General features: G+C 35.4%; 1 protein-coding gene and 1 long non-coding RNA gene across 4 annotated transcripts; both read right to left on the reverse strand.

Moving 5' to 3' along the window:
• Positions 1-17093: 17093 nt before the first annotated feature.
• On the reverse strand, positions 17094-29565 carry LOC129877106 (uncharacterized). Of its 2 annotated transcripts, XR_008763473.1 has the most exons (3): positions 29305-29565; positions 24292-24358; positions 20452-20514 (listed from the first exon to the last, which is right to left on the reverse strand). It is a non-coding gene; the product is annotated as an uncharacterized LOC129877106 (long non-coding RNA). The 2 variants fall into 2 exon arrangements; XR_008763472.1 differs by lacking the exons at positions 20452-20514; positions 24292-24358 and adding an exon at positions 17094-17327.
• Positions 29566-30861: 1296 nt separating this feature from the next.
• LOC129876074 (protein EI24 homolog) lies at positions 30862-57400 on the reverse strand. 2 transcript variants are annotated; one of them, XM_055951380.1, is made up of 11 exons: positions 57155-57392; positions 57003-57068; positions 47646-47796; positions 42937-42989; positions 42068-42202; positions 41867-41930; positions 41669-41754; positions 41509-41591; positions 40970-41046; positions 38565-38680; positions 30862-31416 (listed from the first exon to the last, which is right to left on the reverse strand). In XM_055951380.1, exons 1-11 carry the CDS (start codon positions 57313-57315, stop codon positions 31350-31352), a joined length of 1059 nt encoding a protein of 352 aa, XP_055807355.1. In that variant the 5' UTR covers positions 57316-57392; the 3' UTR covers positions 30862-31349. The 2 variants fall into 2 exon arrangements, with proteins under 2 accessions (XP_055807355.1, XP_055807354.1); XM_055951379.1 differs by lacking the exon at positions 30862-31416 and adding an exon at positions 34599-35673 and having other exon boundaries at positions 57155-57400.
• Positions 57401-71136: the final 13736 nt, after the last annotated feature.

Consider the following 71136-nt stretch of genomic DNA (forward strand, 5'->3'; position numbering starts at 1 on the left):
CATAACAACCCCATAAACTTCAAATTATAAGGAAAGACCTTACCTTTCCCGAAATTGGCCAAAACTCGCCAAAATTGCGCCTCGGAACTTCTTTAGTCGCGCTGAACTGTGTGGACTGCTTGCTGTCCATTTTGGCTGAACCAAGCCATGATTTTATACTTATAATACCTCCATACCATCGTTTTATATGCTATATAATTAATTTATGGAATTAAATCGGGACTTACCTTATTTTTCTTCCTAGGCCGTCACCCTTTTTTCTCTTAGCTTAGGGTTTTCTTTTCTTTGTGTTGCTGAAGTTTTTGGTGTTTTGCTGCAGGTTTTGGATAATTTAACTGAATCTAAGAGTCATTTTAATATGTATATATGGGCTTCCTTGGAGGTGACATGTGTCAGCCCCTTAGGGTGACATGTGTCAAGACATGATTGGCCACCGTAACATGCTACCAACTAGGGGATGCCACGTGGCAGTAGGGTCCACCTCAAGCTTCTGCATCACCTACTTGAGCCTAAGTAGGTGTATCACCTACTTTTCCAAGTAGGTCATCACCCACTTACTTCGAGTAGGTGCGTCATTTCCTTATTTCTCTTTTGTGGGTTCGTAATCTCATCTTACTTCAAGAGCCAATACATTCCTTGCTACTTAAGTTTGACGTGTTCTCAAGTAGCTTAAGTGTGTAGGAATTCTAATTTGGTAGCTGACGCAAGTAGATAGAGTTTTACAACTCATTATTTGGCCTCCAACTCCTTCCAGATTCTTATAACTCTATTTCCAACCTTCTCTACTATTGGGTATCACATTCTCCTTTTCCTAGAGTCATTTGATAGTGTTGTAGCTTATCCGGATCACATGATAATGTCTAAGTAACTTAAGAGACATTCCGAGCTCGAGAATGTGGAGTGTAACACAAGGTTTAGAAGAGTTCTAGGGAGTCTAACAAGAATAAAAGTCTACAAAACCTCTTAGGAAAAGTCTCACTTCTTTTATGATCTATGTCGTGCGGTAGAGTGGTCAAGTCTTTTCCCTCTAACACTTGTTCTTTGTAATTTTTAGAATATGCCTCAAAAATTATACCCCACTAGAAGGAACGTGGTTGAAGAGGAGAAATGTCAAGTATTAAGAGGCTTTTCAAGTACTTGTTAAAGTCGTTACAGCTCAAGTAAATCATGAGGTGGTTGCTCTCATGAATATGAATGCTAGTACGGTGGCAACAAGAGTTCGTGACTTTATGAGGATGAATCCTTTGGAGTTTTGGGGTTCTAAAGTTGATGAGAATCCCCAAGAGTTTGTCGCTAACATTTATAAGATTGTTGAGATTATGGGGATTATCCCGATTGAAAGGGCAGAGTTGTCTACATACCAATTGAGGGGTGTTGCTCAAGTTTGGTTTGATCAATACAAAGGTGAGAGGCCTAGAGAGGTGGAGCCCGTGACTTGGAATGAGTTCAAATAGGTGTTTCTTGATCACTTCTTCCTATTAGAGTTGAGGTATCCAAGGTGCAAGAGCTCATCAACCTCAAGCAAGGTGGTATGAGTGTGAGGGATTATGCCCTCAAGTTTGCTCAATTATCAAAATATGCTCTATTAATTATTGCCGACTCAAGAGCTCATATGAGCAAGTTTGTATCGGGTGTGTCAAACATAGTTGTAATAGAATGCAAAACAACGATGTTGATTTGAGAGATAGATATATCTAGACTCATGACCTATGGGAGCAAGTAGAAAGTGAGAAGCTAAGAATAGGGAGTCTAAGAGGCCATGAACCAATAATAGTAAATTCTCTCATGCTATGTCCAAAAGTTGTGGACGTTTTCATTTTCTTCAAAAGTACTCCATCCAAGGGTCTTCTAATGTCACTACTCCAAGTTTTGACAAATAAAGGGTGCCCAGTCCTAAACCTCAAGGGGGTGCTCTTATAGGCCAAGATACTCCTACATGCAAGAAGTGTGGTAGGAACCACAAGGGTGAATGTCTAGCTGGGTTGAATGTGTGCTACTGGTGTGGTAAGATGAGTCATCATGCTAAGGAATGTAGGGTCAAGATTTCTCTTCCTCAAGGTAGCCAAGTACAACCAAAGGGTGGTCAATACAACAACAGGTTTTACGCTTCTCCATGTTAGGCAAGAGGTGAAGGAGACTGTTGATGCTATCATAGGTATGTTACGGGTCTTTCACTATGATGTTTATGCTTTTCTAGATCCGGGTGCAAATTTATCTTTTGTTTCCCCTTATATGGCCATGAGATTTGATATTAGTCTTGAGACATTGTCAGATCCTTTCTCTGTCTATACACTCATTGGTGATTCAATTGTGGCTAAAAGAGTCTATATAAATTACTCTGTTTTAGTTTTTCATAAAGTCACCTCTGTTGATCTAGTAGAGTTAGATATGGCCGATTTTGATATTATTCTTAGTATGGATTGGCTATATGCATGTTATGATTCTATTGATTGTAGAACTCGAGTGGTTAAGTTCCAATTCTCGAATGAGCTAGTCCTAGAATGGAAGGGTAGTAACTCCATGTTTAAAGTTCAATTTATTTCGTGCCTTAAAGTTCGAAAGATGATTTCCAAGGATTTATAGACCATCTTGTGAGGCTTTGGGATGAGAATTTCGAAGCCCCTATCCTAGAGTCAGTTCCTATTGTAATTGAGTTTTGGGATGTATTTTCTAATGATTTACCTAGTGTCCCTCCCAAAAGAGATTGATTTTTGTATAGACCTTCTTCCGAATACTCAACCTATTTCTATTCCTCCTTACCGGATCGCTCCAGCAGAGTTAAAGGAGTTGAAGGATCAATTGAATGACTTGTTGGATAAGGGTTTCATTAGGCCAAGTATTTCTCCATGGGGTGCTCTAGTATTGTTTGTTAGAAAGAAGGATGGTTCACTATGTATGTGCATTGCGGCAATTGAATAAGGTAACCATCAAGAATAAGTATCCAATTCTGAGGATAGATGACTTGCTTGACACTTGCAAGGAGCAAGTTATTTCTCCAAAATAGACCTTCATTCCAGTTATCACCAATACAGGGTGAGGGAGTGTGATATTCATAAAACGGCATTTCGGATAAGGTATGGCCATTATGAGTTTCTAATCATGTCTTTTGGTTTGACCAATTCTCTTGTGGCTTTTATGGACTTAATGAATAGGGTGTTCAAGCAATACTTAGATATGTTTGTGATTGTATTTATCAATGACATTTTGGTTTACTTTCAAAATGAGGAGGAGCATCCAAGTCACTTGAGGATTGTGTTACAAATTATAAGAGCTAAACAACTATTTGCAAAGTTAAACAAATGTGAGTTTTGGTTAAGATAGGTGGTCTTCCTTGGTTATATTGTATCCAGTAAAGGAATTATGGTTGACCCTAAGAAAATCAAAGCGGTTAAGAATTGGCCTAGACCACTATCTCCTTTAGGTATAAGGAGTTTCTTGGGCCTAGCTGGATACTATAGAATATTTTTGGAAGGGTTTTCATCTATCTCGTCACCTTTGACCAAGTTACTTAAAAGAAGGTAAAGTTTTAATGGTCGGAAGTGTGTCAAAAGAGTTTGCAAAAATTGAAGGATCGTCTCACTACCTCTCCTATCTTGACCTTGCCAGAAGGGTTCGATGGTTTTGTAGTGTATTGTGATGCCTCAAGGGTTGGTCTTGGTTGTGTATTGATGCAACATGATAAGGTAATAGCCTATGCTTCTAGTCAACTTAAGGTGCATGATCGAAACTATCAAAATCATGATCTGGAGCTAGCAGCGATTGTGTTTGCCTTGAAGATTTGGAGACACTATATTTATGGTGTCTATGTGGATGTGTTCACCGACCACAAGAGTTTACAATATGTGTTTAAACAAAAATATTTTAACCTTTGGCAAAGAAGATGGCTTGAATTGTTGAAGGATTATGATATGAGTGTGTTGTATCATCTGGGTAAGGCAAATGTGGTTGACAATGCACTAAGTAGATTGTCCATGAGTAGCGTGGCACATGTTGATGAAGATAAGAAAGAATTGATTAAAGATGTTCATAGGTTGGCACGTTTAGGTGTGTGTTTGGTTGATTTGAATAATGGAGGTGTTCTTGTTCATAATGGTTTGGAATCATCTCTTGTAGCATATGTCAAGGACAAGCAAGACCAAGATCCAATGTTGGTTGAGTTAAAGAAGTCGATTGCCAAAAAAGCCATAGAGGCTTTCTCTTAAAAGGGAGATAGTGTGCTATGTTACTAAGGTCATTTGTGTGTACCTAACATTGATGGGTTTAGAGGGTTGATATTGAATGAGGACCATAGTTTCCAATACTCAATTCATCCAGGTTCCATAAAGATGTATCGTGGATTGAGAGAAGTACATTGGTGGAATGGAGTGAAAAAGGACATAGTGGAGTTTGTAGCTACGTATCCAAATTTCCAACAAGTTAAAGTTGAGCATCAAAGACCGGGTAGTCCAGCCCAAGATATTGAAATTACTACTTGGAAATGTGAACATGTAAATATGAATTTTGTAATAGGTTTATCTCGTACTAAGAAGCAACATGATTCCATTTGGGTTGATGTAGATCAGATGACCAAGTCAGCTTATTTTCTACCCGTTAAGACATCCTATGGTGCCGAAGATTATTCTAAGTTGTATGTTAGTGAGTTAGTACTACTTCATGGTGTGCCCTTGTCCATCATATCGGATTGAGGTGCACAATTCACTTCACAATTTTTGGAGGTCGTTTCAAAAGAGTCTTGGTATAAAGGTCAAGTTAAGTACCATTTTTCATCCTCAAATCAATGGTCAAGATGAAAGAATAATCCAAACTTTAGAAATTATGTTAAGGGCGTGTGTTATTCATTTCAAAGGAAGTTGGGATGAACACTTTCCATTGATTGAGTTTGCCTATAATAATAGTTATCACTCTAGCATCCAAATGGCTCCTTTTGAAGCATTGTATGGGAGGAGAGGTAGATCCCTAGTGGGATGGCTTAAAATTGGTAAGATGGCCTTGATTGGTCTAGATTTGGTGATAGATGCTATGGATAAGGTAAGATTCATAAGAGAGAGGTTAAAGACAGCTCAAAGTCGTTAAAAGTCATATTCCAATGTTAGGAAAAGAGAGCTCAAATTTGAGGTGGATGATTGGGTTTATTTGAAGGTTTCACCCATGAAGGGTGTAATGCATTTTGGTAAGAAAGAAAAATTGAGCCCTAGATATGTTGGACCTTATAAGATATTGAGACGTATTGGCAAAGTGGCTTATAAGTTAGATTTTCCACTTGGGTTAGCTATGGTTTACTCGGTCTTTCATGTGTCTATGTTCAGGAAGTTCGTGGGTAATCCAAACTCCATTGTGCCATTTAAAGACTTAAGTGATGCGGAAAATTTGACTTATGAAGAATTTTCGGTGGAAATCTTACACCTGCAAGTAAAGAAGTTGAGGACCAAAGAAGTTTTGTCCACCAAGGTGTTATGGAGGAATCAAGAGGTAGAAAGTACTACTTGGGAGGCAAAGGCGGATATGATGAAACGATACCCGTACTTCTTTTCTTCTACTCAAGCCTAAAGTAGTAAGTTGTTATTCAAGCTAGTTGAACTCTTACAAATTCAGTTCCTCCTATATGATTCATATGCATGCATGTTCAAGAAAAAAAGTTGACTTTCAAAGTTATGATTTTATGCTAATTTGAAAATTTCATGTTCCATGAATTTTAAGATGTCATCATGTTCATGTTGGATTGCTAGTCCTCTTTCCGTGTCCTTCCTATGATAATTTAATCTCATTCGAGGACGAATATTTCTATGGAGGAGATATTGTAAGACTCCGTAAGTCAAAAAGTTAGAACCAAAAGAGAAAAGTCTCAAAATTCTGAACCCATCCATGTGAACGAGTCCCTCTACGGCTCGTAGAGAAGAGTCATAGAGTGACCCTTCGAGTAAAAGTTGAAGTTTCCCTAAGGCCAAAATGATGACTTGACAAGATGGATCGTAGAAGCAATGATAGGTCGTAAGAACCACCAATCCTAAAACTTCAGAGACTAGTATATTTGCAGGTTTTCAGACCTGCAGAATGAGCCTTAAGAACAGACTGTTTCATAGATGATGGGTCATAAGCATTGGTCGTTCGCAAACTTCATAGACTATGTCCTCAGGCCCTTTTCTCATACCTGCAGGATGAGTCATTTAGATGACTCTTCAACACTTAGAAGGCCCATAGGAACCCATTCGTAGCAACCTAAATTTCCAAACTACGTTGCCTACATAGGCTTTATGACCTAGCTAGTGGATCCACATAGCCTAATTAAATTGAGTTGAGTTATCTTAGAGTACGCCCTGGCAAGGTAGCCTCCCCTATTTCGATGCAGGAGTCATCGGCCTATTTCAATGCAGGAGTCATTGGATTCTATGTAGTAGCTCGCATGGTTTTAGTTGTCGGTTAACGGTCTTATCCCACACTAGTTTAAGTTTAAGTTAAGCTATGAGGTGTCAAGTTATTAGTTGAAAGTTGAAATTTTATGATATGCATTGACCAAGAGTTTCGTATGTTTTAAATTGCTTTTAAACTATACTCATGTTCACTATGACTGGTCATGCATCTTATGGCATGTTGATACTTTCTTTTACTTGTTCATGCATACCTCACATACTTAGTACATTCAAATGTACTAACGCATATTTTGCCTACATTGTCTCATAATGTTGGAATAGACGACACTCACGACTACCCCTGTCGCAACTCGGATTTGGGTCATGATGGTGCCTACCATAACCCCCGAGTAGGCAAGCCAAACCTAAGACAAGTGGAAAGCAAATCTCAATCTAATTAAATAATTAATAACATAATAAGGTAGAAGCAAAAGGATATAACCAAAGAAAAGTCGGGCCAAGATATAGATATGCAAATATGATACAAACTATACAAAAGGCTCTATAGTGACCAAATGAAAAGACGAACTAACACTAGACCAAACCCAGGACCTGATGTCACCTATACAGGAGTTACTAAGTATAAAAGATGATAAAATATATAAATATACAATACAGATCTGACTCTCCAAAATATAAAATACAAGTCAGAAAAAAAAGGGAATGTAGCAAGTCTCTAAACACTGAAAGCTCACCACAATCTGGGACTGGCACCACTACGGATGATCAGGCGCGCGCTGAGGGTGGCTCGAATTGGGAGCTATATCAAAAAGATGCAGAAATGCAGTATGAGTAACAAAACATGGGGTACCCAGTAGGCATTATAGGCAGACTGAGCTCAAAAAGAATAAAATATATAATAAGTAGCACGATGATACTAATAACAATTAGAAAAGAATACAATGTACAAATACGGGGAAAGAGGGGCAGATGAATAATCATGCGGCAGCCAAGCAAGTTCGACCAATCAAGTAAGCACATCAATAATCTCATTTAATAAAATTACATAAATAATATTCAAATGTAAACTCGTGGCTAAGGCTCAATATCCTAAAAAAAATATCATGAAGCACCCGAAATTCATGCCTCGAGCTTCCCAATAATAGTAATAATAATAGTAACTCGAATATGTGTCATGGGCTATAGGAATTCATACCTTGAGCTTCTCAATAATAGAAATAATAACGATAACCCTAGATATGTATCAATGGGCAGCCCAGAATTCACACCTCGAGCATCTCAATAACATAAATAATAATAATAACCCAAGATATATATATCAATGGGCCATCCAGAATTCACTCCTCGAGCTTTCCGATAAGATATACCATAATTAAAATATCACCGGCATTTTTCCTTTAGACCAATAACACTTTTTCATCAATCAACATGTATTCTTTAAAAAAATGTTTTTAAACACTGGCGAGGAAAATCAATAAAAGTAGTAAGTCAAAATCATATATCACTTGAGTTGAGTAAAAATCCGGTCAAATGTGCCAAATTACTAACTTGAGACTCTGATGTACCGAAAACATGACCTCGGGCCCAACATTTTAATATTTAAAAGAAAGCAAGGTATAGGCATACACCAAAATCACCCTAACTGAAAACCAAAACCAACAAAGTCAAGCAAACGGCATTCTATGTTCAAATCCCCTAGGAGCAAGCTTTAAGGATTCTAATTGATATAAAGAAACCTATATATCACCTAGTTTAAGTATTTAATGACTAAGACCCCAAAGTAATCACTAACAATGATCATCGACTCCAAACATCTCTATGAACTATCAACACCTCAACATGCATTACTACTCAAAATATATCAATTCTAGCCAAGCCAACTCTAAAAGAGTATGCCATAGCCTACCTTAAAGACGAAACGGCACCTAAACCACTAAATTTGAGTCTTTCCTTTCTGAGCCACCTCCAAACGATGCCACTTTATCAAACTATCAAAAAACATATCAACAATCTCAACCCACAAGATATCCGAAGAGTGTATGAATAAATAATGGAAAATATGAGAGGGAAGAGAAAACTTAATCTTCTTGGAGTGAAACCCTATATCCCTTTCTTGAAGATGAGAGAGAGACTTGAGAGAACTTGAGGAGTTAGGGTTTGGGTATAGGAAGGTGAGGGAGAGTAAATGAGAGTAGGAGGAATTTGGGTCATATATAGGTGAAAGTTTGCCTACAAAACAACCTCATTTTGTGTAAAAACACAGGAAAAAGACCGAAATTCCCTTTTCAAATTCTGGCCGAAACTGGCTTCACAGGACTCTTTCATGATCCATGGTGCTCACCACGACTAGTGGTGGTGTCCCTAGCAAAGGACTTGGAAAAATTTAGGAGAAGGGCATGTAGGGTAGCCTCTAAAATTTCTTCACGGGGGCCTTAACGATCCATGAAAAGCAGCTATGGTACAGGTCCTGTAGAAGGCCTGCAAAGGTGTCCTCCACAAATCACTCCACAATTCGTGAAATTCTCCATGACCCATGGTGGTTATCTGTGGTCTTTGCCTGCAGGACTAAACCTCCAAATCACCACCACGGGGTGAGATGCATTTCACGGCCCGTGATTGCCTTTCATGGTCGATTTCTTGTGTTATTTTCCTGCATCTTTCCGCACTTTCATTCTTTGTTTCTATTTTGAATATTAACTTCCCAAAATCTCCCATAGTCTTACACTAATTGAAAAAGGCATTCCAAATCTAACAGTACTGATGAAATTTTAATCTGATTGCCTTTACTCAAAAAGTTAACCAAAGTCAAACTAGGCCCAACCTTAAAGTTAAAAAGGCAAAACCACTCAAACCCAAAAAGAAGACTACAAAACCCAAACCAACCTTCCTTCTAGACAAAAAGGGACCTTTCGGGGCTGATGGCATCATCAGAATTCTCACACGATGCCAAAATCAAACCTTAAGCCTCTAAAATGGCCAAACCACTTCCAAAACTCAAATGAACACCGTAGGAAGTGCGCCACCCATCCCGACATCTCATAAAATCTATCAAGAAGCTACATGAAGAGTTAAAATGGTATTCATGAAAATGACCTTGGAGGTCATTACAACCCCGCTCATGGCTAGAGCTTTCGTTAGATTTCAAAGAAGTTGGTAAGTCCGCATTCTATTGAGGAAAAGACTTTTATTAATGTTACTATTGTTTATACTTTCTTCTATTGTTAGGGTGAACTAGAAGCTTGTCCTAAGCCCCCATCAAATATTAGACTAGAGGCATGTTTAGACAATATTCATTGGGGTAGTACGAATTGGACGTTGATAGAGTTAATTTCCCATAGTCACATTCCCCAATTAATGATTACTTTCGCTCACCTTTATATAGTTTTTTACCTTACGTATGCGATGTATGCTAAGATAACTTATGCTTGGGGTCCATCATATCCCGATCATCGTGTTACGACTAGGCCTTAGGTCAGATCATGATAGGAATCTTACTACTAGTCTCTTGCCTCTACTATGGGAGAGAATGCCTATCAGAAGGTCCACTTGGTGCTAGGTAAGATCTTCATGGAATAGACAAATCATAAGACATACAGTCAATCATCATATGGGAGGGGCCATATCTATTACCTGTCCACCATTTATAAAGCATAATCATAGAATAGCTCCTTCATCTTATCTCATATAATTTGAGTATAGACCTTTCATTATTACATATATTTATTCATAAAACATCCTTAGGGCCTTAACTCACCCTATCATTAACTTGTTTGAAACATCATAAAAACATCATTCATAACCTCTTTTACATAAAGCATATTTAAACTTATTCATAGGCCTTGTCAAACATTCATAAAGCTTTTGTTGGATAACACTTGAAATTTGAGATCGTAGCTTTATACTTGTAAATTTAGGTAAAACATGCTTACATGATCGATTGACTTGAAAATTATAGAATTTGAGTGAAAACATGCATGACCATATATTTTATATCAACCTACATATATTTCATAAAGATGACACCAATTTGAAGTAATATTGAATTTACCCATAATCCATATCATAACCCTAAAGATCAATGTAGGAAATTCATAAAAAATTATTGAAATCGTCGTTTATAATCTTCACCAATCTTTCATAAGTCTCAAACATCATTTATAAAAGCCTTCATTGAAAAACCCCTTTGAAACTAATCATAATTCATGAAAATAACCATTTAAAATAGCATTATGCATGGGAACTTATAGAACAACTTGAAATTATGCAATTAAGGTACAATCATGCTTAAAATAATTATTGGAGTCAAGTAAAAATGTAATTGAAATAGCCTAATACAATATCATCAATCTAGGATTAGAGAACAATTGAAATTGAAGAGATCTTTTAAGGAAAACCTTGGGACTCCATGGGTGAAAGGAACCCATGGATCAATTCTCACATCCTTGGGTGGATTCCTTAATTGAAATCTAGAAAATTGATGGAAGAATTGGAAACTTTAGTTGATCCTTCAATGGAGTCTTGTAGGAAAATAAGAGAATCTTAAGAGGATTTTTCTACATACTTGAATGTTTAGGTTGATTTTTATGAGGGGGGAAACTAATTAATGGAATAATATATTCCTTCAAAATACTCAAAAATGACTTAGAACGGGATTAAAAGACTTGGAAAACGACCAAAATAGCCTTAGAAGACATGTAGGATTTTTCTGAGGATTTGATCTCTAAAACTCATACAAAACTCTACTAGTCGTAGAGTCGAGTCATAATCTTTTTATGATCCAGCAACCTTTAGTAAAATGGTTATACCTTTTCACACCAAACTCAAAATGAGGCAAACTTAGTGGCGTCAGAAAGAGGACTTAAATACCTTTAATTTGATAGGTCATGGACCACTTAATTCTTTATATTCTAGAATATATGATCATTTGAAGTTGACTCAAGTAAAAGCTTTTGCCAAAACTCAATCGGTAAGGAAGCTTTCAACTCGACTTTGTGCTAGAGGATTGTTCTGACTTTAAAACATCTCCAAATCTATTCCCACACTTAAATATTGACCTTAAAACCTATTCACAATTAAGAATCACCCTTTATGACCCTATGGATGGCTTCTACGACTAGTCATTTAGTCTATGGGTCGTCAATATGAGTCGTCATTATAGTGCACCAAAATCATAGGCTACTGGAATAAAACTTGGTCCATACGAATCATGTATACAAGTCATAAACACTTACTCAATTCATATAAATAACTCATTAAACCTACCCATACTTGGTCAAAGTTTAGAATTTAGAACCTCCCCCCCCCCCCCCACTTCTACGACTCTAAATTACAACTCATCAACCATTTTACGACTCGTCCTTTTGAGTTGTTCCAAAAGTACTGAGTTTACCAAACTCAAGACATTTATTTTATGACTCACTCCTATAAATCATAAACTTTTCTATGAGTCATATCTTGACTCGTAAGCTCTCATCATCACTTGACTAATTTTCCAACCTCAAAGTTGATTCCTACGACCAGTAGGAGTCCCTATGACTCGTAGGCCAAATCGTAAACTCTGGGATAGTCCATTTCTCTAGGAATTTTTCTTTGTGCCTGGGTCTTACATAATTTATGGTTGTTCGATGAAGCTAAGACAGAGTAAGAGAGAATTCTAGAAATCAGATTTTTTTCTAAGTTAAAATGGCTGGAAAGAGCTGATATCAATCCCTTTTTAGGGGACCTGCCTTGGCCGACTTTATCACTCATTTTGCGCCATAATTTATCAAGTAGGTGATTCCTCTACTTGGACTTTTCACTTAGGCCTTTGTGGACCTAAAATTATTGGGCCTTGGCTGCCCATTATTCTCATTTTGTTTCACTTGGTTTGGGCCAGCATTGTCAAGTAGATGGTAAGTGTATTTAGGCCCTATAAGATGGTAAAATAAGTCTTAGTAGGTGATACACCAACCTGGATTTTGAGGCTGGTCAAAAATTATAAGTAGGTGATGCACCTAATTGTCACCTACTAGCTTAATTAAGTCAAGCAAGCAGCTCACTTATTTTATTCCATTTTTTAAAGCTTAATATCGGTTTCTTTAACTTAACACTTTACTTTAAACTTTAAGTTCAAATACCACCGTACTACCTCGAGTTTAAATACTTTTATAGAGGTTAACTTGGAGTATACATGGTGAAAGTACAAGGCATTATAATACCTTCCAATCTAATTTAACCCAACACTACTCATATAAGAAAAATGGTCATTCACCTATACGATAAGGCTATGTCACATTTCATATGAATAGAACTAGCATATGGAGAATACGGGGTGTTATAGTTGATTCCCCCATACATTGACCCTTATCAAATTATAAAGAGAATTGGCAATGTCTCCTATAAGTTAGAGCTTCCATCAGAGTTAGATGTCGTACATCCGGTGTTACGTATCTCCATGCTTAAGAAATTCTTGGAAGATCCTTCACTCATTGTTCCTACAGAAAACATTGGAGTGAAAGATAGCTTGTCTATGAAGGAGATTTATGTCCAAATTCATAATTATCAAGTTTGTAAATTGAGGATCAAAGAGATTGCTTCAGTTAAAGTCTTGTAGAGAAATCAATTTATTGAGGAGGCTACATGGGAAGCCAAGAAGGATATGAAAAACAAGTACCCATATCTATTCATTCCTCCTAATGTCAATGTTGAAGGTAATATTTCTATCCCTATCTCTGAGTTAGTTACCTTCTTGAGTTTTGAGTAATTGAGTGAGTTTTCCTTGGGCTTGAGTTTTAAGTTCTTGAATTGTATTCATGCCTTGAGTAAATCCTTAGCTTGGTCATCATTCAGAATGAATGATTCCAAGGGGGGATATTGTAATACCCTGTACTATTCTAGCCTAGATCAAGTTCAAAAATCAAGAACAAAGGCCGAGAAAGAGGAAGTTATCAATGGTCTACAACCCACTCTATGGTGCATAGAAGGTTATATGGTACGTAGGGAGAGGCTCATAGAACCCCTAGACACTTAGCTAATTTTAAAGTCAAAGTTCAATTCCTATGAACCATAGCTACAAGACATAACATGTCCTACAACCTATAGGATCAATCATAGAACTCCGTGTCACATTCCAGTAGCTACTGCAATGTGCACAAGGTTACTACGAGTGGGTCTTATGACCCATAGGATATTGAACGAACTGTAGAAAGGGGTCTATAGAACCCAAGCCCTATTCTTAGTGGGAGTCCATGAGTGGTCGTCAATGACCCATCATAAGGTCTACAACTCGTAGGATCTTGATCGTAGACCTACCAAACCAATTCTAATAAATTTTGAAATTGGACCCTGTTCCTATGAGAGGGACCTGTAAGACCCCGAAATTTGGAAAGTCAAAAAATAAGGATCAAAGCATGAAATTTATGAAACCTGCAGTTTTTGGCACTAGGTGATGACCACAGAAGGCTATCAGGGGCCGTGGTTCGCACCACACCTCGTGGTAAGACACCATGTTGGTAACCTTGAAACTCATACCTACATAAAGGGACCACAACAAGGGACCATGGACCATGGTGAGCACCACCAGCTGTGATGCTCTCTATGGTGACCCCACTCTTGAGACCTGAGAAAAAGGATCCCAAGGCAAGGACCACGCCTCACAACCATGGGCCATGTATCCCTCTATGAACCGTGGTGGGTTCCATGGTGGTCACTCCTGTAGACCACCTGCAGGTCCTGTACCACAACTATTGTTTACGAACCATGTTTCCCTCCACGTACCATGAAGGTATCCATGGAGGAGGTCCTGAAACTCTTCTCTGCAACTCCAAAGATTTCAAGTTTAAGTCAATCATCACGAACACCACCACGGGAAATAATGAACATCACGGACCGTGATGGGTCCTCCATGGTGAATCCAGTTCTAGTTAAATGAAAGGTACTACGGTTATTTTTCTATTTTTTTATTAATTTATGTCGACATTTTTGTGAATAGGTTTATTATGAAATTGTCCTAAATACTCCTAAACCTATTATTTTCCCTCATTAATTCCGAAACAACTTTAAGACTTTTCTCTTAAGGTTCATTCAAGAGTCCATCTTCTTCATCAAGTTTGGCTAGGGTTTCTTCAAGAACAAGTCTCCTTTTTTAATTTCAAGTTCAATTTCAATCAAGGTATGTAGGATTGATCCATGGGTCCCTTTCACCCGTGGAGTCCCAAGGTTTTCATTTAAAATCTCATGAATTTCAATTGGTTTTATAACCCTAACTTTAATGAATTGCATTGGGCTATTTCAATTATATTTTTTTATCATTATAGATGATCATTATAATTAAGTTTTTACATAAATTATATAATTTTAAGTTGAATTATGATTTCCCATGCATGAAGTTATTTTCAATGATGATGTGATGAAGTATGATTATAATTCAATGATTTCGAAGTATTATCATGGTTTTCATTCAAATTGACTATGTATATGAGCTTTACTCTAAGTTCAAGTATGAATTATGATTATTAATTACAACTATGTTCAAGATATGAGTTTTATGCAAGTTATTAAGAAGGGTAACTTAGGCCTAATATAGTGACCTAGGAACCTAATGACATGAATTATGCAACTATGATATTGTAATGTTGAAAGGCTAATACTCACATTGCAAGTATGACATAAAAATGAGTTACTCTATGATCTATGAAGTTTATGATATATGTTAAGTATGATTACTATGTTATGTATTCCATGAGATTTGACTTAGCATCGAGTGGACTTTGAGCTGGGGGCCCTACCAAAAGACTTAGTTGCAGCCTCAAGTACCTTAACCTATGTGCCATCATAGGTTGCCTTTATGGTTTAGCTAGTGGATCCATATATAGCGAATGTACATGACCCGCCTAGAGGGGTAGATTCTACCTTGGAAAGTAGATTCCCCTTTCTTCTGTTGTATGGGGAGACATCGGGATTTGATGTTATACCTCGCATGGTCTTATTGTCAGTTATGGTTCTATCCCACATATGTATATAATCTTTAAGATCTTTATGTTTTAACCATGTCTTTCAAATGCTTTGGTCATTACGGTTTTCTCATGACTTTACTGATTCTCCCTTATCATGTACATTGATTGATCATTGCATCTTATGATTTATATTGCATGTCATGCCCTCATACTTAGTACATTCAAAAGTACTAATGCATATTGTTTCCTACATTATCTCATTGTAGGGATTGAGAATCACATTCCTGCACATGGCTAGTAGAGCTTTTATCTGGCGAAGTCTTGGTGAGTCCTCATCTATTGAGGGTGAATTATAAGTTGTGTCCTTGTAAATTCTTTCTTTATATTTTGTTGAGGGTGATATAGGAAAATGTCTTATCCCTCTCCCATCTTATGTAGTAGAGGCAATTGTTGGACCTATGGCACGGAGTCTATGTAGTCAAGTTTACTCTTTCTTTTATGATCATGTTTAGACTCTTGTTATGTTATTTTCGCATTTAATTTACCTTATGTATGATTATGATATGTCAAGAGGATTGGTTGAAGACCTTGGGTATTTTGATTATTGTGTTATGACTAAGCCCTAGGTTGGGTCGTGAGAGGACCCTATGGTCTGTAGGAGTTCCTACGATCCGTAGGAAGGAGCCGTAGACGACCTAGCCCATTTTAATGATGGGCATTCCAGTATTTTCTCCATTTTTTCCAAACTTAACCTAAGCCATTTAAGGACTAAAATTAGTCATTTATCAGTACCCAATGGGAGTTTTCTCTTATTAAAACTTAAAATCTTTTGAAAGCAAGAATTGGAGAGAAGGAGAAGACTAGGATTTAAGATTTTCAAGCAACGTCTTCGATTTTCGCCTAGATAATCTTCATTTTAGGAATGTAAGGCTATCATAACATTGGACTAAGTTCGCCCTCGTACCTTACATTTTTAGACAGTCAAGTTGAATTTTGATTTTGAGTTTCAATTTTGATAAAGTAAATTCTTGAGGATCTGTACAATTTCTTATTGAATTCTAGTATGTATATTTGATTATACTTTGATGAGTTGAGTTTTTGAGATTTTGGATTCATGTTTGCCTTCACATGAACTCTAGTTGAGTTTTGCATTAATTATTTTATGCATTGATTTGAGTTAAAAATTAATTATTTTCATCATGTAATTGAGGAAGTGTTTGAGCATGAGTTGAGTTTGACAAGTTTCTTAATTATTATTTTGAGCATTAGTTGAGTTTTTAAAGTATCTTAATTATTATTTAGAGCATGAGTATAAATATTTATAAACATCTATTTTTAGATTGATTTGAAAAGTTAATCTATGCTTTTAAACATATTTCTTGAGTTGAGATTATATCTACTTTTAAAGAGATGAGATGAGTTGAGGAAGTTGTGTTTTGATATAAGTCCAAAAGAGACTAAACGAGTTAATTGAGTAAATACACTCACTTGAGTTATGAGAATATAAACTATATTTTGGGAGTACTATTGAGCACCAATTTAGGCAAGAGTATAGAATAACTCGAACCCTATAAACTACGTAGCCAGTGTAGAATAAAAATGTACCGTTCATTCGGATGACTCCTCATAGTGCCAAAAGAGGACTTTTATAGGATCCAAAATAGTTTACATCCCTTATCCTGGAAAGGTATTGGACAGCTATGGCAATGGTAGAAGTTCATTGTATCATCATGTCATGATCCAAAAAAAATGAGGTCATGATGGCACACATTCCAAATCTCATCCCGATGTGTAAGTAGAAAATTAAAACCATACAATACTCCTAAAGGGAAGTCATAGGTGTAAAGGGCATCTCGTACAATGATCGAATCTGATATACATCATAAGTCTTCAAATAATAGTAAATATTGGAAATAAAAGGTAGAACTAATGGCGGTCCAAATCCCAAGACCTCACAACTAATCTGAATAGTAAATATCCATAAGAGAAGGAGATCAGCTGCCGTACGGAATACCCTGACTAGAATCTGCATCAAAAAGGGACATAAAAGTAGGAGTGAGTACAATCCACATATACTTAGTCGGCTTAACCGACTGAGATAAGGAATTAATCAAAAACTATTAAAAAAACTAAGGAACGCTTCTCCTACACGCACAAAAAAGGCTCACTCTGGCTACGCTGCTGCCAATTTATATAGAACGGTGTAATTAAAGTAAACACATAAATACAGTTCAATATCATAAATAAATAGCTAGAACATATATCATAGGTATCAATTCAATTCAATGCATTATGATGATGTAATAATATGATGGTACGGTGGAATCAAGGCTATCGCACAACCTGTCGTATACACCTATAGAACTATGCTACCAAGCAGGACTCATGAGGGTCTGACAGACCATACCTCATCACAATCTTAATGTATCAACTACCTCACCACCCAGATCGTGGACAAGGACTCATGATATCAATGTCTCATTCTCTTTCCACCTATCTTATAGTCAAGAATACAAAAGATGTCACATTTTCTTTCTCAGAAACGATTTCCAGCATTCTTAACTTCCCAATGCTCAATGATAATATGAATGAAGATGAATGCATTTACAACATATAAGTCATGGAGGTAATATTCAACTCAACATATAGTACAAGGTTCAAAGTTCTCAAAACTTAACCTAAACATGATATTCACCCTCAATGGACAGTAATGGGAAGGAAATACCTCAAATTAAATGTTCGCCCCTTTCCCAACAATATTCCAATACTCGGACATGCCCAAAAACCCCAACTCAACCCCTCAGGCGGGTATTACACGTCAATAACCTCTTCACGTCTCTAACTTAGCTAATTCATGGATTACACGGTCTAAATCATAGATAAAAATTACATAAGGCCTCCACACGGGCTACACAGCACATATAAGCCCTCATATGGGCATCACAATATAAATTATCAATACCAAACTACACTACGACCCCATCCCAAAATCTACAACATAGAATTTGACTAATCACCCCAACTTAGTACAAGAAGGATAGTCAAATCTACCTCAATTGTCGAAATCGCACTCGAACGCTCTACCGAACGAACAACCCTTGAATTTAATGCTCGAAATGACAACCCACTATCAAGAATAAAATATATGCATCATAAGGAGTCCAATGACACCCATATTAATAGATTTCAGAACAGAGAGTAAAATAGTCCAAAAATTGATCATTTTCTAAAAGGGTTGAATCTGGAATTTTATTACAAAATCATGTTCTACTAGTAATAAGGAACTCATGGTTGAAAACTCAAAATGAGTTAGAAATCAATGGAACCGAATTAAAATTTAAGAATTAAAAACCCTAACAATTCTCACTTAAAACTAGACTTTTTCAAGGATTTAAGAGAGGAAACTCATAGATAAATAATGGGAAATTGAAGAAGAAACTCACCCACATGAAAACCTTCAAGAAATTGACCCAAAATCGCGTACTCAAAGCTCAAAATCGATAATTATGATGGTTTTTTAGAAATGGAACTGTATTCACGACTTAACACTGTTCACACACAAAATACTCATCGCAACCATGAGCAACTTATTCTCGCAATCATGAGGTACTAGAAAAGGACTCATCGTGATCGCATAGAACTAAATCTGACCATGTCGCGATCTCGATGAATAAATTGACCTGCACCAAAAACCAACAAAATTCCAAACTCACATTCTCTAATCATACCCTCGGGATTTATTCGGAATCCTGTGAACATAAAACTTATATGCACACTTACTAAATTAAACATTTTGGACTTAGTGGAATTATCAAAATTTGAATTTGAGGTCTCCTTGACCCAGAAACTGACAAGTCACCACTAAACTAATTTTGACACTTGAAAAACCTAAAATACACTCAAAACCTTTAAAAATTACAATGAAACTATTTCTAGCATTAGAATCAGTACCCCACCCCCCTCCCCCCAAAAAAAAACCATAGAAATCATCATAAATCAAATTCGAGTCTCCAAACTCAATTTGTTGACGAAAGTCAAACTTAGTTTATTTAAAATCAAGCTTTCCAACTTGAGACCTCAAATTCACATATCAATCCCAAATCTGATTCTGACAATTCTCCTAAATCAATTTCCACATTCTAGAGCTGATGGAATTGACAGAATCCCGTTCTGAGACTCGTAGCTCTAGTTGGTACCAAACACCATTTTTTAACATCTTAACTCTAAAAACTCGAAAATTTGCTCAATTCGCCAGCTATTAAGACTTTAATACATTCAACTACATAAACTGAACAAATAACACTCAGGGACACTAACGATGCGAGTAAAATGGTAATTTTCCACAAATTTCTGAAAATGGCCCTCAAGGTCATTACACATCACGTAGCTCATAAGTGATGGTTGTCGGTTAGAAAAACTCCCTAAGAGTAAATTAATATATTTTCATACACTGAGTTGTATTTACCTATTCATATCTTTTAAAGCATTGTTTTAGGTATATGCATGTTTTATTGAGTTGAGCTATTTTTAGAGTTGAGTATCTTGAGTAAGTTTCCTTCCAGCTATTTTACATACAGTACATTACATAAAGTGATGCCATTTGGCGCTGTATCTATTGATAATACAAACATAGTTGATAGAAATCATCAACAGGCACATCGTTGAAGATTAAATTTTCTACCCAACTTTGGTGAGACCTCTTTGCATTAAGAGGAGCTCTTGAGTATTTACATTTTTAACTTTTACATATCAAGTTGAGGTAGTCGTGGTCCTGCCCTGATAACTATTTCAGATTCAATCTTAGAGGCTTCATAGACTAATCAGACAGTGTCACGACCCAAGCCTAGGTCCTACACGTGACATGGCGAATGAGAAACCTAAAAGTACCTCAAACAAGCCTCTTAGCATTCTTTTAGCCTTTTATAGGTAATGACAATAAATAAACAAGCATAAATTATAACAGTAAATTTTTAACTTATTTATGTTCAACAATACCTCTAACTTTTAGATTTAACGGGAATAAGACAAGTTCCTAGCTCACCCTCAATTATAATAGAAAAAAATACCATAGTAAGTGTATAAAGATCTTAACATATCATAAAATAGAAACATAAAGGAGTATTGTTCCCAGAATATAGGAACTCACCAAAAGTAACATTCAAATGAAATCTCAACTAGCCACGTGAAGGAGAACGAAGGACGAGCATCAGTCCCTACTTGGTGATATCATGTAGGCAAAAGAGTATGCATTAGTACTTTGAATGTACTAAGTATGTAGTCATGCAATACAATATAAAATATTTAGGACATTTATAAGATAAATTAAATAAACGAGTGCATGCGTGAGTAATCAAGTAGATATCATTTAAATCTTACTTATATGGATATATAAATGCATAAGTAATCATGTAAATAGCATTTGAAATGTTCATTTGTGAGAAGTTGACTATAACCAACATTAAGATAATGTGAGCTATTACATAAAATCCAACATAACCCCCTACGTTGGCCGGGGAGTCTACTTGCCTAGGGTAGAACTCCATCAACTTTACATTCATTCTTTAACTTTAATTTTAAGGGATTTCATGGATCCATTAGCCTAAGCCTACAAGGGCTCCTATGTTTGACACATAATTAATGAGACAAGGGGTGCTATTAGGATTCCCTTACCGAATCTCACCTCAATGCCACATTCGGTGCTAAGTCAATCCCACAGAATATTTTAATACTTCAAAATAGTCATAGCACATAGCTTGAGAATTTAAAACATCACATTCAGTGCATCAACTCATTAAAATCTTTAGTGATTCAAATATGCAAGAATTATCCTCATAGAATAAAAAATCCATCATTCATAGAATTTCATCATTCTTTTATTTTATAAGACTCTCTTTTGATCATAGGCATTGCTTTCATAAATATTTATTTGAAGTCAAAGCTATCAAGTCAAAGTTCATTGAAAATATAGAAAAATTAGGTGGATTTAAATTACTTCAAATTTCAAACAAATATGTAAATAAAATTATGCCTAAATACTTTGAAATCCATTAATTAAAAATCATGCCGTAAGAAACCCACCATGAATTTCAAGAACCTTTAAAGAGATAAATAGAGAAAATACTTGTAAACCATCAATTCATACATATGAAATTATTTTATATCAAAATAGATCAATAATCATTAGTTTAACCATGATTCATGTTATTAAATGGAAATAAGAATTATCCATGAGAAAATCTTATTTGAAATTAAGAGATTTAGTTGAAAGGGTTTTAGACTACATGGGTAGAAGAACCCGTGGATGAATACCCACATACCGTAGAGTAAAGCTTAAAGAAAATAAATATAATTTTTTATATAATTAAAATACTTTAGGCATGAGAGTGGAAGGAATACTCTCATTGAAGCCCTATATACCCGAAATCTAAAGCTTTACTCAGAATCAAAGGACCTAATGAACATTCTTGAACCCTAGCCTTTTCTCCTCGCCGAACCATTTTGTGTACTACTCAGAGTATATATGAAATACCGAAATAGTATTTCTATATTATTAAGAACTAAAACTATATTTTGAGAATGATTAAAGAAGTATATAGAGAGAAGAGTTGCTTGAGAAAGCTTGAAGAATAAAATAATGAAATAAAGGGGGGGGGGGGTATTTATAGGTGTAAGGGAGGGACCTAACAATAATTATAATAATTATAAAGAAAAATCTAAAAATTTAATAGAGGAATATGATGTCATGGGTGATGTCAAATTGAGGACTATTGATGTTATGGGTGATGTCAAATGGATCTAGATCTTCTATGGTTGGTGAGATGAATCTCCTTTTTATGGAATACCCTTTTTCGGAGTCATGTTTGAATAAGATAACTTCCTAATTAGGATTTGATGTCTCAAATGAATTATATCTCTAGAAGTCTTCTTTTGTGTCGTTCAAGAATCAACTGATTTGGAGCATTCTACAGTGAGATATAAATTTTCTTATACAAATACTCTATTTTATCACAGCACTAGGTCTTGCAAAGATTAATTTATTTGACCTACTTTGCCTCTGAATCTTAAGCTATGATCTTCACAAAAGTTGTAGGTAATAATGTTGGGTTATTCAGAAATTTGAATTACCTAATTTAGACCATAATATAAAAAGTTATGTCAAAAATACAGAAGTAGTATCATTTTCATCGAAAATTGAAACACCATATACAATGTTTTTAGGGCGATGTTACATTATCTCCCCCTTCGAAACATTCATCCTCGAGTGAGTCAAAACTTAGCTTGAGTAGAGTAGAGTGTAAACCAATAACCTATCATTAATGCAATAGTATAATTTAAAACATTGTTCGAAATATATTTCATAATTTTGTATGCACATGACATGAAAAGTTGAAATGCAAGGATTTCAAGTAATTGAGAAAGGACAACTTAATACCTTAGGCTTGAGTAGAGGAAAAAAGATGAGAGTATAACTTTATCATATCTTCTTCTTATTTATTACTTTCGACTTGTCTATCCCTCCCAAGAGCTTTGATGGATGCAACTTCCTCGTTCCTCAACATCTTGACTTGCTGGTCCAAAATCTCAATCGGGACCTTTTCATAGGTCAGGTTTTCTTCAACATTCACTACTTTCAAAGGCACAATGAAACTTGGATCACCTACACACTTCCTCAACATAGATACATGGTATATCGTATGAACCGAGGCTAACTCCAATGACAAATAACGTTCATAGGCCACCTTAAAAAAAAGCCTTAGGGCCCTATACCTTTATATGAAATTCTATTCCAAGATTACTATCCCTTACTACCATATTCAACAAACCACGAGACCTAATAAAGAAACACCAAATACATCACACCTTCACCCACATGTCATCAATACCACATTCAAATCTAGTTTTATAATCATTCTAATACACTCATTTGAAAGTCTTAACACGAAGTCATCAATAGCCTACTACAATTACTCACGTATCTACAACCATGCATTCAGTTTTATCATTTTAACCATTTTATGGCTCCTTTGAAGTCAACATCACTTAAAAAATTTCATTCCTACCTTGGCATTTCTACATCAAAATTTGCATTAACTCATACCAAGGGAACACTAATATACTCTTACCTATCTAATGCACATAACAAGATCCATCTACCTCTTCTTCCATGTCTATAACCTTAAATGGAATAAGCATGACACCATCATCACTATATAGAACACACACTCTCTCTCTCTCTATCATCACTCATCTAATATCATTAATAGTAGAACACACAACCGACCTAGATAACTAGGTACTCCATCTCTCCCATATGAGAGAACTTCAATCTTCTTATTAATCACCAATTTTTTTAATTTAACTAAGGTTGGACCCATGTCTTGCCTTGCTTTTACTTCCTCTACCAATGATGATTCTGAACCATTTTGAATAAGAATACCATACTCATTAATATCAATCCCCTTTTGGATTGGAACTCTTATTGAAGGCATCTTCTAAAAAATTGTAAAGAACAACTATTGGGGGGAAAAGACCTAGAGTATGCTCTAACACATGACATGGATCATGAAAGAAGGAAAACTTTCCTAAACGCCTCGTAGTTTCATATTCATAATTGTAATGGGCTTCACAATCATGAACAAGACCCTATTCGATGTTGTATGTTGGACTTCGAAGACCATTCAAAACATAAGGCTTTAATACCAAGTTTGTCATAACTCAAGTCTAGGGCCTAGACATGACATGGCGAATGAGGAACCGGAAAGTACCTCAAAAAAGCCTCTTAGCATTCTTTTAGCCTTTCATAGTAGTAAATCATCAACTTACATATGTCCAAGAATACCTCTAACTTTTAGATTTAATGGAGCTAAGAAAAATCCCTAGCTCACTCTCAATCATAATAGAAAGAAATGTCATAGTAAGTGTCTAAAGATTTTAACATATCATAAGCTAGAAAGATAAAGGAGTATTGTTCTCAGAATATGGAAACTCACCAAAAGTAACGTTCAAATGAAATCTCAACTAGCCACGTGAAGGAGAATGAAGGAGGAGCATCGGTCCCTACATGGTGATATCATGTAGGCAAAATAGTATGCATTAGTACTTTGAATATACTAAGTATGTAGGCATGCAATACAATATAAAATATTTAGGACATTTATAAGGTAAATTATATAAACGAGTGCATGCGAGAGTAATCAAGTAGATATCATTTAAATTTTACATATATGGATATATACATGCATGAGTAATCATGTAAATAGCATTTGAAACTTTCATTTGTGGGAATTTTACTATAACCGACATTAAGACCATGTGAGCTATTATATGGAATCCAACATAACCCCCTACGTTGGCCGAGGAGTCTACTTGCTTAAGGTAGAACTCCATCAACTTTACATTCATTCTTTAACTTTAACTTTAAGGGCTTTCATGGATCTATTAGCCTAAGACTACAATGGCTCCTATGTTTGACACATAATTAATGAGACAAGGGGTGCTACTAGGATTCCCTTACCGAATCTCACATGATGCCACATTCGGTACTAAGTCAATCTCACGGAATAGTTTAATACTTCAAAATAATCATAGCATGTAGCTTGAGAATTCAAAACATCACATTCAGTGCATTAGCTCATTAAAATCTTTAGTGATTCAAATATGCAAGAATTGTCCTCATAGCATAAAAAATCCATCATTCATAGAATTTCATCATTTTTTTATTTCATAAGACTCCCTTTTGACCATAGACATTGTTTTCATAAACATTTATTTGGAGTCAAAGCTTTCAAGTCAAACTTTATTAAAAATATAGTAAAACTAGGTGGATTTAAATCACTTCAACTTTCAAACATGTATGTAAATGAAATTATGCCTAAATACTTTGAAATCCATTAATTAAAAAATATACCTTAAGCAACCCACCATGAATTTCAAGAACCTTTAAAGAGATAAATAGAGAAAATACTTGTAAACCATCAATTCATATATATGAAATTATTTTGCATCAAAATAGACCAATAATTATTAGTTTAACCATGGTTCATGCTATTAAGTAAAAATAAGCATTACCCATAAGAAAATCTTACTTGAAATCAAGAGATTTAGTTAAAAGAGTTTTAGACTACATGGGTAAAAGAACCCATTGATGAACATCCACATACCGTATAGTAAAGTTTAAAGAAAATAAATATAATTTTTCATATAATCAAAATACTTTAGGCATGAGAGTGGAAGGAATACTCTCATTGAAGCCCTATATACCCAAAATCTGAAGCTTTACTCAAAATCAAAGGACCTAATGAACACTCTTGAACCCTAGCCTTTTTTCCTCGCCGAACCATTTTGTGTACTACTCAGAGTATATATGAATTACCGAAATAGTATTTTTACATTATTAAGAACTAAAACTATATTTTGAGAATGATTAAAGAAGTATATAGAGAGAAGAGTTGCTTGAGAAAGCTTGAAGAATAAAATGATGAAATAAGGTGGGTATTTATAGGTGTAAGGGAGGGACCTAACAATAATTAAAATAATTATAAAGAAAAATCTAAAAATTTAATAGAGGATTGTGATGTCATGGGCGATGTCAAATTGAGGACTATTGATGTTATGGGTGATGTCAAATGAATCTAGATTTTCTATGGTTGGTGAGATAAATCTCCTTTTTACGGAATATCTTTTTTCGGAGTTATGTTTGAATAAGATAACTTCCTAATTAGGATTTGATGTCTCAAATGAATTGTAGCTCTAGAAGTCTTATTTCGTGTCGTTCAAGAATCAACTGATTTGGAGCATTATACATTGAGGTATGATTTTTTTTCTACAAATACTCCATTTCATCACAGCACCAGGTCTTGTAAAGATTAATTTATTTGACCTACCTAACTTTCGAATCTTAAGCTATGGTTTTCGCAAAATATGTTGGGTTTATTCAAAAATTTGATCACCTAATTTAGACCATACTATGAAAAGTTATGTCAAAAATACTAAAGAAGTATCATGTTCGTCGAGAATTGGAACACTATATACAACAGTTTTAGGGGGTGTTACAGACAGTGTTCAGTTTCTTTATTTGAGTATGTTTTGAAAACATTGAGTTACAACTTAAAAGTTTTAGTTTTAGTTTTAGTTTAGTCTAGTGTCATGCCTCTTGCAAGAGGGACCCTCAAAAATATTATTGTTTAAGAAAGGAAAGTGGAAAATAATTTCAAAATTAGGAAAGTCGAAAATGTTCAGTATATATATATTTGAGATTTGAGTTTTAAACTGAGATTATTTATTTTATTTACAACTTATTGTGCCCATCTGAGTATGTTTTTCAAGAGTAAGTCTTCCTCTTAGTGAGTTAGCCCAAGCCAAGGGTTTGCTTGGAAACCAGCAATGGTTTTTGAGTGTCGGTCATACCTAGGGTATAGACTCGGGGTGTGACATAATTAAATAAACTCCAAATTTTTTCTTTATATCACGGTTCTTTTTTAAGAAGCAAAATTTTCTCTAATTTTATTTTTCTTTAGTCTTTTTGTGTCCAATAGGTTGGTATTTCCCTATGATAGATTGAGAGACGAATTTCTTAAGAGAAAATGCCAAGTTTTAGTTTTAGTTTTAGTTGAGTCTAGTGTCATGCTTCTTGCAAGAGGGACCACCAAATATATTATTGTTTGAGAAAGGAAAGTCAAAAATGATTTAAAAATAAGGAAAAAATTAAATTTGAAGCAATTTCTTGTCATCGCTTATACATTATTTGTTTGACTTTGTGATTTACAAGCGGGTATCAACTCATCCCATTGTATTTTATCAAAAGTCATTCAGTTCAACTAATTTTGAGACTAACTTAAGATTTTATTGGGTTGTGATGTCTTATGTGGTGAGGTTTTGATTCATTATTGTGTATGCATATTGTCTAGAACTTGCTCCAAAATGTAGTTCAAGGCGAAATTCTTTATATGACTTGGCTTGAAATATGAACCTAGACCTTTTTTGAGTAGCCACTTTATCCAAAATTTTCTTTCCCTTGATGTGATCTTAGTCAACCGCATTAAGACTGAGCCTAATTCATTGGGCACCATATTGCACTTCTTGACCTTTTTGAATCCTTTTTTTTGGTGCCCTCATGTCTCCCTAATTGCTAATAAGAAAAGTGTACGTTAAACGCCTTATTTGGGGGAGAAAAAATAAATGAATTATGATGTAGGACCTAAGTTTGGGAGTTTGAAGCGCGATGAGAAGAAAGAGGAAGAGCTAAAAAGTATAAAGCACCATAAGCTCAAAATGAAAAGTGCTTAAGTGGATTCATTGATGAAAGAAGGAAAAGAAGGAAACAAAATTTTGGTGTTCGCTCATATTATGCACAGGCCTCATGCAAAAACAAAAATGTGTGTTTGATTGATTAAATGTCATGAATAGGAGAGATAAGGTGAAAGAAAGTTGATAACGTGAGTGGTGTGCTCAAAAATGAAATGTGATAGCATTAGGAAGGCTTCTTAGTCACTTTGACTAAATGATATCCTCTCCTTTTGTTCAATTCTAAGTTAAATCTCCAAGTCCTTAGTGGTTTTGAGTCTTGTCAATCTATATTAGTAGCAATTTACATACAGGGTAAGCCTATGGTTCAATATGTGTATGATTGAAATTCTTTGTTAGAGTGAGTGTTTTTACATAATCTATAATATCTTTAGTTAATATTCATAATTGTGAGTGAAATTCTCTCTTGTGCAAGTAGCATTACATCCTTCACTTGAATGGTGAGGTCTTTATTTTAATTGAGTTGTATGCATGCGATAAATTCTTGTGAATTCTTAGGCAAATCTTAAAGATTTATTCCATTGGCTTGAGATGCTTCAGAACTGTGCTTGAATGAAAGATTGTCCCTGATTAGTTCCTTAAAAGTGCTTTGAATGAAAAGCATTTTGAAAGAAAGAAAACCTTTGTTTATTGATTGATGGTGAAATCAATTATGATTTGTATTTGTATATATAGATTTTTGTTTTTGAGTCTTTTATTTTTGATGTTTTTTTTAGTCTTAGTGTTTACGCAAATTCTATCTTGTGTGTGGATGAGTGTAAGTCTTGTGCTTAGTGAATGTTTTATTTGAGAACAAGCAATAGTTAAATTTTGGGGATTCGATGAGTTGGTATTTTACCAACTCATTAGACACAAATTCATAAATTATTGCTATATTTTAATGTTAACTGAGGAAATTTAAGGCCCTAGTTCTTGAGTATGCAGGCATTCCTTGAAAAAGTCAAAATTGAATGATTTGAAGCTTAAATTCACTAAAGCACGCCGACAAAGGAACAGGCCTCCCGTAGGAGCCAACTGCGTCTCGCCAGCTAAACGCCGGCCGGAAGGAAGAAAACTGCCTAAGCACCGGTGATTAACTGATGTTGTATAGATCAGCGTTCTGCCGATCCAAATGCAGGTGCGACTGAAGAAATAAAGGCTGAAGTGGCACAGTAATTAGCGCTGAACGATCCTGGAATGAAATTATGCCGGTCCCGCACAAGTCATAACACGGAAGCTCAAGGGCAAAAACTTATTTAAAGATTTAAGTGCTTCCTTTGGAAGGTTCCAAGGATAGAATGGGAATTTGTGTAATTATGTACTATTATCTTCTTCCCAATTGGGAATAGAATAGAGAGTTATCTTTTTGGATATTTTGTAGTGATAGAAAGTAGTGATAAAATTAGCTAAGAACTTCTTGCTTGCTAAGGAAGAAGAGTCAGATTGTGTATGTTTCCAAAGCTTGGATCTCAGATTTGATAATCAATTTGCTTGAAATGGAGTATTTTCTATATGGGTATTTTCTATATGGTTATAATCTCTATATTTTTAATTATGAGTAGCTAAATTTGTAGCTAGGGGTGTGTGCGCAAAATGTGGGTGTAAAACTCAATGGGTATTGATTAATTAGTTGTTGAGCAAAACCCAATGGGTATTAATTCAAGTGATTTGTTATGAAAATTAAAGCAATTATCAAAATTATGACCAAGTAATGGGCTTACCTTATGTGCTTGGGAGGTTTTGATGATGCCCTACCATGATCGGAGATTGGTAGTCCATTCTATTCACTTTTGCATTCCGACGGTGTTGCATTTGATAATCACTCTCCTTCCGTACATCTTTACTATTTTTTGCTGTTTTTGGAAGGTCACCAGGGTCCATCCCATGAGGAAGAAACCATGGGGTGCTCGTAAGATGGTCTTTGTTTCTTGTTAGGACATGCATGTCCTATGATACCACACAACATATCTAAATCCCTCATAGTGCAAAGGCTGGTAATGTGAGCCAACAAAGACATGGTTTTTAAGCTGCTTTTCTAGTGGTACCTCTATACGTATGCAAGTGTATCTACGCCCAAGTATAGTGAAGGTACAAGTGTACACCTTAAGCAATGTTCCAATCACATTTCCCACCTTGTAGAATATGTCCACGTGATGAATTAGGCTCCCATCAAGAAAATGATTAGAAACAAACCGAGGCCCGTCAAGAAGTGCATGTAGCATGTTTCCCTCTTTTTTTTAGGAAGTAGTCGCTCATCAGTGTAAAGTCTTTTGTAGGTTGCCAGAGCGATGGAACTTTCGTTTGTAGAATTTGATGGCTGACCTTCCTTCCAAAAACATTGATGATTGCTAAAAATCGCTATGCTGAATAGATCAGACGTTGTTAAAGGAATATAAGCATCTGATTCTGTAGTAGGGGAGGTTTCGATCCTCTAATTGATATGGCTGAGTTGCTCTAGAAATTTTTGGTAATTAGCTGATTAGACAGTTGAAGCGTTTGTGCATAGAATTTTGTTATTGGATTTGTCGACTTGTCATCTATTTGTAAAGTAGTAGTAGATTTGGATTGGTTTTCTCAAGGAGCATCATTCAATTCTGATGAATAAATTGCAAGGTGTGTTGAGAGAATTTGGTTCCATTTTTTTTTCTTTATCCATCATTATGTCCCCTAGTCTTCTGTCTCCATTTTTGTTTTGTAATTTTAATTCAACGCGAGCTTCTTCCAATTTTTTGCACTTCTCAGTTTTCATCCAATTTTCATCCCCAATGTAACTAGACAGTAAAAATATAATATTTAGCATAATCATTATAATCAATACTCAAACGACGATTAAAAATACTAAAATATGAGACAAATAATAGCATAATAAGCAAAACATCAACGGACATTTGAAGGAGTGCATCTGAATTTTCTATATCAAAAGATTAGACTGTATTAGACAAATTTTCTTGCATATACAAACAGTAATTTTTAATCCTTGATGTGACGAAAATTTTCTTGTATAGCAGCAAAGGAATTCATGATCCCACCACTACTTGGGAGTATATTGATGGAAGTTGTGGAAAGGTTATACTGTTGAATAACAGACCTGAAACGTCAGCTAAGTAGGATAAGTAATTTATGAGAATAATATGATTGAAACCTCAGATATAAGTGATAATAGAGACCAAGTACCCATACACTGCTACTGGTTTTAGCTTAAGATTATTTATTGTATAGATTTCGGTTCAGTTCTGCTCCATTGAAAAGTACTAGTGCACCCTGCTGCCTCATGAGGATATTGCATTTTGCCACTTTGTTAGTGTGACTTCCTATTAGCTTAGATATAAAATTTCTCAACATAGGAATACAAGGGAGCACCTTTTAACAAATAATTCTAGTCTGTATGACATAAAACTAATCAGCTATGACAAAATTAAAGAAACACCACTCTCCTAAATGAGCCTTTTTAATAAACAAGTACATAGAGATTTGCTCATATGAATGAATGATCAAACCAATTACTAATTACTATGTACATAAGATGCAGAAAAAATCACCCCAAGTTGCTATCTTCCATTTGTGATAGCACCACATCTGGATTTACTTCTTCCTCTTTGCCCTAAAAAAGGATAAATTACGAGCACATGTTCATATTGTGATTATGGATGAATTAGGAACATCATTGATCCATACGAATGCAAATTTCATAAATAAAATGTAGGTTATGCACAGGTTATGCATGGATTTGGAGCGTTGGCAGTAGATCAAATATGTTCGTTCTATTTCAGAGTGTCTTGTTCTCTTTCATTTGCTGACGTGATTTCAAAGAAAAGAGTTTCAAGACTCGCATTCTGCAAAAGAAGACAGCGAAAAAAATTAGTATTACCACGTAAATAGGCAACCTGTATGACTCAGGCTGAAAGCAGAATAGCTAGAAAAGTAGGCATGAGAAATTATTCAATATATGTAGTTCTCACGCAACTGTCTCGAGGTAAAGCCCAAATCGAGAATGTTGCATCTCTGTTCTTCTTCTTCTTCTTGTGCACAATCTTTGTTTTTTTATGCTCTGTGTTTTTTATTTCTGCAGACTACTGCAATCTGCCTATTTTTATTTTTTTTTAATTTTCTAGTCCTTCTATATTTAATTCTGCCCAACTCAATTTAGTTTTATACTAATAAATATAGTATTTATTTGTCTATAAATAGTGACTTCAATGGTGTCTGATGCTAGCAAAAAGGACAATTGATGGAATTATGGTATGCAAGGACAACCAAAAGATTCTATTATATGTATGTTTTGTAAAAATATTTATAATGGTTGTATTACTCGACACAAGCAACATTTGATGGTGGAAACAGAAATGTAAAACAATGCTCAAGTTGTCCGACGAAAAGTTGGGGAAGAAATAAGGGTGTATGTGGAAAATAAAACCGCGAGTAATCTGAAATATCAGATGAGGCAAGAATCTGAGGTTAATATTAATGATGATCATATGGATGAATATGATGAAATGATGCCTCCCTCAAAAACTCAAAAAGATTTCTTCTGGTGGAAGTGCATCATCCACAGGGCGGAACGTGACGAAAGGTCCTGTCAATCTCTATTTTTCACAAAAATCATAACAAAAGGAAGGCTTCGAAAACGAAGCAGGATTTGATGAAACCAAGAAAATTCTAAGAGCGTGTGGTAAATGTTTTTGCATTATGGATGTATGATGCGGGGCCCCTTTTAATTGTGTTAACTACAAATCATTTGATAATACATTGAGGCAGTAGGACAACATGGCCCAAGAATGAAGCCTCCTACCTTTCATAAGTTAAAGTTACTCACCTAAAAAAAGACGTGAAGAATTTGGACAAGATTGTTGATGAGCATAAAGTGCAATGGAGAAAGTTTGGATGTTCCATTATGATGCACAAATGGACGGCACAAAATAGTAAAATGATCATCAATATTTTGGTGAATTCTCCAATAAGATGTGTGCTTCTTGAATTTGTTGATACTAGCAATGAATCTACTAATTCTACCAAAATGTACAACTTGTTCGAGAACACTATTGAAAGAATCGGACCGGAAAATGTTGTACAAATTGTCACTGATAAAGCTAGTGGAAATGTTAAAGCGGGTGGCATGATGATGGGTGCGTACCCACATATTTATTAGACTCCATGTGTTGCTCATTGCAACAATTTGATGTTTGATGACGAATTCAAGATTAACTCATATGGTTCAAGTAATATAACTCTCCTACCATCTAGTTTTCTTTATAGTTAATATTTAATACTTATTAGCTACTAATTACTATAATATTACTTTCACAGATTTTAAGAAGGCCATCAGAATTCACTCTTACATTAGTCAAAGGTTGAAATTTGGTTAAACCAGCCAAGACAAGATTTGACGGCCATCTTGACTTTGCAACCTATGTATAAACAAAAGAAAAACTTCAGAACTCTAGTCCTCTCAACTGAATGGATTTCATGTAGATTTGCAGAGGAAACTTTGGGGGAAAAAAATTTCTTATTTCTATACACTTTTGGAATGATATTGTCCGAGCACTTAAAGTTTGTGGTCCTTTGACGAAAGTGCTTCGTTTGGTGGATGGAGAAAGAAAACCACCAATGGGCTATATTTATGAATCAATGGATAGAGCCAAGGAAAATATTGAACATGCTTTCGGTGGAGTTCAAAGACAATATGATTGTTTGAAATTATTGATGCAAGGTGGACTGACCAACTCCATCAACCTTTGCATGCTGTAGGCCATATTTTGAACCCAAAGTTGTTTTATAAAGCTCAGGAAAATGGCACTTTAGATTCAAAGAGTGGACGGATTATCATGCATGTGTTGATAAGATGAACCCCAGTATATCAACACAAGATTGACTAGTTGTTGAGCTTCTAAGTACAAAAATGCAAATGGGATGTTTGGTTGTGGTCGGGCTCAGGGAGACAAAGACTCAAGGTTATCAAGTAAATGAGTTGGTTTAGTGCTTTATACTATAACTTTAATCAAGTTATTTGACTTATTAACCCTTAAAAAAAATTATAGTCGAATGGTGGTCGCTATTTGGTAGTCAAACTCCAACCTTGCAAAAGTTTGTCATGAAAGTATTAAGTCTAACTTGTAGCTCATCCAGATGAGCAAAATTTCAGTGTAGTTGAACATGTAAGGAGAATATTTTATATCCTAATTTCTATATTATATTATTATTAGTATCTATTAATTAATCTTTACAACTAATCCGCAGATTCATTCCAAAAAGAGAAATAGGCATGCACCATCACCTTTCAATGATCTAGTGTACATTAAGTATAATAGAACATTGAAACGTTGTTATGATGCTCGTGATACCATTGATGCAATTGCCTTGGATAATATTGATGAGTCAAATAAATGGTTAGTTGAATGCCCTAAAAATCAAGAAGATGAACTAGCATATGAGGGAGGTGATCTTGATTGGGATACTATTGCTACTTCAGTTGGAGCTGACGAGAATATCTCTAGTCTTAGGGGAGTTTCTTCAAGTTCAAGATCACTTGTCAAGGGAAAATGAGTACAAACTACATCTACCAGTTCATGTTAGACTCGGACCCTAATTGATGAAGAATCTGAGGAAGAAGATGAGGAGCAATATAATGAAATGGATCTTGGAACTTCAAGATTTTCAAAATCTTGAAGAAGAATAGACTTTTAGAGTTCTAGTATTGCTTGTCAATTGTCTTATGAATTATTGAGTCATTCACGTTCTAGACTTTTAGTATCTACTATCTACTATCTACTATTAGATTTTGAATTGAAATATTTGCTAATATGTTATTGCTATTGAGATTTTGGATATTTATATATGCAATTAAATATTATGTTTTTGGTATTTATTGGCACCTCAATTCAAAAATGTGACCGCCTTGCCAGACCCTTGTTACCTTTTGCCGTCCAAAACACCGAGTCTTTCCCAAAAAGAATGTCTCATTTTTATAATTTGATAAATGTCACCTTTTTATAATTTGAAATAATTCAAAATTTAAAATGCCCTTTCTATCGATAATGAAATTATTTATAGTCACACAAATAGTCAAAGAGTGTTACAAATCATAAGAGTCTTCATTTTTTAAACCTTTATTTCAAGTCAAACGATATCACATAAATTGAGGGCAACGAGAAAGTAAATCTTTATCAACTTTGACTACAGAAGGATCTGCTCTTTGGGTCCTTGAACTCGAATTTTTGCCCATCTAAGATGATTTTTGAGTTCAATTTCCTCCTCGTTTTCGATCCAACCGCCGCATTTTTCCCAATATCCTTCATCACTTTTTCCAACCATAAGTGCAATGGAAGCCCTAAAATCCTAATCCAAAACCAGTCGAAAGTTTTGTGATTTGGATAAGCACCTACCTTTGGAGACCACCATTCTAACAGAAGCTTTCTTTCTTGTCTTCTCCATTCCCCCAACAGGATATGCTCAACTTTTCTGGATTGGAATTCGAACAAGAATTGGACTCCATTCATATCATAGACCTGAATATTTTGAGCCCCTTTCCACATCTATTAAGCCCATTTTCTCACGTCATTCCGAATGGATATCTCGTTGCACTTAGGGAAGCATCCGACCAGGCATCTATTGAGAAGATCATTCTCCTCTATTTTTTAGGCTGCTTTTAGGGTCAACTGCTCCATGTCTATTTCAGACTTTCTCTGAGTCCTTTAACTTTTATGCAAGGATTCTTTGAAGCTCCTCCTCTCCCTTAATGTACTGAGATGAAACATCTCTCGTAGTATTTATTGCACCTTGTACTCTTGTATCTCCATTAATGAAGTTTCCAATTCTAGTCACGCGACCACTCCAACCTTCATTAAATTTGTTTTCTGGAATGATGATGACTGCTCTTGTTTAGCCATTAACCGTAATAACCGAAATGAATCTGCCACATTTGTAGGAACTTTAAAGAACAGTTAGAGATATCTCTACCCCTCCAAGATTTAAAGCTTCTCCCCTTTATGGCAGTAGCTTCTTTCAACCTTCTGCATAACCAAAAAAGACCTCCTTTGCTCAGCACCATCCTCCTTATATAGCTTTTCGAACTTTCCACCATGTCATAAAAAGTCCTGAGAGAGATTTGGACTCAGATCATAGGACTTGCCCCCTAGTCCGAAATAGATTTGATTTCCATCAATGAAAAAACAACAACAACAACAACAAACCCAGTATAATCCCATAATGTGGGGTCTAGGGAGTGTAGAGTGTACGCAGACCTAACTCCCACCTTGAAAGGTAGGGCGGCTATTTCCGAAAGACCCTCGGCTTTAAGAGAGGACAAGATAAAAGGTCAGATAGGGACAAGCATATAGAAAACAAGATGAAAACAAGAATAGCAAAAAGAGAAAGTCGTGGTAGAGTGGTACGGGAAGAAAGAGGCATTAACTACTATAAATAAATAAGATAAGATAGATAAGACAGTCAAAGTACAACGGCGCCACAACTATAAACAGCAATACAATGCAGAAATCAAAAGGCAATAAACAATGAGCAGAACTACAACTACTATGGTGCAAAGGATGAATCATCTAGCCTTTTATCCTAATCTGAGTCCTCCACAAAGGAAATTATAGTGCGCTAATGCGCCTACTAATAGGGTAGGATAACGCGACTATGTACTAGCCTTCTACCCTAATGTGGGTCCTCCACACACTCCTATCTAAGATCATGTCCTCGGTAAGCTGTAAATGCGTCATGTCTTGTCTAATCACCTCTCCCCAATATTTCTTTGGCCTACCCCTACCTCTTCTGAAACCATCCATGGCCAACCTCTCACACCTCCTCACTGGGGCATCTGTGTCTCTCCTCTTCACATGCCCAAACCACCTAAGTCGCATTTCTCGCATCTTGTCTTCAATGAGGTCACTCCTACCTTGTCCCGAATAGCCTCATTTCTAATCCTGTCGCTCAAGGTTGAGGAAAAAGAAAGTAAAGAGGAGCTCCGGTGATTGAATACCACCAGAGTAAGTGTTCCAAAGGTCTTGAAGGGACCTTTAGTGTTGTACCTTGGGAATAGTGCCTGGGAGCATTTTCCTTCTCTCCTACAATGGCTTCAATTGGTATTCTAACACTTCTATTCTATTTTCTCCTTTTTGGGAAGCATTAGCTTTCATAGTAGCTCTTTTGACTTTTGTCACAGAAATCTATTGTTGCATATCTTAAAAGAAAATTATTGTATTCCACTGTTAGTTAATCTAGAGAGATTTTTATATTGAGAAGCATTGTTTTAAGAAACGGGGTAGGAAGAGGTGTTTTACAAATCAGGGGATGGAATGGAAGCATCAAGAATATGCTAAATTTAATGCTTTCAAAAATAAAAATCATGTTATGGGGAAATCACTTAAATCGTATAAAACTTTAAAAAAAATTACAACAATGTAGGGAAAGTAATCTAAGGTTTAGGCACGGTAACACTATAGTTACTTGTACTTTGGTGTATCCCTATCTAGAAGCACACTATAATTTCAATGTACTCTTAAAACTTGTGCCTAGTCAAAGTATGATACTAAAAATACAATGAAGTGATATAGACTGAAATACAATTAAGGAAGTGAAAAGAAAAATGTATACTTGGGGACAATGGTAAGAAAACACTAATTAGAACATTAAAACAAAAGGAATAAGTCCAAATTTGCCTTTGAAATTTGCACAATGGTCCAAATTAATCCTCCGCTAATAGTCAAATCTATCCTTCTCGTTACAAAAGTAGGCTAGATCCTTATTAACTAAGGGCAGAAGCTTTTCAATATACGCAACATTTTTTGCAAGGGAAAAGGAACAAATTTATGTTTGAACCATGCGAAACGGTTCATATTTGCCCCTAACCTATGCGAAATTTCAGATTTGACCACCATTTTTCCCATCCCTTATCCCTCTAAATGGATCATCACCATAATAATTGTTTCTCTCCACTCTCCAAAACACCACTTAAAGACCCCCATTACTCCACCACCACTTCTCACTCACACAACACTCACAAAAAGAACACAGAAATTTTTTCCATAAAAACCACCCCATTCAGGCAATCCCTCTCACACCTTCAACTTTACCACTTTCCGAAATATTTTACCTCCTCTGCAGGACCACTGGCCTTCAAGCACTATAAACTCACCTTGACTACACCAATATTGCTATAAACGATTTAGGAGCTTAATTATATGGAGCTCTGGTATCGCTACTGGTGATTTGAGAAAGATTGGTGATAGAGTTGCGTTGATGGAGTTCCGATGGTAGTGCAACTGATAATTGTTTGAGTTCCATTTGGACTGCTTTTTGTCTTGAGGGTGGTTACGCCTGGCCATTAGAGTTTCTGGGGTGCTGAAGAAGACGGTGGTTCCGTCGCTGGAACAAGGACCCTATTCTTCAAAGTTCATGAGCAAATCTGTGCCATTTTGTAGTTCAAGGACAAACTTGACTTTTTCTTCTTATAAAAAGGTCTACGGGTTGAAAAACTTCTGACAATAAGGGAAAGTTTCACCTACTTTTGTATCGTCAAGGGTAGATCTTACTCCAACGCTAGGGTGGATCTTACTCCAGCTATTAACGGAGGGAAATTTGGACCATTTCGCAAAGTTTTTGGGTAAATTTGACCCTTTTCCGAAGGTCAAAGAGAAGCCAAAAATATTCTTAAAAGTGAAAATAAATCCCTCGTGCTCTTACTAGAACATCCGTTTTCCATATTTTCTAGCTTTTCTATTTACTTCTCATTTTCTAGCAATTTCCATTTACTTCTTCACTGAAACAGATAGGACAGGAAGAAGCAATCAAGAACAACCTGTATGAGAAGTAAGGAAGTGGACTATGGCTCCTCATGGAATGTCTTCCAACAAAGACAATGATGAGAAGATTCCCGAAATTCAATAATGACACCCAATCGACATATATTATAGTTTAAAACTTACGGCACCAAAACTAACAAGCATATCCAAAACATCCAAAAGGCAAAATCCAGAAAACTTACGACATGTAATCGGCAATGAAAAATATTGGTATCCTTCCCAATCCAGCACCTCTCCATTTTCTTCTAGGTAAGGCAACAATTTTGTCAGCTTCTGAGCCTGTTGCGGTCAAAACAAACTACGGGAGATAACAGTTAGCATGAGATAAGAAACAGTCCCCAAAGTATTACATCCTTCTGTTAGATTATTCATATACAGACTGCAAGAGAATTCAAGCATAGTTAAATCCCTACAGGGGACAAGCATAACCATCAACTAACTTAAATTGTACGTATCAAAGAAACATGAAAGAATTTCTTAAGCATGTACACATGCAAGATAATTTGTGGCCAGTTAGAATCATAACATGAATAATACACCCCCCTCCCCCTCCCCCTCCCCCTCCCCCTCCCAAGTGCTAAAACATATTTGGAGCAAACTCTCCAGTATCACAATTGGAAAGAGGAAGAATGAATTGTTAGGAAAGGGGATGCAACAAAGCTTTGACCATTTATCTAAATCTAGCTTGCTCAGATACAACAGGTTAAATAATGAGTATGATTTTAGTGCACTATGAGACAAGAAAAATCCTAGAAAAAGAAGCTTAAAAGCAAATATTTACATCAACTTCAATAACGTTGATAAATGCTTTTAAGAAATTGAAAAGGTATGTTTCTTAGCAAAATTTATTGGGTGACTCATTAAGGTTTCCCTTCTTCCTATGCAGTACATCACATCCAGCTCAAAAGCCTCAAACCCACAAATGATCTGTGACATCAAAGTTCATGAAGTGCAACCATGAAAATGAGCTACCTCTTCAACCTATTCGTGAATTCTGTTAGAATAGGAGTAATAACAAGAATAGTACATAAAATTCTACTTGGAAAGGGAATGTACTGTAGTGTCCTAGTTGAAAAAGGAGTCTAATGTAGTGTCTATAAATAGGGTCTCAATGTAATAGTGTAGATATAGAATTCAACATTTTTCTCCTATATTTCTCACATGGTATCAGAGCCTCTATGATTTTGGTAGAGAATTTATTTTTTTAAGACATGCAGTTATATACTCATATAGCTGCCCCTCTGGCCAATGATTATGTTAGCAAAAGTTGGGGCAATACAATATGCATGAAAAATAATCATGTCGGGAACGATTAATTTGAGAAGCATCCGGGACAAAGAAAGCACTCAAAGTAGTAATCGTGTTTCTTTCTAGTGGCTTCTTACATGTGATATGTGTAGCACCGTGCATCTCCCCGGTGACTACTTTCTCATATCTGGTTTGCATAGCACCATGCATCTTTCCGATGACTACTTTCTCATATTTAATTTGCGTAGCACCGTGCATGTTTTCAGTGACTACTTTCTCATATCTTATTTGTGTAGTACCGTGCATCTTTCTGATGACTACTTTCTCATATCTGATTTGATACCAATTTCCGACAATTTTTCAATTTGTTCCTTTTCAATTGAGGTTGCCCAGATGTCCAAAGCAGTCCTTACCAGTTTTCTTTCACATATCTTCACCAAGTCCCTCACTAGTCCTCATATTAACCACATCGATAACAAGCTCGATACATATGACCTGTATGCACCAGCTTGAGGGGGATTGTGATGTAGTGTCTTAGTTGGAAAAGGAGTTTGATGTAGTATCTATAAATAGGGTCTCAATGTAATAGTGTAGATGCACAACTCAATAATAGTTTACACCTATATTTCTCACAAAATCCAAATTCAATAATTCAATTACCAGTTATGTTTGCATGGCTTGAAAAAACATAGATATCTAAGTCTTTTAGAAGTCTTGATAAAAGATCATTAATCTCCTGCCAAAGCAGACATTATTTGAAGTGATTTTAGAAATCTATTGACAGTCGTCATTCGGTCACATAATAAGAATTTTTTTTGAATAACCGATAAATCCTCAAAGAGCAGTGGTGCACAGTTCGAAACCCGGTGGATAACGGGCCTGCCCCTCCACCCTTCTCCATTTAAGAAATTATAAGAAATTGTAGAGTCCAAAACATAATTTAAGAAATTATTCCAAGACTAAGACTTGTTATATGATCCATTTTTCTGCATGTTTCGCAATTGAAACTATCTTCAGGCAGCTAACCAAAAGCTATGGCCCCTCAACAAGTACTATAAGAAGCAATTTTGGATGCACTTTTTTCCTTTGTGTCGGGAGTTTTCTAGCAGTTCTTCAAAATTTCCATTTCTACTTCCTTTCCCAGTCAAAGGTATAGCACACAAGAATTTTGCGCTCATCACCTCCTATGATGACGTGATGCAATGTAGAAAGTTGTGAGCAGACACAGAAACAGTAAAAATAACAAATAACAGTTTACAATTTTAATCATCATCATGCAAACCTTGTTATAAGCAAAAGAACTAGACAAGTAATCACAGAAATTGGAACTTGTATTTACCAGTGGAAACAATATAGCCATAGCCCCACAGCTCACTAGTGGAGAGAATAGAAATATTGCCAGGACACATGGATTTCCTGGATAGTTAAAAGACATATTAACTTTTGCAAGAAAGATGATCCATGTAACTTAAAAGAAAATTCTCAAAATGTTCAACACTACTTGGTGTTGAAACGGAAAAATGTCTCATAAGATCTAGAAAAAACAATAGAAAAACTCTAAACGGCAATGTGACAGCAAGACCATTCAAATTGTCGATTCGACTCAGGAGAACTTCTGTTTTGAAATGTTTACTAATGATATAAACAGAAGCTGACAATTACCAGAATGTTATTCAAGGACACCAATGGGTCAATTTTGTATTAATGAGTTTACAAGTAATTTAGTCCCAGATATCAATCTTAGGAAAGTAATGTCATAATTAGTGTATAACAAAGAGCGCTCATGAGGTTTCTAAGACAGCTACATCATATCTTTGAACATAACTGACCAAACAAACCATTGCAAAGAATGGAAATCGATATGAAGGAATATAGTACCAAAACCAGCAAAAAATGCCCAGTTTGTTTCAAAGAAATCCAGCCTCTTGTCTAAGCTTAGTCCAGACAGATTCCACTTATACCTGGAAAGTTATGCAATTTTTAATGAACATCCATATCAATACTAACTAGCAATATCGAGCTTAAAAGAAGCACTTACTCGAAACAATAGTATGCATACAACCACGACAGAAGCATAAAATTTAGAGCTTTCCCCATGTAGGGGATAAATCCAGTAACATAAACCTGCACAGTATTGAGAACCAATGGCATTTGAAGACAGAATTTGAGGAAACGGATAAGCAAGGACATGTAAAGAAGCAGTTCACCTCATTGGAAAATAAAATAAAAAGATCACCTCCATGAAGAAGAAAGTCAGCAAGAGGACCGAATAAAGCTGTTCTGCTATACTAATCATAACCCTGCATGAAATAAAAAGCAAAATAGAACTCTCACAACTGGTGAGTAGAAGGCACAAGCTATGCATGGAACATAATGTCTGAAGTGAGAAAATATTGCTGCAGTGTGCAAAATTAACCAGAGAAAAACAGAACAATACCCTTCAAGATCAGTTGAATATTCCCTATGAACTGTGTTTTGCAAAGTTTGGGATTCCTTTTGATCAGATAACTTTGTATCATGAGCCCCATAATTCTCCAAAGCAAAAAACCCATATTTAGCAATATCATTGTACCTGAGTTACAACACCGGAGGAATAAATCGTTCCAAACATAAAGATCTAGACAGTATCGTGAGAATGAATGCATTGTAAACATGGATGTTGATGTATGCTGCCGTGGTCATGATCACATATTTATGCATATACATTCTCAATCATGAATCTTGGTTTGTTGTTTTTTTTGCTAACAAAAGGATATTCTGCATATTGATGTCTTACCCTTCAAGAGTCCTTTTATTTCGGGTTAGATACTTGTATTTTCATGAAACTACCAATGGTGAGATTTATAGAAATCCTATTTGCGTCACAACACAAATTATTTATTATTGAAATAAATTGGATTTAAATAGAATATGATGGACACTGAGGATTCATATAACTGACTCCACTATTTTGAATTGAGGATAGATTGATTGATTGACACTACTATAACCCCTCCAAGACAGTAAGACAATCTTAAGTGCAACTTTGGAGACCTTGACGTGCAGGGGCATCAATAGTTTTACTGTGTATTTGTATTAAAAATCACTTAATATATATGAATAATTTATCCAGAACCTAGTGAACCGTCTTTTCTAGAATCAAGAACCCGTAAACTTAATATCCCGGTTCTACCTCTATTGAAGGCTAACTACGCCTAAGATAAATCTCAGTGTAATATAAGTTTTCTAAATATTGTGGTAGTATTGATCCAAAATGAGAAGGCTATTACTAAACATACATATGAAAGGGTAAAGGAACCTATTTACCAGATATTGCTGAGAATAAGGCTGAATATGTACAATGGGTAAAACCAGAAAACCTACAAGAAACAATGAAACAGATATATTACGCAAACACCATCGAATAATACATATGCAACACTGAACACTTTTTATTTTGTATAAATTAGGTAGCCATCACTAGTAAATAAAGATCAAGGAAACACTGATATTATCAAAATGGCTCTAAATGGAGCATGCTTCTAACAAATATATTATCCTCCATAATCTGATTTTCACAAAAAGAAAAAAAAATTATATATATATATATAAATATCCCTCCAGCCCAATTTATTTAATGGTGTTTGAATAGGCACAGTGTTAAAGAAACAAAGAAAGACTTGAGAAACTTTGTGGTCTAAAATAAATCTCAAATCATCTCATTAATGGCAACATGTGTATTTTTAAAGTTATCATGTTACTAACTATAGAAATGTGTCATTCTTCTTAAAAAGTGATAAAAAGAAAAGAGAGTTGGAGGGTTATATATATACTAGTCCCTCGGCGCGGTGCATTGCATGTGTGTGCCAAGTTATGTAGTGAAAGAGTACATGAAGAATAATATGGATCGGTGGTGATCTGTTTGTCGAGGTCAAGTTGATTGTATATCGTTTGAACATATAAAGTTGAACAATCAAAAATATAAATAACAGGGAAAACTAAGCATGAAAAAACTCAAACCCAATCAATTTATTAATCTTTAGATTATAACTACTTCGCAAAATATATTACAGTTTAAAAATACATTATAAAAATAAAACTTATGAGTTATAAGCTCCATATTGTCCCTACATATTGATCTGGGGATGGATGACATAATAAAAGAACACTATATGACCCAATTTTAAGGACATTAAATAGCATAGCACAAGAAGAGTTCTAGAATGATTATCCAAATCTAAATCAAAAGCAAAATATCATTCGATATTATACTCACTTTCAACCCTTGATATATAAATATATTAACCAAGCCTTCAAAATCTTATTGTTAAGCGAAAGCATGTCCTCATTGTTGTAATAAGTGCTAGGGGAATATGCAAAGGCTTAAATATGAGTTCATGGAAGTTTGTGCACATACATATATATTAAGAAATTTACTAAATAACTATAATACTTGACTAAGAACAAAGTTTTATTGTAATATTAACGTGAAATTGATATTGGATCTCATAATGTTCAAATTTTGAATCCAACGCTAATTAAGTAGTATGGAATAGTTTTATCATTTTGTAAGATCGTTTAGTTCCTTTATCTCAAATCATAGTATAAAATATCAAGTACATATGTAGAACAAATATAAAATATTGTTTGGATGGATTAGTTAATTATAAAAGCACCATTTGTAAACATCGACACCGTAGAAACAATAACAAGCTATTGTTGTATCATATATCCCTTTCAAATATTTTTGATGAGTTGCTTTAAACTTGAAAGAAATTATCAGATTGTCATGATTTTTTATTTATTTTTATTTTTTAAATCAAACGGGCCATCAGGCCACCTTTTATTAATAAAACAAATAATATTTACAAAGAAGAGGCTCAAAACCGGCCCAATCTGTCAAATTAAACAAACAAAAAAACAAAAAGCTGGAACAATTCAAAATTGGAAAGATCTAGAAAAAAGGAAAGTGGAAGTCAGTGAGTCCTCTGTCTTCTTCATCAGATTGTCATGATTATTAGCACTAACTTTGACTTTTCTACCCCCCACCCCACCCTTAGCATGTAGAGATGAACACTTAAAAATGGTAAAGTAATACACCAGAGTTAACTCATGGATATTGATCTAATTTTCACTTTTATTCCCCACTATCATCTTAATTTGTTCTTTCCAATCTATTTATAATCATTAAAATTTAACATATTTAGGCTATTCAGACACACACGTATGTACTATTGCCTATAGATCAAACCTGAAGTGTGAAATATTTAATGAATGACTACAAAAAAGTGTGCAAATAAGAAAGATGTGGGAACTCAATCGCATGTCAGAAAACTGCAAAATTTAAATTTCTATCAAATAAGTAAAGAAAAAAATTAGAATAACACGACTCACCCTAATTATTTATCTTTTTTAAAATAAAAAAAGATGTTCTAACTCGACATATGTCAATTTCTCAAAGAATAGTGAATTTTCAAATATGGATAATTTTTGTTCAAATAATTTATACCTAAACCCAAATAAAGAACAAAAAAAATTGAGACCCAACAAGAAAAAAATATAGAAAAAACAAATAAGGCAATTACATAAAACCTACCATATGACTATCTGATATAATGAAAACAACATCAATGAAGGATTTTTCAAAGCCAGTGTAATTGTCAATCCCAACTTTAAGAGCATAAAGCACAATACCCAGAATTTTCGTGAAGCAAATCAAAGTTGAATTTATTTTGTTTGGCTAAGTCAAATTAACTTCAGGGAATCCTCACCCACCGAGATCTAAAGGCAGAACGATGAGTTAATAAAGAAGAACAAAAGTGAGGAGAAAGTGTGGAATTTGATTTTTAAGGAGATTAGATGGTGTTAACAGGGATTTTTAATAAATAAATAAATGTAGTAGTTAAAAAAAAAAGTGATTGTACAATGTAATCACATCTGTAATCGAGAAATTCTCTCAAATAATTATTTTTGAGAGAAATAAAGTAAGGGATAAAGTTAAGAGTGAATGTTAAGCACCCCATATAACATTGTAGGGTGGGTTTGGTAGGGAGTAAAATATTATTCATAATATTTTTCAATTTTTTTATGTTTTGTTGGTCAAAATTTTTTGAAAACGTTTTCTAGGAAAATAAGTTCCTTAAAAATGAGGAAGAAGAATTTTGTAGTGAAAGTTGGAAAAATAAGTTTCACAAGTGGCATTTCACATTGATTATGTCTTCCCCACCTTCAAACACACCTCATCTTCACTCTACCTCCCATAGTAATTATTTAGATTGTATACAAATATTTTTGAAATAATTTTTTTTTTTACTTACGAACACAAAAAATAAGTAAAAAAACACTTATTACGAAAAAATATTTTCCAAGAACATATATATTCCATCATAAAGAACACACCCTTAATTAATCATAAGTCAACACCCCATAGTTTTAAATATTCAAGTGTCATATATGGACGTGGGTAACTCTTTATTTTATTGTTGCTAAGTATAATGTTGATAATAATAATATTTTATTCTTCTCATTAGAGAACATCAAGTACATATAAAAGGTCTATCAACCTTAAATAAAATTCTAAGCAATATAATAATAATAAGAAGTATTTTCATGTATCTCAAATTACCATATCAACTTTTAAAATGGATTTTTTCATTCAAGAAAAGTACTCATATATGTCATTTTCGTGATCTCAAGATAATTATCAAGTATTAATGTAAAGTCTAGTTCATGATTTTATAACCTTGAAAATAATTTTTCACATTCAGCATGCTACCAAATTCTTTATAAACTAAACCTTTTTATTTGGTCAACGAATAAAAAAAATATCTTCAAGCATATGTTTCCTAATCATGGATATAATTTAAGATATATAAAATATGAGATCATTAAATAATAAGTATCTACCATAATAAATGTAGTTTTTTCATTTTATAAATCACATAGGGTAGAAAAATTAAAGAACGAGTAGAAAAAGTAGACTCCGTTTTATTCACTTTCCCATTGATGTGGCTTTGGTATTGTCTTCTGCCAACCCGAAGTCACTATTATTATCGTGATAAATGATCATCCACCAGTATCAAACAATATCACTATGAAAAATTAAACATTCTTATTTTTAGCACATATGCAATGGTTAATGAATTGAAGTGTTCGTGCCTCTACATTTTTTTCTTTTGTTTGCACGGGTCGAGGATTTACTATAATTTGCTTTGTAAATCCCGTTGCTCTCAACATATTGATATCTAGAGGGTTTAAATTTTATTATACTAAATAGATCCTCTATATGGAAGAAATTTGTGTCCTATTTGACTTTGTATTCTTTTTGCCAAGAAAGGGCACTTTTCATGCCTTTAAATTATTCGTATGGTGTGGTTGTGAGGAAATGTTCCAAACCTTTGGAGAGCCTAACAGGTTTGGTTAATCATGAAGAGTTGTGACTTGTGACGGTAATTTTCTTGGGGCTTTTAATTAGGTTATTTGGGATAATTAAGGTATTTAATTATTTATAAGAGTATTTAGGTAATTTAACTTTCAAGCTATGAGTTCATGCTTTTAACATTACAAAAACTATTTAACTATTTACTCCTCCGCAGCTGCTTTAAGCCTTTCAAGGACTGATTATCACTTATCTCCGGATTCAGTCTTGCTTCACTGAAGTGGAGCTCCACAATATACTGCTATTAAAATGTTTAGGTTTCCCAAAAAAAATACACCATAAGTTTCTTTCTTGAACTCAAACCGCATGCATATAAATTCTGTAGTGAAACTTAGCACGTAAAGGATGCCAATTTAATCTAATCCAGTCCGCACTTGTGTAGACAGATATCACTAAAGATGAGGAAACAAATGTTTTTTATTCCTCTAAGCACAGATTTAGGATTTGTTAAGCTTCTGTTAAATTCAATTAGTGTCTACAAAAGTAGGCTACTACATTTTCACAGAAAAAATGATCTAAAAAAGAAAAAGAATCCATGTTGATCACATAATTAATGAAGAGGTCACTACTAGGCGCATATTAAGAAGGGTATACTTACATAAAAAAGTTGTACGAGTCCAACACGTAAGAATCGATAGAGCTCCAAAATACTGCTAAATGAACATGACTGTCGTGAATTGATTTGTCGGCAATGACCAGGTAATATCCATTCCAATGCAGGGATGATAACTGATTTCAGAACAAAGATACTGCAAATGGAAAATATATCATATATCACAAGGCTAACACTAAATTGTGCATCCTAAATTGAGTTTTATAAGCCAGGATAAGAACTATAAGATGATGTAAGAAAACGATGTCATCCATTCTCATATCAGAGCACACTCAAAATGTCAGGGGTGGATGCACATTGAGCTAAATGGTGCCGTCCGACACCACTTTGTTGAAAGATTTCATTAAATGTAACTATGTACATAATTCTACAGTAGCAACAGCATACACAGTGAAATCCCACAAGTGGGGTTTGGGGAGGATAGAGTGTACACAGACCTTACCACTACCTCATTGAGATAGAGAGGTTGTTTCCGAAAAAACCTCGACTCAAAAGTATCTGTCCAAAGAAAAAGAGAACAACAATATATATATATATATATATATACCATATCGGCTAAACGAGAAGCAATGCACATTCTACAAGACAAGAACAATACCAATAGCAAAATAAAGTGATAATCAAAGGGCAATAACAAAACAACTATACTGGCAAACCTAGACCTAAGACCAACCCTAAACCGTCACAGGGCAAAACAACATTCTACCCCTGTTAGCCTTCTACCCTAATACGCGACCTCCACTCCTTTCTATTTAAGGCCATATCCTCGATGATATGAAATTGTGTCATATCTTGTCTAATCACCTCTCTCCAATACTTTTTCAGTCTACCCCTACCCCTCCGCACAGCACCCCAAATCCAACCGCTCGCACCTCCTAATTGGAGCGTTGACACACCTCCTCTGTACATGCCCAAACCATCTCAATCTCTCTTCTCTCATCTTGTCTGCCACAGAGGTCACTCTCACCTTCTCTCAAATAACCTCATTCTTAATTTTATCACTCCTAGTATATCCACACTTCCATCTCAACATCCTCATCTCCACAATATGCATCTTCTGAACATGAGAGTTCTTGTTGGCCAACACTCCACACCATATAACAACGATGGCCTAACCACTATTCCGTAGAACTTACCTTTAAATTTAGGTGATACCTTCTTATCACACAGGACTCCAGAGGCAAACCTCCATTTCGTCCATACTGCCCCAATGCGATGCGTGACATCATCGTCGATGTCCCCACTACTCTGGATGATGGATCCAAGATACTTAAATCTTTCTCTCTTGGGGATAGGTGGAGTGGCAAGCCTTACTTCCATGCCCTCTTCATCCATCGCAACACTGAATTTGCACTCCAGTTACTATGTCTTGGTCCTGCTCAATTTGAACCCATTGGTCTCCAAAGTTTGCCTTCAAACCTCCAACCTATCACTGACTCTGTCCCGAGTCTCATCAATCAAAACTATGTCATCCGCAAATAGCATACACCATGGAACCTCCTCCTGATTCCTGAATAGATCATGTCAGCTCATTCATCACCAAGGCAAAAAGAAAAGGACTCAGCACAAATCCCTGACGTAGTCCCATCTCAAAGGAAAAGTGTTCTAAATCACCTCCTACCATCCTAACCCGAGTCTTGGCTCCAGCATACATGTCATTTATCGCCCTAATATACACCATCGGAACACCTTTAGCCTCCAAATACCTCCAGAGAACATCCATCGAAACTTTATCATAAGCCTTTTCAAGATCAATGAACACCATATGAAGATCCCTCTTTCTTTCCCTAAATTTTTCTACCAGTCTCCGCATAAGATGGATTGCTTCAGTAGTTGAACGCCCCGACATGAATCCGAGCTCATTCTCTGAAATTAGCACTCCTCTCCTCGCCCTAATCTCCACCACCCTTTCCCAAATACTCATGGTGTCGCTTAACAACTTGTTACCTCTGTAATTGTATTCATGAGCGAAAAATATATAATATCGAATGACACCACTTGACAAGTGTCTACTGGTCAAGATGTTTCGTTACTTAAGAGAGGTGACGGGTTTAAACCTCCTATGTGAATTTCTTCCATGCTTCTTTTTCTCTTTTAAAAATGGCGAAATGACCTGCGAGACCCTTATACTTGGCTCTGTTTGTAAGTTGGATCCTTATACTTACGATTTTGCCAATTGAACCTTTAAACTTAATGAAACACAAGATTTTAAACCCCTTTCTCATTCGATGTATGTGCGTGTAGCACAACTGCTTACACGTGGAATTTCATGTCATTTTTAATGCCACATAGAAAATTAAATATTAAAAATAAAGAAATTAAATTTAAAAAAATAAGTTTGCACATTCTAAAAATTTTCAATATCATGTTCTTCATATTTGCTCATAATTGAGCACTAAATTCATGTCAAATTGGTCTAATTCTTCCTATTATACTTTTAAAAATTACACTAAAAATTCACCAACACAAACTCAACAAATTTCCATGAAAATTTTGGATTAATTTCATCAATTCACAAAACCTATTTATTGTTCTTGAAGCTTTTTCATGAAGCTTTTCAACTTTTCAATATACACAATTACTCTTCACAAATAACTCATACAAGATTCGAAAAATACTCATGAAATTGATGGGAATGTGGTAGAAGGGTTGTGGGAACTTTGCAACAAAAGAAATTTTTGAGTAAAAAATTTTCATTTTATTTGAGAAAAACACTACATACAACTAGAGGTGAAGGTGAATTTTTCAATCTTATCCCTCATTTTCACCTTCTATTCCTGCAAATCTTTTCTATTTTTGACTCTCAAAATTTCAAGATTAACTAAAACTTCATTCTTTTACCAACAAAATTCAAAAACCCAGATTTCAGATGATTCAGAGAGAAAGAGTTTGAATTTCAAAATTAAAGAAACTAAAATGAAATTTTGAGATAAGAGATTTGGTTGGCTGGGGTGAAGGGTGTGGGGCGGGTATGAAGAAGAAGAAGGAGGAGGGGGTGGGGTGGGAGTGGAGGCTGAAGGAAGAAGAAAGTTGCAGGTGAGGGGGTGGGGGCTGAAGGGTTGATTTTTCTCTTTTTTGTTTTAATTTTTTTAATGTTTTTTAATATAAAAAGAGATACTCGCTTTAAGACGCGTGCATTGAAATATTTTTCCAATTCAGCAATATAAATGCCACGTAAGTCTGGTCAATGGTCAGAGGAATTTAAAATAATGTATTTCAGTGAATTTAAGGATTCAGTTGGCAAAGTCGTAAGTATAAAGGTCCAACTTACAAACGGAGCCAAGTATAAGGGTCTCGCAGGTCATACCGCCTTTAAAAATTGAGTATAAAACATCATTTCAAGGCTCATTTAGTAATTTAGTTGAAGATCTAATAATCAACATTTTGTTTGTCAAATTTCCCTGCTAATGTAGTTATATTTTTCATTGAAAAGCATCAAGTAGATGCATGAATTACACACATAACAAAAAAAAAAGGACAAGCTCCAGTAGAATGATTCCTATGTGTTCTAAGGAGATGACAAAGTCAATAAATTGGTTGAAACTATCTATAGTATGATGCCTACTCCAACAAAATGGGCTAGTGAGGTGTCTCGTTTTAAGTATGTCTAATGGAGTTAACAATCCATCAAAGCATCTGTGGTTCCTTTCTGTCCATAAACACCAAAATATGCAAGCTGGCGCCATCTGCCATAACTTCTAGATAGTTTCCTGACTTCCCATTGATCCCAACTCTTGAACGCTTCCTTGATTCTGTAGGGCATTACCCACTGTACCCCCAAAAAGGCAGTAGAACATGGACCAAATTTCTCTAGGTAGATGACAGTGGAGTAGCAGATGCCATGTATCTTCAGACTGTTGGAAGCACATATAGCATCTGCTGCTGAGTGAGACATCCCCTTTTATCAAGTTTTCATGTGTTAAACAGCCACCTGAGAGGGCTGTCCAGCTAAAGCATGAAATCTTGGTAGGGATCTTGACTTTCCACCACTAGTTTCCATGGCCATTTGTTGATGATGTTGCTGCTGCTGGACATATTTAAGTAACATGATTCACAGTAAATGTACCAACTTTGCCATGATTCCATACCAATGTATCTTTCGTTAGAGGGTTAACTACAACTCCATCCATTTTTGCCAAAAGATTCATAACCTCCTCCTCAATTCCCAGTCTTGTATGTTTCTTCTAAGAAATAAAATCCAGTGGTCATCTCTGCTATATTAGTTAACTGCAGCATGGGAAGCAAAGACGGCTGATAGGCCTGCTGGAATTGCTCTTGTAAGGTGATTTTTTTTATAACCATGGTGTCCGGTCTAGCTTACGCATGCCTCAATTAATTTCATGGGGTACCTAGCTACCTGCTACATTCCACCAGCACGGATACCAGGTAACTCTATTCACCAAGACTTGAACAGATAGGAAGAAATCACCTAGTGTTTTTTTTGTCTCCGCTAGGAATTGAACTTGAGACCTGATGGTTCTCAACCCAATTCATTGACCACTAGGCCACACCCTTGGGTGCTCCTCTTGTAAGGTGTGTTCTCCAGAACCCAACATAGGCACCATTACCCACTTTACAGTGGGTATTGAAGCTGAATTCATCCAATAGCTTACTTGTGAACTTCCATGGGCCAACTAATATGGGGATTGAGTTAATTTAGTATGCCAGTAGTTACCTTCACCATGTTTAGCCCTTATGATCTGCCTCCATTATGCGTTTTCCTCATTAGAATATATCTATAACCACTTCATAAGTAAACTCTTGTTATGCAAGGTAAGATTCCTTATTGACTTAGTCCTACACCTCCACAATGTTATAGAAGCAGAACTTTGTCTCATTTAACCAAGTGAAATTTGTGTTGAGAGCTGTTTCTAGAGAAAATCCCTCCTTAATCTGTCCATCTACTTAAAATTTTGATTGGAATGGAGAATAGGGACATGTACTGTGTTGATATGCCATTTAACACACTATTTATTGAAGACAACCTCCCCATTGACAAATATTGCCTTTACCAGGTGACAAATATATGCTCGAATCTCTCCACTATTCCATGCCATATCTGTATAGACTTGAGCTTAGCACCTAGTGGAGGGCCAGGATAAGTGGTAGGAAATGTACCTGCTGCAACGGTAAATTTCAGCAAGCTTCATTCACAGAATATATTATGTCCCCCATATTATTATGCAGTCCTGATAGAGCTTTAAAGATGTGAAGGATCACTCTTGGATGTAGGACTTGGCTATGTTCTGCCTTGCAAGAAGTTGAAGTCATCTGCATAAAGTAAGTGAGTAACATTGATTAAACCGCCATTCCTGTAGCCAATGCTAAACCCCTTGATCCATTGCCTTTGTACTGCCATTTCCGGTAGATTATTTGGTCCTTCCATATCTACTATTAGCAGGAAGGGGAATAAAGGGTCTCCTTGTCAATATATTATATACGGTTAATAAGGATTGAGTACTGACTATTGATATGCAAAATTTTACCCATTTCAACCATCTATTACCAAAGCTTGTTTTTGTAGCACCAGTAATAGAACTGACCAGCTAAGATGGCCAAATGTCATTTGAAATACCAGATAACAGATCCAATCCAAGACTTCATTTGTTACAAGAGTAGAATTTGTGATTTGTCTTCCATGTACGAAGACATTCTGGTAACAAGAAGCCAGTTATTTATTGTTGTCTTCATCCTTTTGGCAAGTACCTTGATTAAGATTTTATATACATTTCCAATTAAGACTTATAGGCCTGAAATCTTTTAATTCAATTGCCCTTTCTTCTTTGGCACCAACATTGTAAAAGAAGCATCACTGCATTAATAATCAGGCAGTTTTGATGGAAGTGTTCTAGGGCTCTCGGGATGTCTATATGCCATGATATCTAGAAAAATGACATCGTAAGTTGTTTGGGCAGAACGCTTTGGCTGGGGCACTGGAATTGATCACCTTCAAATGGTGTCTCCAACTGATCCTTTTCCTCTTCAGTGATACCATGTTACTAACCAGTTCCTCCAGCTTGTTAGTTGGTCTCCACTGTTCACTTTTTGTGTATAGAAGCCGGTAGAAGGTAGGAATTGCATTTTCTATGTTGTCCTCGTCTTCAGTAATTTCTACTCTCACCATTAATTTGTTGATGTGGTTGTTTCTTTTGTGTATGTCGGCCATTCTTTGAAAGAAATTCATGCCCTGTCCCCTTTCTTTCAACCAAAGGCATGTAAACTTTTGTCTCCATTATGTTTCTTCTTCTTTGCCTAATTCTTGAAGCTCAAAGGAAAGTGTGATTTTCTCCTGTTGTGTTAGTGGCCTATTTTCAGCATTACTGTCAATTACAGCAAAGGTCCCCAAAATTATTATTTATTTATTTATTGGAGAGATAAGATATACTGTTAATCTTTCAGCACAAGGGTCGTATTGAAGCCATATTTACAGTTCCAGAAAAACACCAAACATAAAGCCTGTTTGGATTGACATATAAGCCAAAAGCCATAAGTTAGAATTTCTAACTTATTGCTTTTGGCTTATTTTAATTATTTTGGCTTAACAACAAGTGCTTATGAGCACTTGTTTTATATTAGTCAAACACTAAAAACTGCTTAAAAGCTATTTTGGCTTAATAGCACCTAAAATAAGTCAATCCAGACAGGCTCATAATCCTTTCTTTTTTCAATTCTACTAAATATCTCCTTATTCCCCAAGCCTCAATATCCCCCCTTTTTTTAAAACTGGTAACCTTTTTGTATTCCTCAGCATTAAAGGCTATGTTGGCCACCTCCAAAAGATGTTACAAGAAAAGAAAAATACAAAAATACTTACAAAGATCCTATGAAGTCCACTAATTGGATCTCCTCTTCTATATCGTGTTCTTTACACCAAAAACCAAGAGTAGTAATTACTTTCCATTTAATCTTCTGTATTGTACACTCCTTTCCTTCAAAAATTCTTTGATTCCTTTCCTTCCAGAAAGTCCACCAAATACATGCTAGAACTGTTCTCCACCATCTTTTCTAACTCTTACTGCCTCCCCTTTTGATCCAACAACTTAGGAGGTCAGAAGTGTGCTCTGCCATAGTCCAGTATTCATTAGCTATGCTAGTAAATAGAGCCCACACCTGAGAAGTAACCTTGCAGTGCATGAATAGGTGCTTGTTAGTCTCCAGAGCCTCTTTACAAAGGAGGCATCTAGATTCTATGTTGATACCTCTCTTCTACATTGCCTCATGAGTAAGGCAACTCTTCCTAGCAACCAGGAAGAATTGAGATCTCTCTTCTGCATATCCCTTTTTTAAAGCTTCTGCATTAAAATATAGTCAAGACTGCCATTTACACTATAACTCTAGTATTCTGCTTTATCAATAAAATCATCTACTTGCAACCACATATTTTTAAATTTGAAATATGATTTGGTTGTCTCCCAATTCACATTCCAGCAAGATGGACCTATGATCTGATAAAACTTAGGGCAGGGTGGTTAGCTTTATTCTTCTGAAGGCTTCACTCCATTCCCCTGATGTGAGAAATCTGTCAATTCGAGAGGCTTGGTCACTGTTCGACAGTGTATCTGGCCCCTAACAATGGTGGGTCTACCAAGGATGCCTTGTATAAGATCAGAGAACATCAACATTGCCTGTGACCTACCACTATAATTTTTCCTTTCACCTCCAAACCTTGTTAAACTAAAATCTCCTCCTATGACCCATGGGATATCCCATAAGCTTCTCACCGCTGGTAACTCAAAATACATACCTGTGAAAAAAGTTCTCCATAAAACCTTCCATTACAGTTCACATCAGATAGAATAGGCGGCATACTGATAGTCGACGGTCTTCCATGATCTTTTCCCCGTAATACTAGAATGTAACCGTTACTACCAAGTTCAATCAGCCCATTTGTTCCCCTATATATCTTTTATTATTGTTTCTGTCGAATCTTTCCACCTTTGTTGTTGAAAACACCAGATATCCGCCTTCAATGTATGCATGATTAATTTAATAATTCTGCACTTGTTACTATAATTAAGTCCCCTTGCATTTCCAGATATCCCTGATTTGCAATCCAACACTTATTACTATCATTAAATCTCCTTGCATTTCCAGATATCCCTGCTTTGCAATCCAACTTCCTTCCATGTGACAAAATAATGATTCTTAAAGATAAGTCCACTGAACTATTAGGGGTCGTTTGGTGTGAGGGATAAAAATAAATAGTCATGGGATAAAAAAATAGTCTAGGGGTAAAATTTTGGTGTCTTGTTTGATTGCCATGTTTGGGATAACTTATCCCACCATTTATACCATAGTGATGGGATAAGTTGGGATAAGTTATCCCATATACATGGTGGGATAACTAATCCCAGGATGATTAATTCTGGGATAATTTATTTCCAACCAAACGGCCCCTTAAGTTTTTGAGAAACAGTTTTCCTGTTGTTATGCAATGTTTATAATATTTTCGAATATTCTAGGTGACATAAATGCATTTTAAACCTAATATAATGTTGTCACCACATAGAATCATCAAGACCTTTTGATTTCTCCCCTTACATTTGTTCATTGCAAGCACACGACTTTTCTAAAATGAAAACCTTTTTTGATCATTAGCATGTTAGCCAGCGTCATACTTCAGTCAATCAGCATACGTTTCACCCCCAAATTAGATTGAGTCGGCAATTCAAATAGACTGTATCTATCCGAGCCCACTTCATTATAATATAAACCCAGGCAGCAAACTAGTTTTAATATATTTACTAAAACTCACATATGTTCATGCATAATACTTTTAATGTATAGTGCACCCAAGGGTGTGGCCTGGTGGTAAATGAAGTGGTTGAAAATTATGAGGTCTCGGGCACAAAACTCAGTGGAGACCAAAAAACACTAGGTGTTTCTTCTCATATATCCTAGCCTTGATGGACAGAATTACCTAGTACCGATTGCTAGTGGGAGATGGCACATATTGGAATTGGTCGAGGTGGTACGGACACCACGGTCATCCAAAAAATATACTTTTAACGTATAGTCAGCAGTGAAGCTGTTTAGACTTGCATAAAATCATTGTATAGTTATTATCTCGAGGTGCAAACTGTAGCTGAAAACCCATCTTCTTCCTTTTTCAATAGTAATGGTGTCGGGAGGATTCCACTGAGTACCTAATAGTCCACTACACCAAGTTCTAGATAATCGGAAAGATATCACCAAGCTTTTTGGTCTCTGTGGGATCTGAACCACAGTCTCCCTTGGGCTTCCTTTCTTATTCATAGACTACTAAAAACCAAGCATTCAATTAATAAACAAGAGTACAATACATTAAAGTTTACATATAGAAGAAACGGAGCGAGAGAGAACCTTCCTAAGAAGATGAATCCATTCAACAAAAAACACTGACCCGTACGGATGGCAAGCTGTTTTGACCTTCAAATAAGCATAGCAAAATCAAAATTGGGAGGACAAAGGGTACAACCAATTAATCTGATTGAGTAATTGAAAAGGGATCCCACCTGAGAGAGTAGATGATCACACGGTGGAGACAGCAAGCCTCTCTTACGCCGTCCACCCACAGCAGCAATGCTTGCTTTGACTTGCTTCTCCCTCTCTCCGCTAATGGGCCCATGCTTTCCATCATACAAGACGAGACGAGACAAATCCCAACTAATCTCATCGACCACGCCGAGTTGTTATAACTATGGGACCAATTTTACACTCCTCATTAATAAACGGAGAGACGAGACAAATCCAACTAATCTCATCGACCACACCGAGTTGTTATAACTATGGGACCAATTTTACCCTCTCATTAATAAACAGAGAAGGGCCTAAAATACTCTTAATTATTTGAATTGATATAAAATTATTCTTTGTTTATCTTTCGGCTCTCAAAATACCTCTAATGTCAATATTTTGACTCAAAAATACATTTATTTCTAATGATCCACACTCATTAGGTATCAGATATGGTCGATATATGAGCTCATATATTAAGTAATTTCTCTGAGGGTAAAAATAACTATGGAACCAATAGAAAAATATCATGAAATTAATAAAAAAATATCAACTCGGTGTGAGACAAATCCCTCATAGTTATCAATAGAAAAATATCATGGGATTAATAATTTTTTGAATATTATTTTCAAATGTATCAGGTCAAACTATGAATTATATGTGATTTGTGTTATTTATTGGAGAAGGGTTTAAATTTGGACCAATCAGATTAGGCAACATAGTAAATAAATATTTAATAATTTTACTTTAGAAAAGATGTTAAAAATGAGGGCAAATATGAGTTAAAGGGTTAACATCGAGGGTATTTTTGAACCAAAAGATTGACGTCAGGGGTATTTGAGGGGCGAAAGGTGGATAGAAGATAGTTTTGTACCAATCTGAATAGTTAAGGAACATTTTAGACCCTTCTCCAATTAATAAATATACCCCTCAAATTATCTATTTCCCCGCATCAATCATGATTGCCTAATTTCAATTTAAAATTATTCATTCCAAACACACCAATCAAATTATCAAATCCCCATTTAACCCTTGTCTATTCTTTTGCATATTCATTCCTTCCCCGCTCCCCCCCCCCCCTATCACCTTTTTCACACTTTCAAGAACTTGTCATGAAAATACAAAAATAAAATACACTAAATGCTAATAAGTGAGAAATAGAGAAAAAAGTATTCAAAATTTAAGAAAAACTATATTTACACATTGGAGATTGAAGAACTTTTAGAATGAATTTTTAAAAAATCATAAAATGATTGTCCAGAAAACGTAAAAAAATAAAGTGACAATATTGGATGTCGTTTTATTGAGGAAAAATATGAGTTGGATAATCGATTTGCGAATTGATGATATTTTTCTTTTTATTGATTTATATGGGAGTTTTGAAGAGGTTTTAAAAAAGTAATAGAAAAAAATCGAAGAGGTTTTAAAAACTTGATTGAGTATTGAAATTGAAGAGGGAGTTTTTATTTGCTTGTTGTTTGGGTGGAAGGTCGTTTATTTGAGTGGGGAAGAGTGTGGTGCATGAAAGGTGGTTCAGGGTGGAGGGAAGGATGATGACGGGTGTAAATGTTAGGAAGAAGAGGGAAAAAATAGAATTTTATTTTGAGTGATTATTTTTTTCAAAAGATTGCGAATGTCTTATGAGAATTAGTATATCAAATTTGGAATAATTTGGTGAAGGTGTTGAAATTGAAAAATAACTTTTTATTTATTTGTTGTATGGATAGATGATGGTTTATTTAAATAGGGGAGAGCGGTGATAGATGAAAGGTAACCTGGTGGAGGATGACTGGTGTAATTGTGAAGAAGAAGAAGATGGGGAAATAAATTTTTGTTTCTAGTGGGTGTTTTTTTACAAAAAAATCGTGGACATATTAAAAAATTCAAATGTCAAAGTTCAGAATTTTGTGAAGAATTGAATGAATTTTGAATCAAACTTTAGTCTTCAATCGAAGTCGTTCAAAATCTGATTCTAACTTTAATCTGGTGGATTGCAGGTGGAATATAATTGAGATTCAATCGAAATAAGTAATTTTCAATTGAAATTGGACAATTGTGTAGATTTTGGTTATATTTGTTAAGCTTCATAGCAGTGAGGATAAACTTGGTTCGATAGCTTTACGGGGAATAAATTTAACTAATAAACAAGTGGTATATGAATATATTTGACCCTTTTCCCCAAATAAATTATTCCCTTTTATAGAAAATTTTTACTTTATTTAAAATGAGAAAAGGTCTAAAAATATCAAACTATTTGAAATAGGCGACTTCCATTACTTTTTTTCCTCAAAAGTATTCTCTAACTATCCTTTTTTTAATCAATTATGACCTTATAGATTAATTTTATATAATTAAGCCTAACAAAACTTCTACAATCTGCTGACTCAATCCAACCTAATCGAGTTCAAACACAACAAAAATAAAATGCAAAAACTAAAAGCGTAATCTAGAAACATGAACAATTCCCTCTCTAAAATTAGAATCATATCTTTTTCATGTTTTCAAATTGCTCAAATCCTTTGATTTTTCATAATTGAGTTGTGGATCTTCTCGTTGAACTCTGCTCGAAGTTTTTTGTTTCTTTGCAAATGTACGTAGATCTTCTCGGATACAAATCACCTAGAAAGATTTGTTTCATGCTTATTTGTTTCTTTTTAATGTGTTGTCTCGATCTACAAGAATTTTATCTTTTTGGCTTGTTAATGATGCCTATACACCTTTATATTTTTTTTTTTTTTGCATTTAATGTCTTTTGTGGTTTGACTTCCTCATATTTTTAAAGTATTTTCTTCTCTTGGTATTCAATCCAAAGTGTGATTGTGAGTTTTGAAAGATAATTTGTATTTGTTGTTGTAGTGTTGTATTTTATGCCTTTCTTTGTGATTGTTCTCTTTTACATTTGCTTCTTAATTTTCATGTAATGTTTCCACTTCACTACCTTGTGACTGTTGTGATTCTTATTTAAGGACATTGTAGTTTATCCATATTTATGAGTTTTTTTCTTCAACCGTCATATTCTTGAAATTCATTATCTGATAACCTTTCATCTAGAACATTGATACGCCCAAACTTACATTTCAATTAAGAAGAATAAAGCGTTCGCTGTCAAATACAGAATACAACTAGGTTGTGGTCGAACCCATAAAAAATGCGGAGGAAATAAGTCTACTAGCACTAAAACTCAGTTGTAGTAAATATTTCTAAATAATAAACATGTATAAAGTAAATGGGAGATTTATTGTTTCAGTAAGTAAAAGTTCTAAGTAACAAAATAAAATAGACTTAAGGTTGTTAAAAGTATGAGATGGTAACTAGGACTGTGTTCCCCATGACATGTAACTCAATAATCGTTAGGTATTGGTGATATCGTATCAGTGTGTCGAATGCAAAATCTAGAAAGTTATGTATATTTAAACGCCTCCTAGTGTCACGATCCGACCTAGGGCCTAGTCGTAACACGACGATCGAAACCTCGAAGGTCTCCAACCAATGCTTTTTTCATATCATAAAGCATTCATAAGGTAAAACAAATGCAAAAATATCATAAGAGAGTCTAGAATATGAAACATAACGAAGAATGTCACTTGACAACATAGACTCAAAACATTTGTCCAACTAAATGCCTCTACTCATGAACATAAGCGGGGGCTAAGACATGTCCCTAGCTCACCCTCATAGTAAAGAAATAAATGTCTTTGGAATTAAGAAAATAACAACTCAAAACTAGTCCTCGATAGATGAAGTCTCACCACAACTCTTTTGATAAGCAAGCTCAACTAGACACGTATATAGATACGATCCTCAATCTCAATTCCTACATTATGAGATAATGTAGGCAACAATATGCATTAGTACGTTTGAATGTACTAAGTATGTGGGCATGATATGCAATGTAAATCATAAAATGCAATGATCAAGATCATACATAGTAAAAAGGATAAGTAAAGTTATGAGGAATACCATGATGATTAAAGCATTTAAAGACGTAGTTGAAGATCATAAAATAACATGATACACATATACATATACGGGATAGGAACCATAACCGATAATAAGACCATGCGAGAAATACATGGAATCTCGTTGTCTCCCCACACAACGAAGAAAAGGAGAATCTACTTGTCAAGGTAGACTCTACCCCGCCAGGCTGGTCATGTACATATGCTATATGTGGATCTACTAGATAAGCCATAAGACAACCTATGGTGGCATGTATTTTAAGAGGCATGCGCCTGCTACTAAGTCTTTGGTAGGACCCCCACCTCAAGTCCACTCTGTGCTAAGTCAAATCCCACGAAATACGTATTCATAACATAGTAATCATAGTTAACATATCTTAAACATGATCATAGGTTTGAAATTCATAGAGTAGCTTATTTCATAACATAAGTACAATGTGAGTATTTTCCTTCCACATTACAATTCATACATACATAATTCATGTCATTAGGCCTTAAGTCACCACATAGGGCTCCAACTCACATTTTCTCATAATTCACATGTAAATCTCAATTCGAGGCATACATATAATTCATGATCATCTTTCATACTTGATTTTTAGAGTAAAGCTCATACACATAATCAATTTAATTGAAAACCATAAGAATACCTTGAGAACATAAGACTCCATGATCAAAATTCATAAAATTCATCATGGAAAATAGCTTCATGCATGGGCTTCTATAATTAAACTTGAAATCATGTAATTAATGTAGAAACATATTCATAATGATCATAAATAATGATTAAAAATAAAATTAAAATATCCCAACACAATTCATCAAAATTAAAGTTGAAAAGTAATGAGAATTCATGAATTTTTGAAATAAACCTTGGACTTCATGAGTGGAAGGGACTCATGAATCAATCCACACGTACCCTGATTGAAATTAGACTTGAATTTGAGAAATGAGACTTGATCTTGAAGAAACCCTAATGAAAGCTTGATGAACTCTTGAGGAACCTTAGGAGAGAAGTCTAAAAATTTATTTGGGGAAAAATGAGGGAAAATAAAGATTTTAGGAGTATTTAGGATCCAATTAGTAATGAATCTACTCCTTAAAAATGTCCACATACATTATTAGAATGTAGAAAAAATACCAAACTATCCCTCATTAAACTTTCTATCGGGCAACCCTGCGACTTGAGTCTATAGATGTAGATATGGTGATAAGTCGTCACTATGACTGTCCTACAGGTCCTGAGAAAGGCCTGAAAATCAAGGCCCAGTACTTTTGCTACGAGTCGTGTTTCCGACTCGTCGACCTCTCTACAGGTCGTCAAAATGGCTTGTCTTTTAGGTCTGAAAAACCTGCAAGTTAATAGTCTCGGAAGTTTCATCACTACTCATTTCTACAAGTCGTAAACCTCTTTATGACTCATCCTGTTGAGTCATAGAAGAAATTCTGAGGGTCAGTGGTTCACAAGGTTCGAGGCCTTCTCTACAACTCATTTATGCGAGTCGTAGACTATTGTACGAGTCGCCATAAGACTCATAGACCCTATCTTGACTTAGACAAATTTCTAATCCTCTTCTTCACCTCTACAAGTCAAGTTTAAGACCCGTAACAACTTCTACTAGTCATCGACTGACTCGTAGACTTGAGTCTGTTTCAATCTTTTTATTTTTGAAAATTTTTCTTTCGTTTGTCTTTTCATCTTACGGGGTCTTTCACCTGGTCTCAGAGTGTATGACCAACTAACCCTTGATGTTGATTTCAAAGAAATATCCACTCCCAAGCTCGATTTCATAGATGAAGGTTATGCTTTGAATCTTTGTTGTAGTTTTCTTTTCGTAATTACTACCCCTCTCTTGAGCAAGTAATGAATAAAGGCGAGTTTTAACATGGGTCCTCGTTAAAAGGAAAACAAGACTAATAAAACTCTAATAAAATGCTAAACACTCAAAGATGATCACCTATCTATTTACCTACTTCATTAGTGTGTCATGGTTCCTACAACCCTAGTTATGGGGCTTAGTTACTCATAATTGCAAGGAATGATTCAAGAAATATTATTGAATTCATAAAACAATACTTACGTTTATATAAAACTAAACCTCAAATCACAAGATGAATAACGAATTAAGAACGAACAAAGGATTGAATTTCATTTGAATCTTGAAAAGTCACCAAAGTTTGCTCTCAAAATGTAAGACCCCAAAATTTGGAAAGTCGGAAAATGAGGATCAAAACATGAAAATTCTGAAACCTGTAATTTTTGGCACCAGGTGATGACCACTGAAGGCCACCACGGGCCGTGGTAAACACCATGCTTCGTGGTGAGCCACTGTGGTGGTAATCCTGAAGCTTAAACCTGCAGAAAGGGACCACGACGAGGGACCACAGACCGTGGTGAGCACCATGGGTCGTGATACCCTCCATGGTGACCCCTCTCCTAAGGCCCTTAGGAAATTTCCCAATACAGGGACCATGATTGACCACCACGGGTCATGTATCTCTTCATAGACCGTGGTGGGTTCTGTGGAGGTCAATCCTGCAGACCATCCTACAAGTCTTACATCATGACCATGTTCCACGGACCGTGATGGACTCTATGGACCCTGAAGGGTTCCGTGGAGGCCAGTTAAATGAAGAGTATTTTAGTCAATTCCCTATTCTTTTATTAATGTATGTGGATGCTTTTGGAACTAGGTTCATTACGAAATTATCCTAAATACTCTTAAACCTATTCTTTTCCCTTATTATTTCCCAAACAACTTTAAGACTTCTTTCTCAAGGATTACTTCGAGAGTTCATCTTCTTCATCAAGTTTGGCTAGGGTTTCTTCAAGAACAAGTCTCGTTTTTCAATTCCAAGGTCAAATTCATTCAAGGTATGTAGGGATTGATCCATGGGTCCCTTTCACCCATGGAGTCCCAAGGTTTTCATTCAAAATCTCATAAATTTCAATTGGGTTTGTAACCCTAATTTGATGAATTGCATTGTGTTGTTTCAATAAGTATGTTTCTACATGAATTACATGATTTTAAGTGGAAAGAAGAAATGGAAAAGAAATAATCTACCCTCTTAAATTGACTATATGGTTAATAAGAGGCCTTTGGATGACAACCAATATAGAGAAATCTTGAAGCACTCGTAAGACCTTATGAGACTACTTAACATTCGAGGACAAATGTTCTCAAGAGGGGAAGGATGTTATACCCCGTACCTTTGTGCTCTGGAATGTCTTTTTAAGCTTCTTGAAAGTTATTCCGTGACCCAGATTATCTATAACATGATCAAATAACTCTAAGGAAGGAAGGACGTGACGCCCCTTAAGAGTAAAGCTTGGAAATAGGTCTATAAGGATTTGAAACGAGTTGGAGGCCAAGTAATGAGTCGTAGGACTCGACTTACTTGCGTAAGCTATCAACTTGGATGTTTTACGTACTTAAGCTATTGGAGTACGTATTGAGCTTACGTAGCAAGAAATACATAGGCTCTTAAAGTAAGACGAGATTACGAACCCATGAAAATAAAGCAAGCAGGTGACAAGTAGGTGACAAGTAGGTGATACACCTACTTGGGCTAATTAGGTGACCCACCTACTTAGGGTGGACCCTACGCTGCCACGTGGCAGCGTATGATTGGTTGTAGGGCATGAGGTGGAACCCTAGGGGATGCCACGTGTTACCCCTAGGGATGCCACGTGTCACCCTTGGGGATGCCACGTGTCCCCTTTTAAGGACACATATATATACATGTGTATTGCTAATCAACATCATTTTCAGCATCTTTGCCTTAGAAAAAGTTGAGAAAAAAGCTAGAGACCAAGAATAAGGGAGCTACAGCTAGGGTTCTTCCAAGGTAAGTTCCCCGATTTCTTTCTGTGAATTAATTATTTAAGGTATCCTATGGTGATATGACGGTGTTTAACAACATAAAATTTATCGTTAGGGAAAAGAGGAGGTTTTTGTTCTTGTTAACAGACCAGTTTTTGAATAATATTGTTGTTAGTAAAACGAGTATAACTCCTTGTGTAAGGCTTCGTTTCAAGTGATTCAAGATATTTTAGAAAGCTATTTCATAGGGCTATAACTTTTATGTAAGGAGGGTCTCTTAACGCCTTATTTTTTCTTCTCATCGGAGTTATTTCACTATAAAAACTAGTTTTGCTTTTCTCTGCTAGAAAAAGGGTGGTGAAGCATGGGGGAGCTGTTGCTCACATTTTGTTTTAGAAATTCTACAAGAACTATTGTTGGTATTTTGGGCATATCATTTTGTACAAAATTGTTGTAGAGGTGATTCGAAATTTTATGCGACCCTAAGACACATGTCTATAACTTTTATTCAGGACACAAATCCTGTTTCCCTCAATTACCCCTTCAAAACTAAGTGACAATACAAGATAGTAGGCTATCCAGAATTCACATTTTGATAATTTTGGTTAGTTTGACGAGTTTAGGTTAAGGTAAGGGTTTTCCATTCAATTTGGAGTTTATGGTGTGGTTATAAAGTGTACTATACATTGTTTAAGTGGCTGGAAATAGGTAAATTCCATAAATATGCTTGACGTTCGAAACAAACCAAATTGGAGTTGCTATAGTTAAATTATAGTCGAAGCAAGGTGTTGTGCTTGTGGTGTGTGGCTGCAGGTGCATGGTGATGTGTTGCAGGGCCTAAAAGTGTTCTAAAATAGGTGGGGAAGCTGTTGGTTGAAGCCACATGACCCTCAGCTTCGTACGGTTAAAGGTTTTACAAACTAGAAACTAAAAACCCTATTTTGTTATCGTAGCTTTGAGCGAGTCGCTTGGAGTTTGTATTATGTAATGTTGAAGTGAATTGCTTATATATATGTTGTAGGTTGTTGTTGTTGGTTGGCTGTATTTCTTAGGGATGTAATTGGAAATTCAGATAGGGCATGTTATAGGGGAGGTGTTGCCCGATTTCCATTAACTTTCTAGCTAACTAAAGAACTAGTCGAGGAAGCGAGCGAGGAAATGAGTTCTATGAATACTCATGTATAACTTAAGACGCTGAAAAGTCTAGGGTTGTTGATATTCATATTGCTTTCGTGTTAAATAGGTTCAGAGGACGACGAGGCAAACACGGTAAAGATTAATCCGTAAGAGGTATGTAAAGCCTATTTTTTCTTTCTTTTGGGCATGTCTTAGATTTAAGTGACCAATGATATGTGTATGAAGCTTGGGGTAACTCTATTCATGAGCTCTGAACATGATTCATGATTCATAATTCGTGCTCACTTCTAAATGTTAAGACTCTTAAAGTAGTTAAGCTCCCATCCTTTAAGTCTTCTATATGCTGAAAAGTAGCGTATGTAAAGCTTAACTCTTCTTTTCTTGTGGCATGTCTTAGACATAAGTGGTTGGTATGTGTGATGTGGAAGTAGTTCCATTCTTAGAACCCCGAGCATGACTCATTAATCTTAGTCACTTCTTGATGTTAGAACTCCCGCAATGGTTGAGTTATGGTCTTGTAAGCCTTCTACGTAATAAAAAGGAATACACGTAAAGCCTATCTCTTCCTTTTCTTGAAATAGCTTAATGTAAGTGAAACGATATATGATATGAGTTAGAGACAATTCCATTTACAGGTTCTGGATGTGACTCATGACTTGGACTCACTTTTAAATGATAAGTGCCATTAAGTAGTTGAACTACGACCCTTGAGCCTTCTATATGTTGAATAATGATTGGAGGTGTAAGCTCCTATACCTAGAGACTCTTTGACACACCTTATGATGATATTCAGGAAATGTTTGTTATGCTACCAAGTTTTATGTGTACGTATATGCATTATTATATTATATAGAGATCGGGCCGTACATTTCTTGACACTAACATGTTATATGTATAGGGATCGGGCCGTATATTCCTCAGCACTAACGTGTTATATGTTTAAGGATTGGGCCGTACGTTCCTCGACACTAACGTATTATATATATGGATCAGGCCGAACGCTCCTCGGTACTAATATGTTAAATGTGTAGGGATAGGGCCGGACGTTCCTCGGCACTAACCTATCATATCTATATAGATTGGGCTATATGTCCCACAGCGCTAACAATATGCATATGCCTATCGTGATAGATGATGTATTTATAATACTGAGTCCCCGAGCGGGCCGAATACGGTATGTGATACTGGTAGACAGGAATTTATTTTATGAGGTGCAGGTACAGTACCCTACTAAATGCTATACTTGATTTCCTACATCCCTATTTTAGTTGTTATCTCAGTTATGTTATGCTTATATAATCAGTACATATATGGTACTGACCTCTTTTTCTTCGGGGGGCTGCGTTTCATAACCGCAGGTATAGACACAAGTTTTGGGAGTCCGTCAGCTTAGGATTCCACTCAGCTAGTTTGGAAGAAGCTCCATTGATTCGGAGCCGAGTTGTAGTACCAAACCTCCTATGTATATATTTGTTTATTCAAGGGTACGATGGGGCCCTGTCCCTCCATATGTTACTATTAATATTCTTAGAGGTCTGTAGACATATGTGTGGGTTATACGTGTAAGTTCTGTTCAGTTATGTCTACATGATGTATTGTAAATATTAAGATACTATGACAGCCTTGTCGGCTGGTATGCCCTTTCATGATAGGATACAAATGAAAGAGGCAATAGGCATGAAAATGCTATGACCCACTAGGGTTCTTATGTATAGTTCTTATATTGGTCGTTACATCCGCTAGATACGTATACGGGGGCCCAGGTCGGACCCAAGTCGCGGCCCATGGGATTGAGTCGTGACAAAAATATTATTGTAAAGTAGCCACAAATATCATACCAATAGTTCCAAAATATATACTATATCTTCATACACTTTATTCTTCCAAATTCAAGAACAACAATATCAACAATTATTATACATCATAACTTAACTAATTCTGTCCATTTAATCCACTCAAAGCAGTTCCTTAATCCATAAATCTCAACAAAAAACCAAACGAGTTTATAACGTTATTTTCTCCGTTCTAATCCTTTAAAACTCTAAATACACTTGTTAACAATAAAAAAGGGACTTTAATATTACTTTAAGTATGCAGCAACTACATTGACACTCCTTCTTAGTTGATTTTTAGCTCAAATTGAAGGCATTGCGATGTACAACACTTTCCTCTTCATGAGCTTCAGATTTCGGGACTCGAATTTTGGTCGAAATTAATATTTCTCTCTAGAATTCTCCTCTTTCTCTCTATGGAAATTTTTGGGTATTCTTGGTCTGAAATTGAGGAAGGGAGGCGGAAAATATCCCTTAAAGGGTATGGGTATTGGGCCTGACCTGAGTTGGAGTCGGGTTAGGCCGAATCCACTGTTCAGCTCAACTCTTCTACCTTAAAATGTCCATAACTCTTTATACCGATGTCACATATAGGTCCACGACCTATGATTAGAAATATATTTCAATTATCTATAACTTTCAATTTGAGAGTGTTCCTAAATTCCTAAATACTAAAAAGGTTATGGCCTCTCGAAGTCAGCTCACCCAAAAATGTGACTTTAAGAAAAATAATTTGATGGCTTCTACTTTGATTTGGTTCAAGGGTCCTTCTTGAGATGTCTTTAACTTTACATATATTATCTATATAACTTTTCATTTACAACAAATCATGCCATTTTAACATTTAATATTAAAAGTCCTTGAATTTTATCCGTTAGCTCATGAATAGTTCAATATGCAAAAATACAGAATATAACACAATAGCTAAATGCTGGAGGTGATATTCGCTGTGAGTGGGACTGCCACATCATATACTGTCATGGCTGCCATCTCCATAGGTACCTCTATGTGCACTTCGTTAGTATCACCCAGATTTACTTGTGGTACGGGATATAGGGAAGTTTCTCTCCTTCTTTGCTGATGCAAAAATATTTCAGGTTCAGCTAGCGGCTCTACAATGTTCCCACTTCTTTCTATTGTGCCTTTGTGAATTCTCCTACCCGAAATAACAACTAAGATCAATTTGTTAATATAAACACAAATAATAAAGTAACTTCGAAAAGAAAACTATTGCCAAATTAAAAAAAAATCCCCGATAACGGTGCAAAAAACTTGTTGCATCTAAACACACAAGTAAGTGTACGCGGTCTCAAAAGTAATATAGTGACCATTTTTAAGAGCCGGATATCAAACCCACAAGAAAAATTTAATTAGGCATTGGTTAGCTTTTCAATAAATCAAAATATTCGTTTGTGTTTGCAAAGAGTTGAGTTTATTTGTATCTAAAATGATTATACTAAAAATGATATAAGAAAATGATTCAAAGAAATTAGAGAATTTTTATCAATTTAAGGAAGAGTCCCTAGGTTGTAGCACTTATAGATTTCAAGTCTAACATCCTTTACTTTGGTATCCAATGGGTCTTTCAATTACTGATTTACAGGGTTGATTTTACAATTATCATCTTCCGACCTCTAATTGCCTATTTTTATTGACAGCTTAACTACATCGTTGAGCAGGGATAAGCATGAACCAACAAAAATGCATTAATCATATCATCCTGTTTAGTAACCAAAAATGGTGTATAGATATGTGTCACGGTCATTTCATACACGAATTATTCTAGGCAATTCTAGAACAAACATGATCCCTATATTCTAGTGTTCTATCCCCTTTCCGTCTTTCGAGTTCTGGGTGGACAACAAATTTATTCTAATGGTGATCAAGCATTAAAACAATCAAAACAAGAATATAGGACTAATCACATACAAAAACCCACTTTCAACCAAAGCAAATAAGATTTAAACCTTCATCTTGTGGCTACAACCCAAGAACAAAGGGGTTTAGCCACTCATAGTTTGTAACATAATTACATAAATCATTAATACCATAAAAACTTGAATTCAATTGAAAGAAAAGAAGAAAATATCACCCCAAAAGTAGTTCTTCCTTTGTCTCCTTCAGTCCAAATCCGACAATCTGATCTACTTTTTAATAAAATATGTAAAGATGATATTTATAGCACCAAAAACGTAGAGTTAAAGTAATTACACTAAAGTCCGCGATGCGGACTTGGTTCAGTTTAGTAGTATTTTGCATTATCTGTGTCGGTGAAAATTTATTCTACCCAGAACCAGGTCCGCATCGCGGACCTGCTGCACACCATCCCGTTGAGTCAAATAAATTCCAAGTGTTAGAATTAAATCACTAAAGCTCAGTGTGCGATGCGGACACACTTCAATATGATGTATTTTCTTCGCATTTTATTCCCAACTTTTCCTTTGAGCTCCACTTTCAATCCTATCATGTTTTGAATGTCCATTGTTTCTCAAATAGCCCTGAAAGTATCTAATCATATTGGTTTGTTACAACAGTACACAAATATGTGAAAACATGAACTAAACTCTAAAAATTTTCTCCAAACTTGACTATGAATTATGGGTTTTATTTGCTATTGGGCACATGAATGTACCCAAGATCATATTGCATTCCATGATTCATATTGATTATGTCTTATGTTTATTGTTGATGCATACTTCTCACCTACTTAGTGCATTCTCTGTACTAACACATACTTTTTGCCTACATTATATCATAATGTAAGGTTCGACGATCACGCTCATCCTTCTGTTCGTGGCTAGAGCTTATTACACTTGTACTTGTGGTGAGTCCTCATGTTCCATGGACATGACACTTTACTTTCTTATGATTTTATCACATTCTTTCATCGGTTATATTAGGTGATCTAGGATCTTATCTTATGCCCACATCTAGTTAGTAGAGGCATGTTAGATGTATGGAGTTTATGTCGTCTTTCTCATTGAGACTTTCACATTGAGATTTTAATTTCGTGTCTATGTCTTGATTTATTGCTTATTTACCTTATGTATGTTATGACTGATATGCTAAGAGGCTTGGTTGGGGTCTCTCGTGATTCTAATCAATATGTCGCACCTAGGGTCTAGCTTGGGTCGTGACATAAACTCTATAGCTCGAACTGGAGTAAGAAAAGGTGAAACAATTCCTAAAGTCTTGTAGCCTCCCTATTATAGAAGTGTCGCACTTCACA

Source organism: Solanum dulcamara, chromosome 12, assembly GCF_947179165.1.
Source record: "Solanum dulcamara chromosome 12, daSolDulc1.2, whole genome shotgun sequence".
Lineage (NCBI taxonomy): Eukaryota > Viridiplantae > Streptophyta > Magnoliopsida > Solanales > Solanaceae > Solanum > Solanum dulcamara.

Coding starts and splice junctions, on each gene's coding strand:
- LOC129876074 (XM_055951379.1), bottom strand. CDS start 57,315: ATGAGATTAGTTGGGATTTGTCTCGTCTCGTCTTGTATGATGGAAAGC. Junction 42,203..42,936: donor CTTATTCTCAGCAATATCTG/GTAAATAGGTTC, acceptor GTTGTAACTCAG/GTACAATGATATTGCTAAAT. Junction 41,931..42,067: donor TATTCAACTGATCTTGAAGG/GTATTGTTCTGT, acceptor TATTTCATGCAG/GGTTATGATTAGTATAGCAG.